Source organism: Balaenoptera physalus, assembly GCF_965194825.1.
Source record: "Balaenoptera physalus genome assembly, chromosome: 8".
Taxonomy (NCBI): Eukaryota; Metazoa; Chordata; class Mammalia; order Artiodactyla; family Balaenopteridae; genus Balaenoptera; species Balaenoptera physalus.
This window is the reverse complement of record NC_138887.1, coordinates 72,118,707-72,190,795: the sequence shown is the minus strand read 5'-3', so window position 1 is coordinate 72,190,795 and position 72,089 is coordinate 72,118,707. Positions and strand designations below refer to the sequence as shown.

Below are 72,089 nucleotides of genomic sequence, written 5' to 3'. Positions count from 1 at the left end.
GAATCAAATAAAGTACCAATTTTAAGCTTATATTTTCAATTTGTAAATGTAAATTCCTTCAGGCAGAAATTTGCCTCATGTATCTTTGTATTCTTAGTGTCTAGCACACAGAGGAGTATACAGCTGGCACTCAAGAAATGTTAGTTGCAAAACTGTGTGGCATATCAATAAGTATTAGTGATCGACATTAGGCAATTAGCAAACATTTGCCATTTTCTATTTACAAAATACTAGACTATAGCTACTTTTATGTATAAGGATGCATTTCAGTATTCCATGGAAAAAACACACTTCACTAAACTACTGATGTTTAGGATAATTTGGATAAAATGTTTTAATCAGAATGATACGGTATTTTTCAGAGTCAACTGTACGGGACTAACTTAATTTTCAGTTTTTCTGTACAAAAGAGATATACTGTTTCCATTTTTCCCTCTTTTTAATTTTTCCAATATTATTTGCAATGTGATCAATCCATTTCTAAAGAGAAACTTTTGTAGCAAAGATGTGATTCATTGACTGAGTTTGTGTTCCTATCAAATTTTACTCTTTAGTTTTTGCCAAGGCAAAACTACAGTTTCCTTCTGAGGCCATTATTTGTACTGAATCCAATCCATCCAGCTTAAACTTTATAGATCTGAATTTTGACAAAAATATGATTTCTATCAATCTTTAGTAAAAAATTTTACCACATGCAGTTGGGACTACTATTTTATTTTGTGCTGATTTTCTTCTTCCAATAATATTCATTATGAATTGGAGAAAAATCGATCAAAAATTGCAAACAATATTGTAAAATGTAGAGGTATAGACAGATCAGAGTCGGGGTGAGATGGGAGTGGTTAGAATGAATATGAGATGAGACAGGAGATGGGAGAGAGAGAGAGAGGCAGAGGATAGGGAAATAATAATGCCTTCATCAGATTAAAATGTTTAATTTTTGAGCTCTTATGCTCAGCACCCTCAAATTTTGTTGAGGATAAAGTTAACCCCATATTTTCACTAAGTAAAAATCATATTAATCTGTTAAGAAATTTCATAAATGCTGAATCATAACCTGTTTGCAAAATTTAATAATGGCTTCTTTCTTGAACAAGGTCCCTCTTCTGAAGCTCATCTTCTAAACATTAATACCCCAAGCACATTTCAGAGGCAAGGACCTGGCCCTGAAATGCAGGAGCCACTTATCTGAGGTTGGAGACAGAGCTTGAGAGTCCTCGTGTACCACCTTCTATTCTTATCCAGGAAGATACTCATTTCCTGGGATATTGTCATGAAGCAGTACCTTTTCCATATATTTTTTACTACAGACTTCTTCTTTGTGAAATGTCTATTCAAATCACTTGTGTAATTTTATAGTGGGTTATCTGTCTTTTTTATTAATTTGTAGGTGTTCTTTATATTTTTGGACATTAGTCTTTTGCTTATCACATGTGTTGTAAATATCATCTCCCAAGCTGTGGCTTGTCTTTCTACTTTCTTTATATGGTATTTTTTGAGGAACAGAACTTCTTAATTTTAATATACTCAAACTTAGCCCTTTTCTTTTGTAGATTCTTCTGTAAAAAAACACTTTCCTACTCCAAAGTCATGAAATTATGTTTCTATAATACATTCTAAAAGCTTTATTGTTCTGCCTTTCACATTTAGGATTTTAATCTTCTTAGAATCAATCTTGCATGTATGTTATTTGGGAGAGGTCCAATTTTGATTTTTTCTTTTTTGTAACTCAATTTTTCCAAGTCCATTTATTGAAAAGACCATCTTTTCTTTGCTGATTTTCACTGATTTGTGATGCCACCTCTGTCATCCATCATTTCTGTATCTAGATCTCACTTTTGTACTCTTCATTCCTCTCGCATCTCAGAACTATCTTCTGTCCCCATCTTTCTCCCTGAAGTAAATTCTTCAAAATTTCCGCTGATGGCAAAGAATATCAATTTCTGCTTGTCTAAAAATGTCTTTATTTTATCCTCATTTTGGAAGATCTTTTCGCTACGTATGGAATCCTAAGATGGCAATTGTCTTATCTCAGATAGTAAATAATTAATAATAAATCACTGTATTCCTATGTACTTTGGCTTCCACTGTTGCTGTTGAGAAGGAAGCTGTCAATCTCATTGTTGCTCCTTTGCCCGCGAACTGTTGTTCTCCTCTCTGGTTGCTTCTAAGATTTTCTCTTTGTCTCTGATGTTCTGTGGTTTCACTGTAAGTCTAGGTGTACTTTTGTTGTTGTTGTTAGTTATCTTGCTTGAGATTTATGGGGATTCTTCAACACACAGTACATTTTATGAGAAAGAAGTAAAATGTTTTCACCCCCTCTTATCTCCTCTTTTTAGAATGGGAAGGACTTGAGCACATGTGTATATATGCAGGAGAAAGGATCAGAGACGGAGAAAATGAAGACACAGAAAAGAGGTTAATCACCGATGGACTGAGGTCCCTAAGGGAGAGAAAAGGGTGGGCCCATTTCACGGTAGGCTGCCTCAGTTGTAGGAGGCAGGATGGGTGTGGATGTTGCTGAGGAGTGAGCAGAAAGGTAATGGGGTTTTACTTGATGGATTCTACTTTGTGAAGGAGATGGATCATTCAGCATCTACTGTGTTAGGTGCCAGGAACACAGTGGTGAACAAAACACACAAACTCCTTGCCTTTATGGAGCTTGCATCCCAAGGGGAGAAACAGACACTATGTAAATAACAAATAAAAAAACAAAATAATCACCACTTGTGAAAGTGCTATGAAGGAAACATACAGTATACTGTAATAAGAATCGGGTGGCTAAGTTTGGCATTTGGGCATTTTTGCGTGGTGACTTTTAAGCTGAGATCTAGAAGACAAGAAGCCAGATGTCCTGGAAGAAACTTCCAGGAATAGGGAAAGGCAGGTACAAAGTCTGAGGTGGGAGAGAGCCTTGCACGTCTTAGGAATTTTCAGAAGGTTAAAATGGTTAAAGTAGAGCAAGGTAGAAGAAAGAATGGGGAAGGCAAGGCTAAAGAGGTACCCAGGGATAAAGCAATCTGGGACTTTGTATTTTTGTCCCAGTTAAATGAGTAATCATTAAAGGTTTTTTTAAGCCAAAAAGTGACTTGATATGACTGTCCTTCCCAAACTGGATCATCTCTTTACTGCTCCCATTCCACTCTGGCCCAAGGAAGTCTAATTATTAATCTAGTACATAGGCTTCTCTATACATGCATCATATATTCAATATATGTGTATATATTAATGTATATATGTATATATATTTATGTACAAATTATGTACACATATATTTATGTATGTGATACATATTTGTATATATTATAAACACATACATTTATACATACCTGTATAAGGTATTCCTTATTGTTTTCAAAGCACGGTATCATGAAATTCAACTGATATTTTACATATAACTTTTGCTGCATCTTGGTCTTCTTTTTCAATAAATACCTCATGAAAGCTTCATCAAAACTTCCCTATGTCGGGCTTCCCTGGTGGCGCAGTGGTTGAGAATCTGCCTGCCAGTGCAGGGGACACGGGTTCGAGCCCTGGTCTGGGAAGATCCCACATGCCGCGGAGCAACTAGGCCCGTGAGCCACAACTACTGAGCCTGCGCGTCTGGAGCCTGTGCTCCGCAACAGGAGAGGCCGCAATAGTGAGAGGCCCGCGCACTGCGATGAAGAGTGGCCCCCGGTTGCCACAACTAGAGGAAGCCCTTGCACAGAAACGAAGACCCAACACAGCCAAAAAAAATAAATAAACAAATAAATTAAATAATTAAAAAAAATCCATAGACATAGGTACTTCATAGCCCAAGAAATTAAAAAAAAAAAAAAAAAAAAACTTCCCTATGTCAATTAATATAGCTATCATTCTTTCTTTTTAACAGCTTCAATATATTAAGCATTCCCTTATCATATGATGACTTTGTTTCCTGTTTTGGGCTATTTCAAACAATGTTGAAATAAGCAATCTTATACATATATCCTTATATATTCATTCTGATATTTCTACAGGATATGTTCTCAGGAGTAGAATTGGTTGAGCAAATATATATGTACTTTTTACTTGAAGATGTTTTTTGAAAGTTCTTATTAGTTAACATTTCTACCAATAATATATGAGAGTACCCTTTTCCTGGGAAAAGGTACCCCATTATGTTGCTCTTTTCTTCCTGTCTGATGAATATATGTAGATATATACACACGTATACATATGTGTGTGCATATATAACCTTTGGTACTTTATAGTGAGTTGAGCATCTTTTATCCATCTGCTTACTATTTAGACTTTCTCTTTGAACTGTTTGTTCCTTTGCCCATTTTACTAATATGTTATTTGTCCTCTTCTTGACATTTTGTAAGATCTCTTTATTATAGTAAGGATATTAACTGTCTGATCTCTATATTGTAAATATTTTTTCAATTTTTTTTTGTTTTTATAGATCATACTCCATTTAAAGTCATCCCAAAATAATGGCTATATTTCCCTGTGCTGTACAATCCATCCCTGTGGCCTATCCATCCTATACACAGTAGTTTGTACCTCTCAAACCCCTACCCCCATCCTGCCTCTCCCCTGCGTCCTCTCCCCACTGGTAACCACCAGTGTATTCTCTATACCTGTGAGTCTGTTCTTATTTTGTGATATTCACTCATTTGTTTCATTTTTCAGATTCCATATATAAGTGATAACATACAGTATTTGTGCTTTTCTCACTTTTAAGTTAGAGCCTGGTGTTCTTGATAAAGTTAAAAGAAAGAGAAGATCAACCTCATATTATTGAAGGATTCATACATATATGACACAACTATAAAGAGAGTAAGGGAATGAGAGTGGGATTCTGCCAACCACACCAGTTCCTCCTCGACACCCTGGTGGCCAGGGCGTGCAGGCACAGTCACATGGGGCAGTGAATACGTGGAGTCCTGTGTGTCACACCCTTTCCAGAATCACATCTGCCCAGCCCTCCTTCAATGCTGTCTCCCGACCCTCGACCAACCCGCGGAGAAAGCCCCCACACTGCTTCTCCCCCTCAGGATCCCCGGAGTCTGCAGGCTCCGGCACACCCAGCGGTCAGCAAGCCCCACAGCTGCCCGACTCCGGGAACGTTGGTGCTGGGAGGGAGCACCAGCTGGCTGTGTGCAGGTGTCGAGGTCCCAGGAGCTTCCTCCTTCCAGGGTGATTTTAAGAGCTCACCGTGACTGCTTATCATCACACACCCATCCGGCAAGCATTTTTGGAATGCCTCCTCTCTGCTGGGCAATATGCTCCAAGCAAGGGGTACGGCGGGGCGGGGGGGGGGGAACCCCAAGCAGGTATGCGCCATGTCCTCATGGGACTCAGAGTCCAGAGGGGAAACAGAGCTCATCCAGTAACCACACAAGGAATTGGAGCAGGGCAGCTGTGTCGAGTGCTGCAGGGAGGAGGCGGGGGGGTCCCATGCCATGAGGGCACATAGTGGGGATCTGAGAGGGTCAGGGAGGTCAGGAGAGAGAAACTTCCCTGAAGGCACAGTTCTTGAGCAGAGATTTTCAGGATGAGTTGGAGGCTTAATTAGCAGAAGAGGGTGGGGAAGGAGGCAAGGGCTCCCAGGCAGAATGAATGCCCTGTGCAAATACCCTGGGCAGGAGTGAACACGGAACGGACGAGAGCCCACGGGAGTTTCCCATGCGCAGCGCAGCGTGAGAGACAGGGCGGAGCATGCGTGGTGAGGCTGCAGAGGGCGATGGGTCTGAAACGTGCAGGGCCGTGTCAAGGAGTTTGGTATTTATCCTGAAGCCAGGGGGAAGTCCTTGAACATGTGAAAAGTGGGGAAGAGGAGGTAGGAGGCAAGACGGGATCAGATCTGCATGTTGAAGGGTGATTTTGCCTGCAGTGAGGGGAAGATATTTTATGGAGGGGCTGGGCAAAGGGAACAGGGCAGACTGGTTACGAGGCTACAACACTGCAGGCATCCAGGTGAGTGACAGTGATAGCTTGGGCTGGGGGGTTGGGGGTCGGGGCAAAGGAGGAGGTGGGGAGGAGTGAATGGATTCAAAATTGACTTAGGAGACCAAACTGATAGGGCTTAGTTACAAATTGCATAAAATCATAGCTAACAGTTGGGGAATGTTGTTTTAATGTGTCAGGTACCATTCTAGCACTTTACATATATTATCTCAATTAGTCCTCATAGCGCCAGGAGGTAGGTTTTTATTACAAAACCAGTTTCACAGGTGAGGAAGCAGAGGCACAGAGAGCTTAAGACATTTGGCCAGGCTGGGAAGGGGTCTCCTCATTTTGAATTGAATTGGATATACAGACAAGGGGAGAGGACAAGGGAGAGAGGTGTTAAGGGTGACTCCTAGGTTCTGGCAGGTACTACTGGGTGGATTAAGGGACCATTCTCTGGGCTTAGGAGCCTTGAAGGAGATCTAGGTTTGGGGAAGGAATTGAATTTTGTTTAGTTTTGAACATGATACATTTAAGATAACTATGAGACATCTAAGAGATGTCAGGGAGCCAGCTGAATAGACAAGTCTGGAGCTCAAAGGAGATTTCCAGGCTTATAGACATAAATATGTGAGTTATTAACATAGCTGATGTGTGGGCACTAATGAGATCATGGGGAGTAGGGTGGGGAAGAGGAGGAGAGGGTTAGGATAGAGCCTTGGGTAGTGCTAATATTTAATGGCCAGGGAAAGAGATGATCCTGAAAAGCAGACAGTCAAGAAGTGGACCAAACAGTTATAAGAAAACCGGGAGATTGATATATCTTGGAAATCCAAGGGGAAAAAATTCAAAAACAAGGAAGTGGTTAATAGTGTTGAATGCAGCTAAGAGGTGAATTAAGATGAAGATGGATAAATGGTGAAGTCTGGACGTAGGAAATGGAGGGGAAGGTAGAGGGTAGAGAGGACTGACAATAAGACATTAGGAGATTGTGGGTGTGCATGTGGTCCAGGTGTGGGATGATGGTGGCTCGGATAAGGTGGTGACTTTATCCACTTTAGTGATGAAGAGGAGAGGCTGGGTTTGAGGGAGATGTATTTTGAGATAGAATAGGTAAGACCTGCTGATGGATGGGAATCAAGGATGGTTTCTAGGTTTCAAGCTAGTGTATCTGGGTGGATGGTGTTGCCATTTACTATGATGGGGAAAGAGATGAGGAGGAATAGACTTGAAGGTAAAAATCAAGTTCTGTTTAGGCCATGCCACGTTTGAGATATCCATGGGATATTCAATGGATGTATAAGGTGAGTAGTTTGGAGTACAGACAAGAGGTCATGGCAAGAGGTATATATTCTAGAATTTTCACCATCAAGATGGTATTTCAAACACTGGGCTGGAAAAGAACAAACAGCCCTAGAAACAATAAACATGGCTACCTACTGAAAATGAGAGGCAAGGTGGTGAAGTAGGGGCTCAAAGAGTACTGATGGCTTGTCAAAGTGGTGGGAGAATTAACTGATGAGGGATCCCTGAGGAATTTCATGGCCTGGAACAAGGCAAAGACTTCCTTTCAGTGGCGCCTGTATGCAGAGCTGTGTCATTTTCTCCACTGGACTCAGCAGTCTGGAGCTAAGCTGGAGACCTTAGTCTTTTCGGCTCCAACGTTTTCCCTGCCTCTTGCATCTGTTTTCTTGATTTCCCACACCCCAAGTTGCAGGCTTGGATCCTACACAGAATGACCGGGAAGAACCAGGTGAAAGGTGAAATCTACATGACCTGCACCATTGCCAGAGGCTCAGATCTTCCCACCTTAAGGATGTTGGCACAGGTGTGAGTCAAGCCTGAGCTTACGGTGCCCCTTGGGACAACTAGATTTGAGTAGATTTCTTCAACCCTAACAGCCAATCCTGCATTTCTCCCCCACGGTCACCTTTCCATGTTGCCAGAGCCCTAATTCCTGAATTCATGATTCATGGCAGGCCCACCTAACTCAGGACTTTCATTACCTCTCATATAGTCTGTGTCGAGTCTCATAATTGGGTTTCCTGCTTCTCGTTCCTTCCCTCTCCACTTTGTCTTCTGGTTACCAGCTTCATCTTTTTGAATCATAGCTCTAATCCAGCCTTTCTGCAGCCCAAACACCTCCAATAGCTCCCTATTTATAGAGCAGCGATTTTCAGTCTGAACAACAGTGCCTTAGGGGTTCACAGAGATGGGAGTGGGTGTGTGGGCTGGGATGCCTGCTCCCCCCTTGTTCTACCTGACTGGCTCTGTGTTTATAACTGATTTACATATCAGTCCCTGGTGTATCATTATGGGCTTTAAAGAACTGGAATTCACTATTTTCTAGAGAATGGAGCCACCAGAAAGCAAGGCCCTTCAAAATCTAAGTTTCTAAATTCAAGTACATTTCAGGCTATCTTATCCACTGATCTCTTTTCTATACTCCCTTGCTCTAGCTAAAAGGAGCTGTTCTTTGTGTTTTATGGTGCTTTTTTTTTGGTGGGTTTTTTTTTTTTTTTTTGCATTCTGTTTATTTTATTGCATTGGGAATTAACTCCTTTTACTTTTAACATAAGAATGGGCTTTAGAATCAGACAGATATATGCTGAAATCTTTGGATTTATCATGTGAAACTAAAGAAGTTACTTAATATCTCTATGCCTCAGTTTTCTGATCTGTAAATGGGAAGGAATATTAGTGCTCTTCTCACAGGACTGTTTAAAGGGTTGACACTGTATATGAAATGATTAGCACAAATTTATTGTAGCAAGCAATAAATTACTGCTGTAAATATTATTATGCAACATATTATCTTCATTAATTTGAATTAAGTCCAAGGGTATCAATAAAATAAAAAGCAACCTTAACTTTGCTCAACAGTAAATCTCAGTGAAAGGCTGCTTTAGATTTGAATCGAAAGCTGGGTTATGTCATCTATGTCATCCAGTTGATTTTGATTTTTTTTCCATGGCAAAAAGCACTGAAAACATTGACTAATATAATGAGGTCAAAGAACAAACTTAAAAGAAGCTGTTCTTAATACTTCATTTTGCTCACGTTATGTCCTTCACTTAAAGTTCTCTCCCATCCCCAAATTCCAAATCCTACTCATCTATTAAGGATCAAAATGGTCCCTTCTCCAGGAACCGTTCCTGGAGTTCCTTCAGTTGGAATCTTCTCTCCTTCTTCTAGATACCTGGCTCACTTAACGGTATTTAACTTCTACCTTATGTTAGTATTTCTTCATAATGTCTATGAATGCATTCCTCCAACTTGTGGTACCAAGAGATTCACAAGTCCTTCAACCACAAATGTTAGTGAAGCACTATTATGGACCAAACACAATTCTGGGTGCTGATGAAACAGCAGGAAACAAAACAAAGCCCCTGCCTTTGTAAAACTTACATTCCGATAGGGGTAAGAAGTAACAAACTGGTAAATATGTAAGAGGTAGTGATTAGTTCTACGGATAAAAAAAGCAAAGAAGAATGGGAAGAGAGGGAATACTGGAGGTGAGGCAGTGCTATAAGGTCATGAGGGAGGACCTCTTGGGGAAGAGCATTTCAGGCAAAAGGATGAGCAAGTGCAAAGGCCCTGAGGTGAAAGAATGTTTGAAGAACAGCAAAGAGGCCAGCTTGCCTGGTGCTGAGTGAGCAGAGTTATGCTGACAAGAAACGAGGTCGGGGAGAGGAAAGTGTAAGAGAGATGCTAAAGGCCAGTATAAGGATGTGGGCTGTTACTCTTTTGTTTATCCGGTTAATTGCTGTGTACCCACATGTTTATATTAGCAGAAGGTCTGTTATCTCACCATTGAGGCCTCTCTCTTCTACTCCAAACTGTTTAACAACTGAGGACTTAGTCCTGCTTGCTTTGTCACGTGGTCAGTCCCTCACCACTGCTGTTTTGGTTATTCCCACATGGGATCATCATGGGACTCTTTTTTCCAAGGCAGCCTGATGGATGCTTTTGCACTGTTGTGGCCATGCCCCAGCTGGTCCAAATCCCTGCCCAGGCCACAGAGGGACCCTAAGCTTGAGCTGAAATATCACAGGTCTCGAATGTCACAGATACATGCTCAGAGCCCGTTAGTAAAGCTTGACAAGGGAATGGGCTTGGAGTGGTCTCCCACCATGACCACGCACTGCCTGGCCCCGGCCTCACCCCCACTAACCTCCAGGCATCGACCCAGCAGAACTTGCCTCCAGCTGAGTGGCATGCTACACCTCTAGGGGTCAGAGTCAACACTGCTTGCTCCACGCGAATGCACAAAGCCACAGACAGTGAGCCTCATCTCAGGGTGACGCCACCTGTGACACAGAGGAGGAGGCTGGCCTGCTGTTGCGACTCTGCTCACCAAGCATCGCAGGCTTATTTCTCTCACGTGAGGCTGACAAACTGACAGGAGGGATCTGCCTGATTTACCCGAGCAACCTTCACAGCACCCAGTTCAGTAAACGGCACCACTCAGAAAGCAACTAGGGAATGAAATTTGATGCATTTTAAACGACCAAATCAATCTTTCATTTGCTGTGAAGTGTTTTCAAATGGGCGACTGGTGAGATAATGATTTTCCTAGTCCCCTCAAAGCAGCTGGTATTTGTGGACTGATGGGCACACAGCGGTGTTTTCAGATTTTACACACAGACTCTGCTAGACCAGATACTTCTGGGTTTCTGTTAGCTGGTCAAGAGACAGCCTTGCAAGTGGGCCGGGGAGCAAGGACGGCAGGGAGGAGACCAATGTGGGCCCCGCCTTGGTATTTTGTGAGGGGGGGGTGGGTGTGGGAGAGGCCCCGCGGGGCAGTGGCGCCAGCTCCCCGGAAGTGACTCCTTCCAAGAACCTGAACCTCCCAGCCAGAGACCCAGGGGCAGGGCTGAGAAAGGGGCTGGGAAAGCTATCAGCGTGCCTCAGAGTCTTAGTGGTGCCCTTGCACGTCTTGCATTCAGCTGGCTGGGAAGTTCAGTCACCTGCTTTCTTTCCTCCTCACTGCAGAGTCAGGGCAAACTGGCCTCCAAAGACCCAAAACGGGCCAGATCGCAGGGGAGAGAGAAAACATTCACTTCCACAGCCCTCTGGGGACGGCCATCATTCCTTTGCAGAGCCCTGAGAACCTGGATTTATCTACTGTGTGATTTTCTCTTTAAGCTGCCCCTGGTGCTCCATTAATTAGCGAGTCTCTTATTTAAACCCACTGGCTCTTCATCCTCCTGCCTGTGATCCTGCAGTGAAGTCCTAATGCTGAACTCGGTGCCTCTTGGTAGTTTCCATGACAACCGGCTATAATCTCTCAGGTAAAAGTTTGTGCTTTCACTCTAGACTCTGGGCAAGAGAAGCAGGGTGATGAGAGAGACAAGTTCTTATTCAAACACAGATACCTTCAACAATAGCTCCACAAATTACGCAGTGAAGTAAATTGATTTGCACAACTGCTTTCTGAGTTACGTCTGACATAATCGTCTTCCCCACTCCCCTCTCTGGTTCATGTTTCCGTAAATCATTTAAAGAATTTTCTATTTATCCCTTTATCTTAACTCTCTCCTTTTAGATGTCAGCTTCTGGTAAAGAAATCAGAATTATGATATGCTGATCTCCCTGACATTCTACTAATTTAAAATTAATCACCCTTCCTAATTAGTGAAATCTTTTTACTATAAATCCCCTCCTCCCAACACCCACCAAACACACACACACACACAAGCAGCTCAAAGAATGGCCCAGATTAGGCTATAGTGAAACCCTTGCTCCCTTCTTGGATCACATGAAATCATTTGGTCCCTAGGGCAATCGTCAGGTAGCGCTCATACCAAGGCCCTGTGCCTGTGACTCTATGCTAACTTCCAAAGCAAGGACTGGCCTGGAATCTGAGGATGATTCTTATTCTCCCTGACCACTGAAAGGAAACTTCCCTTTTGCCTTTTTCTGAAGTGCTGCGGCTGAACCCGAAGACCCCACGGCACAGACTTTGTAACCCGGGTGCAATGAGTCACGGTGTGCACCGCTCCACTGGCCCCATGGGCCTCGCTCAGCAGTCACGTCTGTGACTCACGCCAGTGAAAGTGGGGCTTTCTGGGCAGTGGACAACTGCTAGGAAAAGCAGACCAGTGCTACCCAGTCACTCCCACATCACATTCAGGTTGCTGCCTTCTTTGGCTGAGTCACCGTGGGAGAAGGAGTGCTTGCTGGTAGGTAGGGTAGAGTTCCAGGGTCAGATTCTTCAGTCCTCATCTCCAACCTGTCCCTAGAGAGTGGAAAGCCCGGTGTCCGGGGGCAACACGCAGACAGCCATGCTCCCCACCCTCTATCATCCTCATTTTTAATCCACTCTGCTCCTTCAACAGAGTGGAAAAAGTGGATGGCTGTGCATGAGTGACAAGGAGATGGTTTTAGGGGTCGGACAATTGCCATGTCATGGTAATAAGTGTAACATCCATCCAGGCAGGAAGACACCATACGTGGTTCGTGTCACCTTTGACCACCACTGACATATTGGGACTCAGTCATCAGACCTTAAGGATCAGACTTTCAGAATGCAGTACAAATGGCATCCATTGAGTCTTGTCAGTGCTTGCTGGCTGCTAAGGGATGTGATATGTTGCCTTTGTCTAAGTGTGTCTAGGGCTGACTTCCTCATCAGGCACAATACACACAGTGCCCAGGGCCCACGATACTTTTAGGGGCCTGTGAAAATGCTTTAATTGCTTTTAAAGTTAGAAGAAAAAAATAAATCGAAATCAGCTTGGATTATATTCATCTTTAAACCAATGTAATCATATCATTTATAATTTTTTTTATGGAAGAAGGGGCCCACGAAGGCAAACGTAGGTAGGGCCCACAAGAGTCATGAGACAGCCCCTGAGTCTGCCACTTCTAGGGATGAGACCTTTTGAACAACAAATCACACTAAAGACACAGCATGCAATAGTGGTTTATAGAAACAGCGGTCAGGGTTGAGTATAAAACTATTTGTCTTTCTGAACAGTGTACAGAGTGTGTGTGTGTGTGTGTGTGTGTGTGTGTGTGTGTGTGTGTGTGTGATTTGCCAAAGGTCTATGAAGCTGCATTCTGCCCTTGGTCAAGTAGTTTTCTTCTAAAATCTTTCTGAAAATTTAAGAACTCTCCCTTTTTTCTTGGGACACTCAGGAAATGAAGTTGGTTATTTCTCATTATGAAACAGTTCATGTTCCCAGCTCCTTGGAAAGGCTGGAAGGATGCTTTTGAATGCCAGCTATTTTAGCTGAGAATGTTAATCATGCTGATTCTGCTGTCAGCTGAGGTTATACCATCTGATCTTCCATTTCCCTTGTTATAATCATTTATGCTCTACCCCTTGACACGACACATAAGTCCTTTTCATTATATTACATATTAAACACACCAGAACACACTGAAACTCTTCGTTATCCAGTAAAATATAAAGTGGGTCCATCTTGATCTCCTCTGAAAAGCATCTAGATACTGAAGTGCCTAAAGGCCCAGGTGAAGGTATTTCTGTCTGCAGGGCAATGAGGAGGAACAAACTCCACAAAGTCCATAATAAGGCTGCAAGAAATTTGAAGAATTCCTTTTTTTTTTTTTTTTTTCCAGAAGGAAGGTTCTGGAAGACTGGGTCCATTCAGTGTATGGAAGAAAGGAAAACAGTTTTATTGAAAATTTCCATGTGCCAGGTCCCATGCTGGGTTCTCTACCAGATTATCTTCTTTGAGTCTCATAATGTACCTGTTATCTTTATTTGACAAGTGGAGAAACCATCTTTCGAAGAGTTGAATGACTTGCCCCTACGTCACAGAGCTATTAATGTGTAGAAACGGTGTTTAGATCCAGGTGTGTGTGATCCCAGGGCCCACAATCCTCTTGCCACACCACGGGTCAGGGAAGTTTTTCTGGGTCTGATATCAACTATTTAACATTGCTGGTATAGCAGGAAAGCCGCCAGAGACAATATGTAAACAAACAGGCGTGGCTGTGTTTTTGTAAAATTGTATTTACAAAAATAAGAAGCAGCTGGATTTGGCCCATGGGCTGTAGTTTGCCAGCGTCTGCTTTACACCTGAGTCAGGCCTCAACCCTGGCTGCCACTGGAATCACTGGGCAGCTTTAAAAACTCTCGATATGCAGGACTCATCCTATAACAACTAAATGAGAATGATTTGTAAAGAAAGCTTCCCAGGTGATTCCTACCAGGAGCCACAATTGAGAACCCCTGCTCTACAGCTTGTTCACCAATAAGGGCAGCTAAGATATGATACCTCCCTCCCCAAAAAAAAGATGAAATTTACAGATAATCCTCTTTGTCTATCCAAATCCAGTTCTTCCTTCAGGAGCCAACCCAAATCCTACCCCCTCAACTACACCTTCCTTATCTTGATCAGAAAAATTGCACCCTCTCTCATCTGAATTCCTATAAGAATGTGTTGCAGAATTAGTCCCATTGCAACATATTTTGTATCAGTCTCAACGGTTATTCAATCTTCTACTATTACTTAAACTTCCATGTGGGTAAACCTTGTCTTCCCATACAGCCTGCAAACTGTGAGTCTATGGCTTTAGTCACATCTAGCACAGGACCAGCTACAAAGTTGGCACTGGTAGGTGCAAGGAATTTTCTTAAGGGGGACAGAAATAAAACTTTGGGGGATTTGAAAATGGATTTGAATATAGATTGATGGAATTTAGTAATTTTTCAGATCTTCCCCCTTTATCCCAAATCTACTTCTTCAATCTTCCCCACTTTAGTTAATATCAACCCCATCCTCAAAGATCTTGGAATTGAGCTTAACCTTTCTCCTTTCTCTTAAACCAACATCTAAATCAGATAGCATAAACCGGTAGTTCTATTTTTAGCATATGCACAAAATCTGATCTTTACCTACTACCTCCACTGCTGCTATCCTGATCCAAGTCACCATCTCTCACTTGAATTTTCACCAAATCCTCTTAACTGGTCTCCCTGATTCTGCCTTAGTCCCCTTCTCTGGCTAATCTCAACAGAGCATCCGGAGTGATGTTATTTGAAAAGTTTAACTGCTTCAAATGCTTCAATGGCTTTTCATTTCACTCAGAGTAAAAACCAAAGCCCCACAAGGCATGCCATTATTTCTCTGACCTCATGTCCTACTACTCCCTCCATTGCTCACTCAATCTCAGCTCTTCTGGCCTCCTTGCTAAACCTTGAATAAACCAGGCATGTTCCGATCTCAGGGCCTTTGCACATGCTGTTTCTTGTTGCCTGACCTCTAATCCCCTTGATATCTACATAGTCACCTCTCACTTACTTCACGTCTTTGTTCAGAGTCACCCAGTGAGGTCTTCATGACCATGCAGACTTTGAATCTCCTTTTCTTCTCTGATACACTCTCTACCTCTCTCTTGCTTCGTAGCTCTCCATAAAGCTTCTCACTTCCAACTTACTCTATAATTTACTTATTTTTTGCAGTTATCAACTCTCTCCCCTAGCTAGAATGTAAGCTCCAGGAAGGCAGGGTCTCTGCCTCTTTTGTCTACCTGTATCTCTAGTGCTTAGAACAGTGCCTAGCACATGTGTCATTGAGTAAAGGACAGACTATCAGCTTGGTAGGCAGCTTCCTGAGAACACATGTGTTGGTGTGATGGTAATCTGGTGGTTTTGGTCCATCAGGCACCATTCCCCTCTCTTATGGTAACAGGAGCCTTCTATTCTATAAAATACCATGTTATTTGAGTGGAGCAATCCCCACCCCTGCCAGCTCCAATGGTAGGCACACGGTCCTGGCCTTGGGTGCTTCCTGGCTACACTTATTGGAGTTATTGGCTTAGCGTTGAGCATGTCTAACCCAGGCCAGTCCAAATACCATTGTGACTTCTCTGCTGAGAGACAGGGGAAGATCATTTTTCTGCTGAGGTTGCTACATTGGTAGACAAAGGATCTGAGCCTATTTTTCAGCATATGGCAAGAGCCTATGCAAAAGATGGAGAGAGAAATGGACCTTGACACTATTGTTTGAACTTTGGACACACACTTTCCTAAAACGAAATCTTCCCTGGGTGTTTCAGCTGTGTGACGAAATAAAGTTCTGTAATTATTTAAGTCTGGGTTTCTGTCACTTGACACTAGAAGAGTCCTGAAAAATAAATCTGGTATGAAAAGACTCAATCTCCGTGCCAAAAACATTTTTTAACTTTTTCAAAGACTGATTACTTTGAAAAAACTGAGGCAATACAATGAAGATCGAATACTTATGTAATTTATGAAAAGGTAATACAGAGTCTTTTTTATTGTTTGGTAAGAATGATGTCTCTAATTTTTTTTAATTAACTAGTGAACATATGTAGCATTATTGATTTTGTATTGTGCTTTAAGTTAATAAATTAATGTATGATGTAGTTTCAATTTTGGAGCCCTAAGTGAGGAAAGATATGAAGGGCCTCCTCATGCTAGGGTGACTGCAAAAGTATGGCAGAATGGTCTTCTACTTTAGTACGTCACTCATCTTGTATCCCCCTTGCAGAGTGCTGGCCACATGGTTGATAATCAGGAAACTTTCACTGAGTATAGCGAAGAACAATTGAATTATTGAGAATGTAAATTGTTCTTAGCATTTTTGATGAGTGCTCCCTCCCAGGAGAACGCTCACCCGCGCACTGAAACACACACGCGCGAAACTTGGTGTAAATGTCTGGGTTTTGTGAAGTGCTCATAAATTTGCAAGGTGTCCATAGATCCTAGGTTAAGAACTGCTTTGAATAATCCCAATGTAATATATGGTCCAGCCAGCATTTCCATATAGAATTTTGATATTAAAAAAGTGAAACACAAACATGGACTGTTGAGGGAGGTTCTTGAATTGGCACTTCAGTGACTAAGTGGCTCTGGAGTTAGAAGTGGATTGCCTTTGCCAATAAATACATGCACAACCTCAGGTAACTTAACCTCTTCAAGCCTCAGTTTCCAAATATGTAAGATAAAAATAATAATTCAATCTTCTTCATATCTTTGAGTGGTGACTAAATTAAATACTGCGCGTATAGCAATTAGCACAGCTCCTGCTCTATAGTAAGCATCCAATAAATGTTAGCTGCTAATGACGTTCAAACCATTTACAAAAGGTAATATTTTAAGTAGAGTGAACTCATTTTGTCTACCATAGCTCAGGTGGGAATGCTGCCAACCAACAGAGGGGTAACTATGGGACCTTTCATAGTTTCTTTGGGTCCTATCATTTGTGATATGAAGTTATATTTTCTATACATTATAAAAAGTTGATTTCCATTGCCTACAGAATTAAATGGCAATCCCTCAATCATCAAGATCTTTATACAAGTAGGAACCCTTCGACCAGCCAAGGGTTAAAAGTTAAAAGTCAAGTTAGTTAAAAGTTGATCCAGTAACAGGTGGAAGATACAGCCCGAGTTGCCATCTATCTAATTCCTAGAATTTCTCTTTAGTGACTGTTGCGAGATTCATGTGCTCGCAATAAAACTGGTTATATTGCTTTTTCAAACCACAGGGACTTCTTCATTTGGCTGGTTAATTTTCTAATCAAAAAGGCTGTTTTTACAACATTAAAATGAGTATTTAAAAATTTATGGGAAACACGATGAGGTAACTTCAACTGGTTCACTGGCTAATTAACAAGCAACGTTAATTATTTGCTCTGTTCTGCACTTCTTTCCACCACTGATTCATTCAACAATTTTGTAGAGGACCTATTTGGTGATGGGTGCTGTACCAGGTTTGGAGGACTAATAAATACCTGTAGCTGGAGTCAAAGAGTGTCAGGTAGACTCTGCACTCCCTTCCTTCTGTAACCCCATCAGTACCTGAAGATTTTGTTATGGGAGTGTTACTGACGGTAAAAAGGAAATGTCCCTATGTCAAGGCTCAGCACCGAAGCTGAGTGAAGATGAGCCACTCCTTACTTTGTCCATCTTACGTGGTCTTGCTCGGAATCAAGGCTCTCAAATTCAAACATCTTCAGGAGCCACAGAGGTGACCTCAGTGTGAGGGGGGGCTGGGTTTAGGAAAACAGGATGTGTTGCATGTGAAGAGTCATGAGCATCTCCTAGATGCATTCAGATTCTGCTTTATGAAATGTGGTCCTTGCCGAAGCACCCTCACCTATCAGCCACTAGTTTCTAACCACTGCTCTTAACGAAACCCCAAAGGGAGAGGAATTAAATCAGGCATTGGCAAACTTTCCTGTCAAGGGTGAGATAGTAAATATTTTCAGCTTTGCAGGCCATGCAGTCTCTATCTCAACTCTGCCACTGTGGCATGAAAGCAGCCATAGAAATACACAAACAAATGAGCACGGCTCTGTGCCACCCAGATCTAGCCTACTGGCTGTATATTGCTACCCCCTGGGCTAAATCATACCTAACTACCTCCTCTCTGAGAGAGAGAAAGTGGGTCATACTCATCTTCATGGCCCTAGGACTAAGCTGTACATAGCACCAAGGCTGAGGCTCAGGAAATGTTGGTAGACCCAATGATTTCAGGAGGTGGGTTCCTGATGATCTAGCCGATGCTCAGAAAAGGGCTAAATGTGAAAGTCTAACTTGGATGCAATCTTCTCTCTGAGCAGAGTTCAGGGCTGAACCAGATGAGCCCTAAAGTTCTGTCTAAGCTGGCAAAACTTGACAAGACAGAAGGCAGAAAATAAAATCTCTTGAATGTGTCCTCTCTCCCAGCTCCCGACTGCAAGTGTGAGCAGGGCAGGAGACTCCAAGTAGCTGTGTTGGGCACGACACAGAAGACTAGTCCTTTTTCTGACTTGGGATGGCTTTCTGAGGCTAGAACAGGATTCTCCTCCTGCGGAAGCCATCATCAAGGGGCCTTGGCTAGAAGGTGCTGCCCCATGCCCAGTGCAATAGTTTAAACAGCTGAAACTGTGAGCCACTCCCCAAGTGGGATGTAAAATGATTCCCTGAGCAAAACACCCCTTCCTGCTTCCGACTTCTGTCAAATAAATTGTGCAGCTCCTCCACCAACCAGGTGAGTTCCTAAAACCACGTGTTAACAGCATGGCCTGAGTTTGCCTTGTTTAGAGAGTTTAGATTTGTACAGAATAAAGAGAAGATGCCTCATCAGGTCCTTTTTTGGGAGAAAAAAGAGAGGAGAGAAAGCCAAATGGAAAAGCCCTACACTCCGATTCCTGAAGCCAAAATACCAAAAGGTAATTTATACTGAGTGTCACTACAAATAAAGGAGCCTGGGTCTATTTTACAAAGACTTCAAAAGCAGAGAAGGTGGCCTAAGTGCTTTTTGTCCTTTATGCTTCCTTTTTATTTCCCTACATTGACACTATTGAAAAATAAAATCTCTCTGAATGAGAGCAGCCCAGCCTGTTGGCTCTGCCAAGGTCTCCTTAAAACTTATAGAAGGAACAGGAACAACATTCAAGAGGGAAACGCACATTGGGACTTGAAAATACGTTATTTTTATCCAGTCCACTGTCTGAGTCTTATAGACACTAGGTCAAAGGGTTGGGTGAGGGTCTTCCTATTCTACAGGTGCATTATTCCAGAAGAAATATGGTAGCATACAAAGGCTTCAGTCATGCAACCTGTCCTCAAACCAGCTCTGCACCTACATCTTTGGACAAGTTACTTATTTGCTGTATGCCTCAGTTTCCTTATCTGCAAAATGGAGGCGATAATAAAGTATGCCTCACAGAGTTAGCGTGTGGATTAACTGACAATACAATTCAGCATTAACAGAGCCTGGCGTGTGTAGTAAGTGCTCAGTAAATATTTGCCATGGTTCTTTGGCCAGAGTTCTGTTGGTGAATAAGATGAATAATAGTATCAAGAGATTTTTATTAATTTACATTTTGCTCTCCTACTTCTGGGGACAAAAAATCTTTTAAAATTAAATATTTTAGTCCATGAATACATAAAAAATTCATTTTTCTTTTTGGTCAACCAATAAGGAAACCCCAAAAAACAAATTTATATCGTCTTTCAAGTTCCCATGATGCTACCAGGGTCAGAAATGTCATGTTTCAACAGGATAGCTTAGACAGGAGATGACTGTTCGATTAAAAACTTCCACTAGAAAAACTGCCCTCTAACTCCTGGTCCCTAAAGCACAAGCAGGATAAGCCAGGGGGTGATTGCTCTCTAACAAATATAAATGACACAATTGTTTATTTGGTACAATTTTAATTCAGCCTTAAAGCTCCCTATAGTCAATTTTGGTAACTGATCTCCTCTAATGCAAGATTAAGTGCCTTGAAGTAAAGAAAAAAAAAGAAATTTGTTTTGACATTATGAGATCAATAAGTCCTGGAAACCACTAAACTGTACAGTGAAAGGCCCTGAGTATATTTAAACGTGTAGTTTTAGATTTCAGTACAAAGTCTATTGCTTCGTTTAAAATATATGAAAGAAGTTAATATTAGTGCGTGAGAGATCACAAGTGTGATTTTATTTTATTCTTTTGTCTGGTTTCAGGACAACATTTATCTGCTAAATAAATCTCCCTAAACAGGTCAAATTGAATTAAGGGTGAGATTTTTTTTAATGCTTTGCTGAAACATTGGTGATTTAATTGTAGCATTCCTACTAAAAGCTCTTGAATGTGAGTGCTCATTTAATCCTGTAAATTACTGAACCTAAGTGCTTTCATCATGCAGCCAAAGACCACATGAGTCCAGTTTTCATTTAGAGACAGGCATTGTTCTTTCAATAGCCTGCGTCTCTTTCTGGAAAGGTCACCTGTGCAGGGACCAGAGGGCTGGGTTACTATTTCGTACATCTATTCTTGGGTCAGGTCCTGATATCTGGATTAAAAATAATATCTTCTTACTGTAGTGATGAGTATAGATGCTCCAGTTGCCCACACCTCTTTCAAATAAGGTTACCAAGTGCATTAGACACGCACACCAGTATGGCACTGTCTAATGTCATAGTGTGATTAGAAGTGTCACACCGTTCAATACAGCCTGGTTTTCTTTTTGTAGTTCCCTGTCATGCAAGACAAGTCCACTGACTCTCCTTTCTTAAGGTGAGTTCTCCTCCTGCCTAAGGGCTGCTAGCCAGGAAAGGCAATGGAGGAGCAATGACTTCTCCTTGGCATTGTTTACATTAGGGGACTCTAAAACTCCAGTTTCCTGTTGACCTGGTCTCTTCTGAACCTTATGAGACACAGGGGCAATGATGTATAGTAACCGCAAAGAGCAGATCTAGGCACCCAATAATTCCCCAAGGTAGACATGCAATTAAACTGTGACAGTCCTGGATTATAATGGACACTTCCCCTGTTGCTAAAATGGGCAGCCCTGAATCTCCCAAGATAATAGATTGTAAGGTAATCGACCTTATTTTGAAGGAATGTCTCCCTCTAAACAACCTTTCTGATCTCAAGTTTCAGAAATCTGCACACTCTTGACCCTTTTGTCTAAATGTGGTATGACTAAACAGCCATCATACTCATGTTTAACTAAAGCAAATTCTCCTCTGAGGAGTGGGGCGGGTGGGGGCAGGGGAAGAAAAGGAGAGAAGAGATTGAGAGATAGAGACTTTGTAATATTTCCATCTGTTCTATTCACTAAGTACATACTGTGAGGTCAGGATGAGATGAAAACCTGCTATTCACTCAATGCTCTTGCTTCCCTCTCTAACAGTGGGAGCATCTTGCCACACTGAGTGTGATTCTAGTATTTAAAAGATTCATAAAAACAAAAATAAACAAATGGGAGCTAATTAAACTTAAAAGCTTCTGCACAGCAAAGGAAACCATAAACAAAATGAAAAGACAACCCACAGAATGGGAGAAAATATTTGCAAATGAAGTGACCGACAAGGGATTAATCTCCAAAGTATACAAACAGCTCGTGCAGCTCTATGTCAAAAAAACAAACAACCCAATCCAAAAATGGGCAGAAGATCTAAATAGACATTTCTCCAAAGAAGACATACAGATGGCCCAAAAACACATGAAAAGATACTCAACATTACTAATTATCAGAGAAATGCAAATCAAAAATACAATGAGGTATCACCTCACACCAGTAAGAACAGCCATCATCAAAAAGTCTACAAACAATAAATGCTGGAGAGGGTGTGGAGAAAAGGGAACCCTCCTACACTGTTCATGGGAATGTAAATTGGTACAACCACTATGGAGAACACTATGGAGGTTCCTTAAAAAACTAAAAACAGAACTACCATACGACCCAGCAATCCCACTCCTGGGCATATATCCTGAGAAAACCATAATCTGAAAAGATTATGCACCCCAATGTTCATTGCAGCACTATTTACAATAGCCAAGACATGGAAGCAACCTAAATGTCCATCAACAGAGGAATAAAGAAGATAAAGATAGATATCTACATAAAGAAGATGTGGTACATACATACAATGGAATATTACTCAGCCATAAAAAAGAACAAAATAATGTCATTTGCAGCAACATGGATGGACCTAGAGACCATCATACTAAGTGAAGTAAGTCAGATAGAGAAAGACAAATATCATATATTACTCATATATGGAATCTAATTTTAAAAATGATACAAATGAACTTATTTACAAAACAGAAACAGACTTATAGATACTGGAAACAATCTTATGGTTACCAAAGGGGAAACATGGGGGGAGGGATAAATAAGGAGCAGTGGGACAGAGGAGTGGAAGGAGGAGTCAAGAATCTCTTCTTTTTTAGGAAAGGTTTCTCCTTCATTTGGTGCAGCATGCCCTCCATCAGCTTCCTGAGAATAAATGCAAGGAAATTTTGTGATATTTGATTTCTGGAAAATGTCACATTTAATTGGTAGGCTGAGCAGGAAATTTTAGGTTGGAAGTATTTTCCTTTAGAATCTTGAAGGTATTCTAGCCATTCCCTTCTGGCTTCCATTATTGCTGTTGAGAAGTCCAATGGCATTCTGCTTCTTGATCCTTGGTACGAAACCTGTTTTTTCTCTCCGAAGTTTCTTCTCTTGTTCCTAGAGTTCTGAAATTTTATGATGGTATGCTTCATTTATTGTGTTCGGTTCTCTGGTAGTTTGTTCATTGTTGATACTTGTATGCTTCAGTTCTGAGAAATTTTCTTAAATTATTTCTTTGGTGATTTTTTTTCCTTCCATTTTCTCTTTCTAGGATTACTATTATCATTTTGGTACCTGTTCTCTATGTGCCAGGCACTGTTGTAACCATTAACAAATAATAACCATTAATCTTTCTTGCAATTCTATTTTCCATTTCTTTAACTTTTTGCTCTATTTGGGGGAAAGATTCCTAACCTTCTTTTTGGTTTTTCATTTCTGATGTTTCAATTTCTAAGAGCCCTTTTTTGTTCTCTGAATGATCATTTTAAAAAGAGTATCCTGTTCCTATTTTGTAAATGCAATATCATTATTTGAGGAGAGGCTTCATTTGTTTTTAAATTTTTTTCATTCCACCTAGTTTCTGTTTCCTCCTAGCTGCTTTTACTTTCTCTCATGTTAGAGATTTTCCTCAAGTATCTGACAATTTTTGCCTATTAGCTGAAATTTAAGAGTGAGATATTCAGAAACTAATTCAAAGCTCTCTGCACTTGAGTTTATCATGTGTGGTCTTCTTGGTAGGATAAGATGGAAGGCTATTTCATTTGGGGAACAGTTTACATCATTATCTTTAGGTCTTTTCTTCAGGCTGATTACATTCCCCAGAGAGGGCACTCCTAGTTGCTTGACCAGTTAGAATATGAATATCCCTGGTTTCCAGGCATTATCAGAGCAGAGTGAAGGAACAGTGCCATTTAGTATGTAACCTTTTACTTAATTCTCTTGTTTTCACTATATACCTCTGCCCTCAACTATTCTTAGCATCCTAGAGACCCTCTGTTTTTTTTTTAATAAATTTATTTATTTATTTATTTATTTTTGGCTGTGTTGGGTCTTCGTTTCTGTGCGACGGCTTTCTCTAGTTGTGGCAAGCAGGGGCCACTCTTCATCACGGTGTGCGGGCCTCTCACTATGGCGGCCTCTCTTGTTGCGGAGCACAGGCTCCAGACGCGCAGGCTCAGTAATTGTGGCTCACGGGCTTAGTTGCTCCGCGGCATGTGGTATCTTCCCAGACCAGGGCTCGAACCCATGTCCCCTGCATTGGCAGGCAGATTCCCAACCACTGCGCCACCAGGGAAGCCCGAGACCCTCTGTTTTACCCACTCCAGAGAATAAATGTTGAGTCTTACCCAGAGTCAAGGGTTGGCAGTCACTTAGCTACGTGAAGGTGGGGAAGGAATCTGTAAGTCTAATTACTTCTCAAACAGACACTGAACCAATTCTACTAAGTTCCCTCCCACTTCCAGAGGTACCTGACGTGCCCAGCTCCTGGGCCTCTGGAGGTTCTGCGGTGTATACCAGGTTGCATCTTGGCTTTCTTTCATCTTCTGATGTCTGCTGAGGCAGATGCTTTGTTGCTGGTGTCTCCTTTCCTGTGCTCTTTGTCCTTATGGGTTTATACCTTTAAAACAAACCATTTACTGTGATTTTAGTGGGTTTGGCAAGGACACAGAAGTTTAATCTGTCTGTTTAACAAGAAGCTCTGTGTAAATTTTTTATTGCAGCATTTTATAGAGGTCAAAAATTGAATCTACAACCAGACCCTCCAATTAAGGAAATTATGGAATCCACTGTGGTTCATCCATACCTTGGGGTACTAGATAATCATGGAATGAATGAGTTATATCTATTCCAAGGCATTTGAAAGATTTACATAATGTATTATTAAGTGAAAAGCAAGGCACAGAAAAATATATAAAATACGATTTCACTTAACAAAATAGCAAAATCCCTATAAATGTATATATTTATAATAATTTTATGTTAAATTTGACTTCCCAATTTGGGGCAGGTGGGAGTAGGGAGAGGCTGAGGGAAGTGAGCACAGAAGAAAAAGTAAAAGACTAGAAGGAAATAATTGTGTTTATAATAAAATATCAATAGTATGTTTAACATCTTATTAATGCTGCTTTACCTATATATTTGCACATTTGCAGAGAGATATAGGAACACATGGTTACTGAAATGTTAACAGTGATTTACTCTGGATAAGATTATTTTTGTATTTTTCCTACATCTTCCTGTAGTTTTTTTTTTTTTACAGTGAGCATGTATTATGTAAATAACATGCAAAAAAATCTTTAAAAACAAAAGTTCAGAACTACCCAAAGATGTAAAGACCTACAAGTGGAGGTAGCAGAGTTTATTCCCAGAATAGTGGATAAAGGTAGAGGCATTGCAGTCAGAGAGATACAATTTCAAATTCTGGCTCTAATATTAACAAGACTACTTAGTATAGGTCTTAAGAGAAAGGATTGCCTGGGGCTTGAACCCCAGCTCCACCCTTTACTGGCTGTGTGATTTGGGCAACACACTTAACCTCCTTGTGCCTTAGTCTCCTCACCTGGAAAAAAGGGATAATGATACTAATGCCTCACATGTTGCAATGGAAATTAGAAGAGTTAATATCAATACTTGTAAAATGGTCAGAACAGGGCCTGGCATGTAGTCAGTAATATAGATGCTTGATTTTCCTCTCTATTTCTGGTTTTAATTCATACATATTTTGTATGATTCCATTTTCTCTCCTCTTAGTAATATTTCTGTATTTCACTTTTTCAGTGGTTGCCCTAGAGTTTATAGTATACACTTTAAACTAATCTAAGTCCACTTTCAAATAACACTATACCTTTTCACATACAGTAAAAGTAACTTATAACAGAGTCTTTTCAACTTCTTCCATCACCTGTGGCATTGTTGTCATTCATTTCAGTTATACATATACTCTAATCACCAAATATATTGTTACGATTATTGCTTTAAACAAAAGGTTATCTTTTAGATCAGGAAATTCTCTTATACTCTTCCTTTCTTTAGGTTCAAATTTCTGACCTATATAATTTTCCTTCTGCCTGGCAAACTTCTTTTAACATTTCTTGCTGCTTTAGACTGGATGTTTGTGTCCCCCCCACAAAAAAATTCATGTTGAAGCCTACTCCCCAATATGATATTTGAAGGTGTAGCCTTTGGGAGATTATTAGGCCATGAGGGTAGAGCCATCATAAATAGTATCAATGCCCTTATAAAGGAGGTTCAGAGAGCTTCCTCACCCCCTTCTGCCATGTGAGGTTACAGAGAAAAGCTGAAGGTCTATAAACTAGGAAGTAAGCCTTCGCCAGAAGCCAAATCCACTGGCACCTAGCCTGTGGGACTCCCCAGCCTCCAGAACTGTAAGAAATAAATTTCTGTCATTTATAAGTCACCCAGTCTATAGTATTTTGTTATAGCAATCCTAATGAAAAAAGGCACTTACAGAACAAGTCTGCTAGTGAGGAATTCCCTCTTTTTGTTTTTCTAAGAAAGCCTTTCTTTTTTTTTTTTTGAGATTTTTTTGATGTGGGCCATTTTCAAAGTCTTTATTGAATTTGTTACAATATTGTTTCTATGTCTTGGTTTTTTGTTTTTTTGGTTTTTTGCCACAAGGCATGTGGGATCCCAGGTCCCTACCAGGGATCGAACCTGTAACCCCTGCGCTGGAAAGCGAAGTCTTAAGCACTGGACGATCAGGGAAGTCCCAAGAAAGCCTTTATTTCTCCTTCAGTTTTGCAAGATTTCACTGGATATAGAATTCTAGGTTGGCCATTTTTTTTTTTTTTCTTTTCAACACTTTAAAGCTTTCGCTCCACCCTCATCTTTCTTATACGGTTTCTGATAAGAAGTCTGCTGTAACTCTTATCCTTGTTCCTCTATAAATAAGATGTTTTCATTTCTCTGGCTTCTTTCATTATTTTCTTTGTCTTTGCCCTCTTCAATTTGCATGATATTCCCAGGTGGTTGTTTTTTGTTTTGTTTTATATTTTCCCTGTTTGGTTTTTCTGACTTTCATTGGTCTGAAATTTGGTGTCTTTTATTAACTTTTGGAAAATTTTCAGCCATTATTATTTCAAACATTTCTTCTGCATTCTTCTCTCTTTCTCTGCCTTCCAGTATGCCAGTGATGTGTATATTATACTTTCTGATACTATTCCACAGTTCTTTGATGTTCTGTTCTGGTTTTCTTTTTATTCATTATTTTTCTCTTTGCATTTCCCTTTAGAAAGTTTCTGTTGACCTATGTTCAGCTCACTTATTTTTTCCTCAACCATGTCAACTCTACCGAGGAACCCATCAAAGGCATTCCTCATTTCTCTTATAGTATTTTTGATGTCTAGTATTTCCTTTTGATTCTTTCTTAGACTTTCCATCTCTCCTCTTACATTACCCATCTGTTCTTGCACGTTGCCTGTTTTTCCTATTAGGGTCCTTAACATATTAATCATAGTTATTTTAAATTCCCTGTCTGATAATTCCTACATCTATGTCAAAGCTGAGTCTAGTTCTGATGACTGCTTTGTCTTTTTGGTTAGTGTTTTTCCTTGCCTTTTGGCATGCCTTGGAATTTTTTGTTGAGTATCAGACATGTTTCATTGGATAATAGAAACTGAGGTAAACAGGCCTTAGGGTGAGGATTTATGCTAATCTGGCTAGAAGTTGGGCTGTGTTTAATATTTGCTGTAGCTATAGGTACCGGAGGCTTCAAACTCCTCATGTTGCTTGCTTTTTCTCCTCTGTTGATTTTGGGTTTCCCTAAATATTCCCTCAAGGAGAGAGTTAGTCTGTGTCTTCCAGCTCTTTCAGCTATAATCCATTGTTATTATACTGGAAACCTGTTGGTGTAGTATTAAGGTGTGGAGAAGAGGTAGTATTCCGTAATCTTCAAATTAAATGTCATTCCTTTAGTAGGCCTGTGTTTCTGGGCTGTGACCTTCACAAGTGTTTCTCCCTGCCTATTCCCTTTCCTGGCTATAGCAGTCCCAATTTATTTCCTTGAAGGCCTGATCCCTGTGACCTATGGTTGCTGTTTCTGATTTTGTTTGTTTGGTTTTTTTCCTTAGGCAAAATAGGGGGGAAAGAGGGAGCTGGGGTGGGAGGAATGTCCTTCTCGTGGCTGAGACAAGGCTCAGGCAATGTGTCTTCTCCTAGAGTGTATTGTGGAGAATGCATTCAGTGTATTTCACAGTAATTATGGTTTTTCTTCCATTAACAGATCCACAAGGGGATCTTTTTCTGATCTTCACCTTGAGAACTTGGTGGGGTTCCTGGATGTAAAGTCCACATAAAGAGCAGAGCCCCCACTAAAACTGTGGCCCCCAGCAGTTTATCAACTTCAAGCTAGTCCACATTCAGCTTCCAGCAATTTCTCAAAATTACCATTTAAGTGTTCTCACCAGTTTATGGCTCTACTGGCTTCTGCTCCAAATAAGCAGATCTCAGCAGTATGCTCTGTGTTCACCTGTCTCTCCAGATTTGGGGGTGGCAGTTTTTATTTATTTATTTATTTATTTACTTACTTACTTACTTACTTACTGACTTACTTGCTTACTTATGGCTGCATTGGGTCTTTGTTGCTGCACGCGGGCTTTGTCTAGTTGCTTGAGTGGGGGCTACTCTTCGTTGCAGTGCGCAGGCTTCTCATCACAGTGGCTTCTCTTTGTTGTGAAGCACGGGCTCTAGGCATGCAAGTTTCAGTAGTTGTGGCACATGGGCTCAGTAGTTGTGGCTTGCAGGCTCTAGAGCGCAGGCTCAGTAGTTGTGGTGCATGGGCTTAGTTGCTCTGTGGCATGTGAGATCTTCCCAGACCAGGGCTTGAACCCGTGTCCCCTGCATTGGCAGGCGGATTCTTAACCACTGCGTCACCAGGGAAGTCCCGGGGGTGGCAGTTTGACCTATGAATTCAGTGTTCTGATGAATCGAAGAAAAGTTATTGATATTCAGTTTGTTCAGCTTTTTCTTATTGTTAGAATGGGACTTCCAAGTTTTTATATGTTGAGCTGAAATTGTAGTCTACATACTTGTTTTAAAGAACAAGTTTCTTAAGCTCTCTGAACCTCAGTTTCAACATTTATAAAGTGGGAATAGCAATACTTATGCGCTAGGGTGATTGTGGGGTATAAAGGAAAGAATACCTAGCACATAGTACCCAGCAAATGGTTGAGTACTAGTACCATCCCCTACTCCACAGGGAAATCACTAGAGGTGTACAGGCAAAAGTAGAAAGACCCCTGGTAGGGAAAAGGTGGAGGAGATTCAGTATCAGAATGGTGTTTGGGAAAAACAAAACCCTTTAAAATCTTTTTTATCTCTGAGGTTACATAGTTCTCTCGCTCCCATATTCCAAATCTGGTCACTCCCGAAGAGAAAGTTAATTAACAGAATATGCAAATTAAAGAGCAGTTATAACACTAATTGACATTTTTCATATCAACAACTAGTTCAGTTCCATACAAGTGTCAATCAATACCTCAGTGCCTCTGCAGCTGTGCAACCTCTCACAGGAAACTTACAATTGTTTTGCTATCTAAATGGAACTGAGACTCTTAGAAATGATGGCTTCTGAAAGCCTCTTTATCTAACGCAGTGTCCTAAAAGTTCTACACCATACTCTCCAATAGACGAATGATGAGTCTGAGATCCACTGCATCCTTTGGTTGGCAAGTACTGGGTAGGGTGGTTAAACGATAGCATCCGGAGTGCAGGGGGACAAACCTGCAGGGCAGAGGTGTCGGGCCCAGAGCTAGAGCAGTGATGTCCTCACCTCACCCTCTGTCCTTTTCAATCGCACAAAACTAAATCTATACCTTTTCAAAATGTGGACGCACTGGATTTTGCTGTGCTTTGCTGGTTGAGAGTCATGACTTGTTAAACAGCTCCCCAGAGGGCAAAGCAGTTGAGTGGTTGTAATTTTCAGGGGAGGGAGTTGTGTCAGTGGAGGAATTGTTGTGCGGCCACCTCCCCCGTCCCGCCCCCTACAAGGAGTTTCTCTGCAGCAAATAATGCATCTTCCCAAATATGCTTTGCACAGCATTAGTTGAAGACATGCACCTCAGCTTCTGGGCATAACGATGGCTCTTTGTCCCCTTATCATAGAATAGACCCTGAAGAGTCAGGGAAGATAGAGCCAGAGACTCTCAAAAAAACCCAAATTTGCCATTATTGGCAGTTTTTGTACAGGCACAAATATACTTGCTTCCTAAACACTTTCCTCCATCCGCACTTGCCAGTTTTCATTAAATTTTTTTCCTCTCATTTGCTTGTTTAAGTGAGACAAAACTCTGGATGTTAAAATAAGATACCATACAAATGCATGGAATTTTAAGTTCTTTTCTGTTCCTTTTCTGATTTGACAGTCATATTTTAATTATTTATACTAGTCAAGGATACTGAGCTATCAATCACAACATTATTATCAGAGCAACAAATTATCAAGTAAGATAAACAACCAGAAATACTTTTTTTTGGGTAAAAGATTATTGGCTTAGTGTCCTTGTGGGAAATAACTGCCAACTCAGATGGTTCAAGAAACTTTAATGAAGGAACTACTTATAAAGCTGTGAGTGTGGGTAAGAGAACCATGGAGGGAAGTTGGGCTACTCAGAGACCAGCAATAATGGGAAAACATTTCTATTTCTAGGGCTGGGGGGGCAGGTGAGCCCAGGGAGGGCTGGAGCCCTGGAAGAGCCTCCCCAGAGGTCCTTCCTTTGGAAGGGCCAAAAACAGCCCAAAGCAGGGAGGGAATGGAGAGTGAATGCCCTGCCCCTTATCCTCTGGCTGAGGCAGGCCAGTGAGACCTCACCCTCAGGCTCACAGGGAGCAGGGTCACACTTGAGAGTGAAGGCCTCCTTAAACTTTGTGCTGGACTGTGCTTGCCTAACCAAAGTCCAAAGTCCAGGCTCTCATATTGGCCAAAGCCAACAAGGGCACCCACAAGGGAGGCTAGGGGATGCACTCCGTGGGTCTCAGCCTCCTGGGGCCCAGGACAGGCCTCAGAAACGGAGAATGGATCTTGGGGGCAGGGGAGAGTCACAGAGAATCACAGGCACCACATTTGTGCAGGTCATAGCACCAAATTTTTAAGTCTTAGGACTCTTACAAGACCCCTTTGTTAATATTATTTTTCAAGGGCAGATTTTTGATAAAAGAAGAAAATAAGCTGGTAACACACAAAAGCAAGATTGATATTCTTGTGAAAGCTCTCAGTTTATAGCATTTTACCAAATTAGATGATTGGAACTAGATCTCTCTCCCTCTGCAGAAAACGAGAAGGGCAATCTCTTTCATCGCTTCCTAGGACTCCTCTTGTTCATTATGGAGACTTTCATTTTTAAGGCCAGGCTCTGAAATTTCCTTAGTCAACATTCTAAGTAAAAAACAGCAGGCCAGCAGGGCTCAATTTTACTGACAGAAAAGGACAAAGGAATGTATGATATTTTACTAATACAGGTGAAGTGAGGAGCATATAGCTTTATTCTTCCACACTTGATACACATTTTTCTTACAACTTTTTAACATTTCACAGGAGTCACTAAATGTGTGATGATGAGGAAAGGGCACCCCGAGCAGTTTGGGGCAGAAGCTCCGGGGTCAGCTAAGAGCCCTCGCGTACCCTCCCAGCTGTGCAGGGAACCCGTTCCCAAGTGGGGACTGACACGGACCCAAGAGCCTACTGTACGTACTATCAATTCTATATATTCCACTGTTAACAATTTTGAAATACAGAGATAACTTAAAAGGAAATGCTTTTAGAGCAAAGCACTTCTGTGTAATACCAGCCTCAGTGTAGAAATTGCCTCAGGGAATTTTAGTCTCTTTAGTAGCAGCAGCAACAGCTAAGAAAAAATATTGGGAAATTATTGAGTACTATCCATGCCAGGCACTGTTAGGTCTAGTCAAGCATTAGCTCACTTCATCTTACCACAGATGTAAGAAGAAGGCCCTATTTTGAGTTTTCTTTTCCTTAAGAAGTTGAAGAGGGATCACAGGGCTTGAGAGGGTGAAGCTGGAAGTGAACTCAGCCCCTGTCCTGTCAGCACCCAAGCTCTCAAGCACAGCCCTGAGTGTCTTGGAGCAGGAGAGGGCTGACAAAGAAACCTTCCTCTTTTTCTAATTAAAAAAGTATCTAGGGGCTTCCCTGGTGGTGCAGTGGTTAAGAATCTGCCTGCTAATGCAGGGGACATGGGTTCGAGCCCTGGTCTGGGAAGATCCCACATGCTGCGGAGCAACTAAGCCCATGAGCCACAACTACTGAGCCTGCACTCTAGAGCCCGCGAGGCACAACTACTGAAGCCCGTGCACCTAGAGCCCGTGCTCCACAATGAGAAGCCACCACAATGAGAAGCCCGCGCACCGCAACAAAGAGTAGCCCCCGTTCACCACAACTAAAGAAAGCCCGCATGCAGCAACGAAGACCCAAAGCAGCCAAAAATAAAATAAATTTTTAAAAAAGTATTTAGGAAAATGTATATTTTTAGAGTAAATTTAAGGACCATTCTAAAAGACTGTAGAACCATAGAAAGCTTTTGAAGAAACTGTAAAGTTTCGCTTTCCTAAGGGAAGTAATAATATACAATCTTTCCCATTTTGTTTTTGAAGCATTTGTAAAGGAAAGAAAAAGAGATTGGAGAAAATGATGCTTGATGAGTGAAACTCTTTCAGGTGCTGAGGATTCAGGAACGAGCAAGTGAGACACGGTTCTATCCATATGCAGCTTCTAGGGTAGTAGGAAGATGGTTACAAAACAGTAATAGAAAAAAGCAGATTACAAAATGGTATATAGAGTATGAGCATGTCTTGATTTAAAAAAGAAAAAACTATGTGTGTGTGTTTGTCTTGGTCCATTCAGGCTGTTATAACAAAATACCATAGACGGGGTGGTTAATAAACAATAGAAATTTATTCCTCACGGCCCTGGAGGCTGGGAGGCCCAAGATCAAGGTGCCAGCAGATTCAGCGTCTGGTGAGGTCAGCTTTCTGATTCACAGATGGCTGCCTTCTTGCTGTGCCCTCACACGGAAGAAGGGAAATGGAGCTTTCTGGAGCCTCTTTTATAAGGACACTAATCCCATTCATGTGGGTTTCACCCTCATGACCTAATCACGTCCCAAAGGCTTCGCCTCCTAATGCCATTACATTAGGGGTTAGGATTTAAACACATGAATTTGGGGCGGGGGTAAGAGGGCACAAACATTCAGTCTGTAGCAGTGTTTGTCTGTAACTGGAAGTACCTTTGTAAAAACATGCTCTCTAGGTGGTAAAATCGAGATGATTTTAGCTTCATTCAATTTGCTTTTATGTAGTTTCTAAATTCTCTGGAATAAATGAATGACCATGAACTCTTGAGGCAGGGACTGAGTCTTACTCTTCCCTGTAATGGCAGCAGCGAGTCTGGTGCTGGATGAAGTGGGCGCTCGGTGGGGCTGGCTGTTGACCCAGAGAACCACCTGCACTTTGCAATGACCACAGGCGGCTCCTTCCCCAGTGTCCACGTGGTTCGAGCTGAGTTGTGCACAATAACTTCCTACATTTTACTGGCTGGTTTGTTCTCACGTGCTGGGTGGACTAATGGTCTGATCATGTTAGAAGCAAAGGAGAAAATTCTTCGTGCATGCGGCTCTGACTGCGCTGAATATTGATATGAGTCTGGTTGGCATCCAGAGTTTTGGACTCTGCCTTTCATACTGTGGTGACTCTTAAATTGTGCTGATATATGTTAGGCGTCCTGAAGAAAGGGAGATTGCTTTGGACTAATAGGAATGTTAATGGATTTTGTCGCTTTGTTGAGTTCCTCAAATTATGCTATTAGGTATAGAACATTACTTCGAAATTGTTAAAATATGTAATTTTTGTCCATTGGTTTTATATTATCCATACTCTGAATTTGTATCATGGATTTGTTTTGTTCATGTGCAGCCTCCTTAGACCTTGGGAACAGCAAAGAACAAAGTGTTATATATGCACTTGCTGGTACGTGAAGGGCTGGGAAATGTAGTCTGGCTTCGACAGATAAGCCAGTCAATTTAAGTTATATTAAATGAATTCACTTTTTAATAGAGCTTTAATTTCAGCCTGGTTGGAAAGGGACAGGGATGATAGAGTGAAATTTAAAGTCTATAACCATCTCTTTTCAGGACATGATCTTTCAGATCTGGGTCGGGAAGCAGTACATGATGATCTATTACAGTCAGTGCTTCTGGGGTTAAAATAGAATTTCATTTACATGAATCCCAGACTTTCCCCTTCCAAATCAGCCTTTACCTGGTGTCTCCTTGTATCTAATTCCTATGAGCTTTTATAAAGTCTTTTATTTTTAAACTGTATTATTGACTTATGACCCACAGACAGAAAAAGAAATATGCAAGTAATAAGTGTACAGTTCAATTAATTAACCCAAAGTGAGCACACTCATGTAACCATCACCCACATCGAGCCATAGAACATGACCAGTACCACATCGACCCTCTGCGTACCCCACCCGAACCACTCACCTCCAGTTTGGGGCATTATGAATCTTCCTGCTGTGAACAATTCTGTTCCTATCTTTTGAGTCCATATGCACACTTCTCTGTTGGGTTTAGGTCTAGTAGCTGAATTGCTGGATGCTGTCATTCAACATTACTATGTGATGCTAAACAGTTTCTCAAAGTGGTTATAGCACTTTACACTTGGCCAGTAGTGTACAGATTTCCCAAAGTGCCACATTCTTGCTCATGCTTGGTCTTATCCAGCTGGTGACTTTGTTCTAATCCTTGTTGTGAGTTTAAATTTGTATTTTCTGGATTACTAAGGAGGTTGAATGCCATATAATATGTTTATTGGCCACTTGTTGGAGTTGTTTACCCATTTTTTCTACTAGGTTATTAGATCCATTGTTTTAGGATTGTTTAGGATTCTTTATGTTCTGCAAATAAGTTATACGTGTTGCATATAACTTCTCTCACTCTGTGGTTTCCTTTCCACTGTCTTAATAATCTTTTTGAGAAACCAAAGTTCTTCATTTCAATGTAGTCTAGTTTACTAATATTTTCATTTCCTGTTATTTCCTGTTATTTCTTTTTGTGTCCTATTAAAGACACAAAAATTCGATTATCCAAAAATGAAGAAAATACTTTCCAATGTTCGATTATCCAAAAATGAAGAAAATACTTTCCAATGTTAGCTTCTCAATGCTTTGTGGTTTTACCTTTTACATTTAGATGTAGAATCTACCTGGAATCGACTTGAGGGTGTGAGAGGAGATAAGATTTTGCAAGCTTTCTTAGGCTTTGGAGGTCCCACAGCTAAATAGAAGCTCTCTTTCTGTTCCTTAAAATCTTTATTTTATATCTACTGAAAGAGATCTTTTAGATATACTTACAAAGATTTAAAAATCATGTATTATATATATTCATAGAAAGAAAAACACTAGGTATATATTGGTTAGTGTGTGGGCATCTCCTGCTTGACCCTACAATTCACCCTTCATGCTTTTCCCTCCTGCTCTGAGCCCCAGGAGGCTGAACTGCAGGGACTTCATGCAAGGGCTCTTCCCATTTGGCTTCTCATCAGTTTAACCAGTGGGCAGCACCAGAGGGAGGTCAGAGGGTGGAAGGTCTGTAAGGTTGGAGTGTTTATTCTCCCAGTTCCCTCCCTTCCCAGCCCCTTCCCTCAACCAAAGGCCATAACTCCCACCAGCCCCTTTCTCCATACAGCTCCCTTCTCAGGGGTCTAATAACCACTCGCTCTCCTTGTCCCTTCAAGCGAAGGGGTGGTAATTGACCTCTATTCTTCTGGTCCAGAGCTACTTCACTATCCTTTGCTGGTTGTCCTATACCCTGCCCACACCTTTGTAAAGTGCCCCTTTATTAAACTCTCCTCAATTCCCCCATTAGAGTATACTATTTGGTCCCTGCTGGACCTTGGATAATACCATAATGGTATTCCTAAACCCTTTTCCCGCATTGAGAATTCAACTCTCCTAAATCACTTTTCATCTTCTAGTCATCACTCTCCATGTTTTTCACCATAATATCATCTCTGAGTCTAAGCCACCGAGAGTATTAGTGATGCTACATTTCTTAGATGAGAGCTGCACTACAGTTTCTGGGATTTTCTTACAAGCTGCTGATGCAAGTTTTGATGCACAGACAATGACTATTACATAACAACAGCTGCCTGGCCAACAGCAATTATGAGATGCTTCCTGATTTCAGAGATGTTAAAAATTTTTAAATGTGTTTCTTATAATCAACGAAATACTGTAATGATGATGATAATGATGACTACAAAAAGTACCTAGGATCTTTACATATAACATTTTCTCCTTTAATGCCAATGACAATCCTCTGTGGCAAATATTATTCTACTCTTTTTACAGGTGGGGAAACCGGGGCTCAGAAATATTAAGTACTTTGCTCAGGATCACACACCTAGGCAGGGGCAGAGCTAGGATTCCAAATCAAGTTGATGTTAACGTCAAAGCTTGAAGTCTGAACCACTTGCCTATCTGGCTATTCAGCCACCTAGAGATGATGAGAGAGCATGGTGCATTCAATGAATACCTAATGAGCTGGCTGATCCCTCGGGTTCCTTCTGGAAATTCTCAGTAACTCCCACTCCAATTTTAAGTCTTCTTTAATGGCTTTGTTGTCTGCCCCACCAAACAAGCCATCTAAGAGAATGGAAACAGATTGTCCATGACACCGTTTGCTCCCATCATGCGGCAGCTCTCACAGACCCTTGAGTCAATGGTTGTTGACTCCCTCAGGCCAGAGGGAGTCAGGCACGCTGCTGCCTTCCTAAGGGCCTGCAGTATTGCCAACTCCCACAAAGGCAAAGCTTCGTTTCAAGCAGCCAGCAGGCAAGCAACTGCCTACTATGAGAATATGGAGCAATAAGGCTGTGGAAAGACACAGCAGAGCTCTGAACATGGATCATCAAACTCAGCCCCACACTTAATGTCTTTGAGCTACATGTAGGAGAGCTTCTGCTCTGGGAGTCACCGTGCAGGTTCTGAGGAGGTACTTAAGTACCACTGAACAGAATGAGTACATTTTCCCACCACTTACGGTACTCAAGCATCACACTTGAAAACTGTCTAGTCTCAGCCCTTCTCAGGTACCTTGAAGGTCCCCTTGACATCTCTCTCTTTAGGGAAATAGGATATACAGCAGTGCTCCTCAAGGTCAGACAACAGACCAGCAGCATCAGCGTCTCCTGGGAACTTGTTAAAAATGCATATTCTCAGGCCTTGACCCCAGATCTGCTGAGTCAAACTCTGAAGGTGAGAGGCCTGGAAATCTGTGTTTTAACAAACCTCCAGGTCATCCTCATGTACACTAAAGTTTGTGAAGCATGGATATACAGTATTTTGTGAAAATGTTGGGGTCTACCACAACCTCAGTGTACTTGCAACTAGGATTTATTTATTGGATTAAAAAATAAAAATAATACATATTTATTTTGCACACCAAATGTTACAAAGGTGTAAAATTAATCATTTCATCTCCCCAGTGCTGATCTTCAGAAGTAACCAAGGTCAACAGTGTGACAAGAATCCATTCACACCAATCTGTTTATTCACATATACACAAACATACATATTCCTATATGAGTTTTTTCCCCCTTTCTTTCCATTTTTTTTGGTTGTTACAAAAAAGATTTCACATCCCAATCCACACACTGCTTTGCAATTGGCCTTTTTCACTTAATATATCATGGATATCCCTCCAGGTCAGTACATATAGTTCTAATTTTTTTCCTTTAGGAGTTGTAAGATATTCCAAAGCATGAATACTTCACATTTGATCCAATCATATTTTTACTGATAGACACTAAGTATATTTTCAGTTTTTCACAGAGGCTAAATTAGAGGGCTAATTTAAAGTAATTTAACTGTGACAATAATTTCTGGTCTCAGATATAATCATAGGCTGAATTTGAAGCTGAAAAGGTAGATATATGGGAGTATTCTTGTGCATAAAGAACGGTCTATAACAAACCCATGCATCTACAGTCAATTAATCTTTGTCAAACGAGGCAAGAATATACAATAAAGAAAAGACAGTCTCTTCAGCAAGTGGTGTTGGGAAAGCTGGACAGCTGTATGTAAATAAATGAACTTAGAACACCCCCTCACACCCTACACAAAAATAAACTCAAAATGGCTTAAAGGCTTAAATGTAAGACATGACACCATAAAACTCCTAGAAGAGAACATGGGCAAAACATTCTCTGACATAAATCGTAGCACTGTTTTCTTAGGTCAGTCTCCCAAGGCAATAGAAATAAAAGCAAAAATAAACAAATGGGACCTAATCAAACTTATAAGCTTTTGCACAGCAAAGGAAGCCATAAACAAAATGAAAAGACAACTTACAGACTGGGAGAAAATATCTGCAAACGATGCAACCGACAAGGGCTTAATTTCCAAACTATACAAACAGCTCATCCAAATCACTAACAACAACAACAACAACAAAAAAAACCAAACAAACAACCCAATCAAAAAATGGGCAGAAGACCTAAATAGACATTTCTCCAAAGAAGACATACAGATGGCCAACGGGCACATGAAAAGATGCTCAGCATCACTGATTATTAGAGAAATGCAAATCAAAACTACAATGAGGTATCATCTCACACTGGTCAGAATGGCCGTCAACAAAAAGCCTACAAATAATAAATGCTGGAGAGGGTATGGAGAAAAGGGAACCTTCCTGCTTTGTTGGTGGGAATGTAAATTGGTGCAGCCACTATGGAAAACAGCATGGAGTTTCCTTAAAAAACTAAAAACAGAGTTTCCATATGATCCAGCAATCCTAATTCTGGGCATATATCCAGAGAAAACTATAATTTGAAAAGATACATGTACCCCAATGTTCATTGCAGCACTATTTACAACAGCTAAGACATTGAAGCAACCCAAGTGTTCATTGACAGATGAATGGATAAAGAAGATGTGGTATATATATACAGTGGAGTACTACTCAACCATAAAAAAGAATGAAATAATGTCATTTGCAGCAACATGAATGAATCTAGAGATTATCATACTAAGTGAAGTAAGTCAGAAAGACAAAGATAAATACCATATGATATCACTAATATGTGGAATCTAAAATATGATACAAATGAACTTATTTTCAAAATACAAACAGACTCACAGACATAGAAAACAAACTTATGGTTACCAAAGGGGAAAGGGGAGGATAAATTAGGAGTTTGGGATTAGCAGATACAAACTACTATATATAAAATAGATAAACATCAAGGTCCTACTGTTTGGCACAGGGAACTATATTCAATGTCCTGTAATAAACCATAATGGAAAATAATATGAAAAAGAATATATATATATATATATATATATATATATATATATATATATTCACTGAATCACTTTGCTGTACACCAGAAACAAGCACAACATTATAAATCAACTATACTTCAATTGAAAAAAAGAAGGATCTATAAAGATTGCCTGAGTTACTCAAGCTAGGCACCTCTGTCTTTGAGCATCCAAAAAGCACCTATCAACCATCTTTTGTGTGCCAGGCATTGCGCTGTTTGCTGGGGATACATCAGTGGACAAGACAGACATGGTCTTGATCCTCATAGAACTCACTCACTAGGGGGGGCACATAGAGGCACAAAAGACAGTTATAATGCAGTGAGATAAGTGTCAACAGAGGTACCAGTTTCTTGGAAGAGATGCCAGGTAAGCTGTGACCTACTGATTGAACAGGAGTTAGTTGGATGAAGGAGGGGTAATGTTCAAAATAGAGCGACCAGCATGGTGAGTTTGGAGGACTTTGGAGGAGAGGAGGGAGAAAGCTAAAGCTCCAAGCAGAATCCTACTCATGAAGCCACTTGAAAGTTTCAACACTTTTCTGAAAAAAACAAGGAGCCCTTTTTAGTATAATAGAAGGGTACCTGCCCCTTCTAATATACAAGCACCTCTCGTTAGAAACTGGAACTGCATCAGACAGACAAGAGAGGCAGGAAAGAGACTTGGACACTAAGTTGAATGTTATGCCAGATGTGAACACACAAAATAAGGAACATTCAATAAACCCAGCATAGAGCACTCTAATCAAGGCAGTGAGTTTAGTTTATACTCTGGGTGAAATCTGTGCTGATATACCTGTTAATTCGCTCTCACTGAAAATCCAAAATCTATAATGTGGGAAAAGTACTTCCAATCAACACTTGATGAATACCTACTGGGTGTTAGATTCCAGTGGTAAAATGAGGTGCAGATTTTTATTAACCAAATTCCATGGGGATATGATTCTCCTAAGAAGGACAGATTCCAAGTCCTATGGACCTGTGCCATGTGTAAGCTGAAGTGTTTAGGGAAGAGTGAAGAAAATGCGAGACCCACATGTCTGTGAGGGTACTCTGTGAACGAGACAGAGGAAACAAGATTTCAGCAGCTGCCATGAATGAGGGAAGAAGGTAAGGTGGGTTTCCACTCAGTCTTCTGCAAAACCCTTATGCCATCACTTTATGGACAACCACAGTAAAAGATCTCTTGTATTTCTCAAGACTTTTTAATTGGACCATTGTTAATTTGCATGAGAAACTGCACTGAGCATGGGCCATGAAGGCGACAGTCATATTTAGGTTACACGTCCATTATTTTCTTTAACTCCAGCCAGGAATCTTTTCAGCAGCCTTAGGCTAAGTGCTCTGTCTCAGGGCAGAAAGCCACGCAGTGAGGAGAACTACTTATGGACCAAGGCGTGCTCTGCCCATTTCATCCTTACTGTCTCCCATCCATGGGACAGCATCCCCAGGTGGGTGTCTGCCCCTACCCCACAGAGGCCTATGACATGGCCTTAAGCACAGCACACAGTGTGCCTGTTTCCAAGACCCACAGGACAGTTACACACCCTCCCTCCTCTCATCTCTATCCCCAGAAGAGTGACCACAGAGTTCCCTAATTCCATGCTGCACTTCTCAGCGCTCCTAGCACAGCCTGTCAGAAGATCTTTCTTTCTTAGATTTAGCTAATGTGTGCTCACTAAAGCATTCAAACAATATAGAAGGGTGTAAATACACTGTGTGAAGTCACTCACTCCACACCTACCCTGCTCTCAGAGGTAAACAACTTGATGTCCATCTTTCTAGAATTATGTATGTATACATATATACATACATATATATGTATGTATACATATACACACACAATACACATTACTTACTACAAAAGTAAGATGTTACTACAGATCTTTCTGGACTTATGATGGGCTTACGTCCTGATAAACCCATCCTAAGTTGAAAATATTAAGTCAAAATGCATTTAATACATGTAACCTACCTTAAACATGCTCAGAACACTTACATTAGCCTATAGTTGGGCAAAATCATCTAACACAAAGCCGGTTTTATAATGAAGTGTTGACTATCTCATGTAATTTACTGCATAGTGTACTGAACATGAAAAACAGAATGGTTGTGTGGGTAAAGAATGGAGGTGAGTGTATGGGTTGTTTAACCCCACGATCACGTGGCCGACTGGGAGATGCGGTTCGCTGCCCCGCTCAGCATCATGAGAGGATGGTACCACGTATGCTAGCTCGGGAAAAATCATAACTCAAAATTCGAAGTATGTTTTCTACTGAATGCTTTCGTACTATCGTAAAGTCAAAAAAGTGTAAGTCAGGGACTGTCTGTATACACTCCAGAGGGTAATTGCTTTTTTTGAACTGAATGCATCAAATTTATCTTTCCATGTCAGTACACATAGAAAAACCTTATTCTTTTAATGCTATGCCATGTTATGCTAGGCATTGTATAGATGTACCGGAATTTAATTAAACCTCTGTTAATAAACACGTAGCTTAATTTTTAACTTTTTCTATACACAGGTCTATGGAGATGTAGATTTATCATTGTGTATGGATGCAACCTTTGCTATAAGATAGATTCCTTGTAATGGAATTAATGGCCCAAGAGGAATGCATTTAAAAACCTTTCCCCACATTCTTGCCCAAACTGGGTATTTCCAATTAATCCTTTTAATTTGTGTATTGCTTAGAGGAAGGCCTTTCTCACACCAGTGTTATAACAAATTTCCCTATATTTTCTATTATAGTATACATATATATTTTTTAATGCTGTGGTCTTTTAATTTACTGCCAAATCCAGCCTGCTGCCTGTTTTTGTGAATAAAGTCTTATTGGAACACAGCGACACCGAATGTTTACATATTGCTGATGACTGCTTTTACACGACAGGGGCAAAGCTGATATTTGTGACAGAAATTGTACGGCCCATGAAGTTGAAAATATTTACCATCTTGCCCTTTCTAGACTGTTATCCAACTAATGCCTAGAATTTATGTTAATGTTTGTTTTTGCGAGGAAAGAACTAACTTTATTTTATCAATTGACATAAAATTAGCCAATGAATGGCTCATCTTTTCCCTACTGACATGAAATGCTATCTGTGTCATATAACAAACTCCCATCCATCCATGGGTGGGGTTCCTTCACACTCTATTCTGTATCATTGATCAGTTGGTCTTTTCCTGCACAAATACTACACTCTTCACTTCTTTAGTTTTATGTTTTTCCCATAGTTTTATACTTTAAATTTTTACGTTTGGTAGGGTAAGTCCTTACTTGTCCTTTTTCAAAAGGAGTTTTTATATTCTTTTTGTTTTTTCTTTCATATGAATTTTAGAATCTGCTTATAAAGATCCCAGTGGGGTTTGTAACCAGTATTTCATTGACTTTAATTTGGGAGAAAATTGAAATCTTTACAATATTCTATAACAGTGACCATTTCCTCATGGTCTCATCTATATTAAATATTATCATTTTTCATCTTTGCCTATTGATAGTTGAATTGAGGTTTTATTCTAATAAATTAATAATACATAAAAATTGGTATTTTTACCTTATTGTGAATCCTCCTCAGCTTTTTCTTACAGTATGTTAAGATGGGGCATTGCTCTGTAATCGATACAGGTGAAAGACAGGAATTTTACTACATCGCTGGTAGTGCTGATTCCTATGCCCTAGAAAACAGTTTAAGCTATTGGTCAGTTGAAAGACATTGATCCCTAAACGTAAGCTCTTTAGCAAACATCCTCCCTATTGACTCAACATTGCTGCTCCAAAAGGCTCCACCATTTCCAGCTGCCTAAATGAATTTTTAATCAGCTCCATGCAGAGTGAACAAGCACAAACAACCTCCCTCCTTCTGTAGGCCAGGCCCTCCAAGCGCGGCAGAGAGCGGCCGCATTCACGCCAAATAACAGCCCTGCTTCCCGTTCTCTCACCTGGGTTCACCATCAGCCTCAGCAGGGCCCGAGTGCCTCAGGTTGGTCGCTGGTAAAGGTCTCTGGGACGGAGATTTGCAGGCAGGACGTTCCTTGGGGAGTGCGCTTGTGGTTGGACAGAGGGAAGCACCATACAGTCACCTCAAAGGCTTCCACCTGGAGTTCTGGAGCTGGAATGGCTCTTTAGAATGATCCCAAGTTAGGGCGAGGGGGCTGGGCTTTATATCTAGCTGCTGAGAGGTCGTGGGCGGGGCGGGGAGGTAGGACCTTGGGCTAAACAGCTCTCCCCAGCTGAGGATAATTCTCATTGAGCAACTCAGCTGAGCGCCAGTATTTGCCAAATCTCCTAGGAAATTGAGTGCCTCGGTCCCGAAGGGGGGATGTGGGCGCACGGCACAGCATCCACTACAGGGCCTTCTTGACCTTTCCCTGTACCTCTCAGCTTTTTTTCTGAGCTGAGAACTCAAATACCTTCAAGTACACTGCTCAGCTTTGGTATTTAACCTTTCACGCAAAACTCTCATGTCACACGTAGGTAACATTTCCTTTCTTCCAAGCACATCACCTGAATTCACAAGCCAAATATCAGGGAACATGGCTGCAAAATTATGTTTTTACCAAGACCCTCAAATGTATTATTCAAATAAATTAGAAAAAAAATTTCACATTTTTTTTAAAAAAGAAAACCTTATATAGTCCATGAACTAACATTACATCATGTTCCCCTGGTACTTTTTACCTATAGTATATGAAAAACTTACAGATTACAAGGGCATTTTGCAATGAGTCAAAAAATGGATTGTAAAATTACTCATGTGTTCTTCAGTAATAACTACCTCCATAAAAATTGTGACTGTCATTAGTATAGTGCTTTAGTGTTTACAAAGTACTTTCATATCAACAACTTGCTGAGTCTTATCAGAGGCAGGAATTATTATGAAGACTCTGAGGCTTGGAGAGGTGAGGTAAGCCATGCCTCTGTCCAGAGCTGGAGGGTGCTGGGAGTCTGGTGTGTCTCCAGAGCCCTCCTCCCTCCCCTTCCTCAACCCTCGCCTCCCCAGCTCCACCACACCCTCCCCTGGTCCAGGCTCCATGCTCATTCTCTGTTGATACGCTGTAAACACCCACATTCTCCAACCAAGGTCTTCTCTCCCTGGAAAGGACCTGTGTCCTCCTTCATCTTTCTCTACTTATCTTTACTGAAACCTGCTCTCAGCTGGCTGTCCCTGGGAAAGGGACTCATAATCTATTTCATACCAAGCTACTAATGCCCAGCAATGGTGAGTAAACTGCCTTCTCCACCCATCCCCAGTTATATATTATCCCCAGGTATCTGTATGTATGCTATATATATCATTATATTATATCATCATTATATATGATATATAATATATATATATATATATATATATATATATATATATATATATATATATATATATACCCTCAGGTGTATCTGCATTTTAACAAGATCATATTGTAGTGGAATGTGGAACAAGTTAATGAGGAGGATATTTTGGAGACAGAGGATCTCTCCAGCTGCCTGCCCCCACCCCATTCATGTTATTTTACTGCTCTGTTGATGAGCATCACTCAGGTAGAGCACTGGACTTGGTGTCAAAAGAATTGGATTTGAGTCCCTGCTCTTGGGTAGGTACTTAACTTTGCCCACCTTGACCTCCTCGCCGTCTAAGTGAGAATATGAATTGATGTTTCACTTTTCAGGGTGACTGGAGGGACCAACAAATATCTCAGAATTACAGCAGTTTTGTTAAACTCTGTGGCTAGAGGAACTTGTAGTTGGAGATGGTTCAAGGGTGATGTCAAGAATTCATTGCCCCACGGACCTCACACCACTGCCCACCCAGGAGGTTCCCCTGGTGCACACGAGCTACACAGCAGAACTAATATCAGCTGATCCTGGTGACCCAACTCTTCCCTGTATGTACAGTGGTCATTACATGTTTTACTTTGACTTGTCCTTGAATGTGTGACAAGGCTAATATCATTGAAATACCTCCTGAGGCATTTCTCCCCACAGCAATCCATTTTTTAAATGCAGTCCCTGCCATGAATGGTGTTTTATGACACTAGGGAAGGGGAAGGTGAGTACTTTTCAGAACAAAGAAGGTAGGAAAAAAAGGTGTGGGGGGATATGACATAGGGACCCTTTTGCCAGGGAGAGAGCAAAATATAGATGAGGTGACACTAGGGTTCAGATGCTGCTGGTTTTTGCGGTTAACAGTGTGTATGGCGATGGGGATTGGGGGTGGGGTGAGATTACAGAAAGTCCAGAGAAAGTGAAGAGGTTAATCAGCTGTCCTTCTCAAACACAGATGTCCAGAGTAGGAGAGAAGAGGTAATCTGGAATATTTAGGGGACAGGGGGATAGGACAGTCCCCCCCCCCCCCACCGCTTCCCTGTGTTGAGTGCAACACGGAAGGGATCTTGAAGTTCTCAGGCCCCAGGGAAGGCAGCTGAGCATGCTGGATGGGACTCAAGGGCTAAGGTGGAGGCAAAGCAACCCTCTAGCAGAAGGCTGAGAACGGGCTGTTTGAGCTGCCTGCTGGGATTCACAGCCAGGCCTCAGTGGAGAGGCACACGGTGAGAGGCAAGTGAAGGTTCAGTCAGACAGGACTCACTGTGCTTGGGCCACCCTGAGAGAGGAGATCACAGGTTATTCCAGCCTAGAACACTTCAAGAGAGGACTCAGTGAGGGCGGAGGCCACCGTGGCCCACACATCAGTGGAAATAAATTACAGCTGCTTTAGGGGCAAGGAAAAGTCCCCGGAGATGGGTGGCACTTGGGCCAAGAGTCCTTCCTCCAATGCCAAGCTTCTCCTTGCACTTAGATTGTATCTCAGAGGGAAGAAGGGGAACCTTTGAAGGAGGGAAACAGTCCAGATGGGGAGTTCAAAATTTAAATTGATTATCTATCTAAAACGAGGCAGAGGAGATTCAACCACGTTCAGTTGGCAAGTTTAACTCTCCTCACCATCAATGGGAAAGATGCATTGCAAGGAAATTTAGTTCCTTGGAATACAGAATTTCCCACTTTTGCTTTTTTTTTACATCTGAGACACAGTACATGCCTCAAATGGATTTCTTTACTATAGATGAGAAAAGCAGCCTACCTTTAACATTCTGGCAAATTCCAACCTTAGAAAATACATTAATAATGCAGAAGATCATTTTTAGCTCTCTAGTATAAGCAGTTTCTCTACAGTAACTTCACTGTATTCCTTGAGGATGTAATTATTATCCATCATCTTGTTATGAATAACCAACAACCAAGTCTGCAAGGGACTGATGCCAGGAACAAAATTTGACAACTCCCAACAAGCTAATGATTTCTAAGTCCTTCCATCCCTTGACCATCGTGGAATCTGACAGAGATGTTGTCAGTGTGACGGAGAGGCTAGGGAAGTGGCTGTCTTCCCAGTTACTGCCTCCCTTCACTCCTTAACAGCTGAGATGTGGGGAAGTAAAGGCTACACAAGGGGAAGTGTCCTACATATACATAGGCTTCTACACGGAAGTCATTATTCTTTGATAAGGTCACATTCAACCGGAGTTTAAAGCAATGACCCCACTCAGATCTTCTAAATAGAGTGACAGCTGTCTTAGAGAGATTCCATAATCTGAGACTCAGAGGCTGTGAATCGTTAATGCACTGGGTGCTGGGAGTGATGGACAAGTCAGGATTTGCATCTTTATTGACCTTTTCCCCCCAATTGGATCCTTAAAGACCAGATTGACTCTGCATCTAAATTAGCTGCTGAAATCCCTTTTTGTCAAATCATCTCTAATTAATGATATGGCAATATACACACCTATTCTTTCTGTCTGGGTGGGGGGCAGGGAACTACAATTTATTGAGTACTCACTATGTGCCAGGTATTTTGCCAAGTATTTTATGCATTCCTTCATTTAATTCTAAAGATTAGGCACTGTTGGTATTAATTATTTTTTCAGAGGCTGAAACTAAGAGAGAGATTGTGACTTGCTCAAGGTCATTCAGATAGTAAAGGATGGAGCAGGAATATAACTGCCTGTTCTGTCCTCTACTTCTTCTTTAGTAGGAGCTCATTTTCTCACTACTCTGTAGTTTCCTTAACTATTTGTGGTATAAATTTAAGTGCATCTTTCTTTCTCTTTGATGACAGCCTTCCTGATACACTAGTCTAAATAATATTTGTATAACCTCTTTCTCACATGTGTTCCAAGGAATGGCTGCCCTTTTGTGCACACGTAAAACATAGCAGTGAGTAGACAATTAGCAAGTGTGAGCCTTAGTTCAGTAAAAATCAAGTACTAAGATGATACAAACAAACTAGGAATGCTGAACAAAACACATAATTTAAAAAATGCAAAACAATGCTCACAAAAAAGGGAGAAGAACTATCCAGGTACCAGAAATAAAAAGGAAACTAAAAAGCAAAGATCTAAGCAACCATGCTTATGCCTCATCCTCTTTAAGATTGCATTGGGAGTAAGTTCAAGGAATGCAGAAGCTTTGGTTTCAGTAGACGAGGCCCTCGGCCCAAGACTTCACTTGGGTGGAACTGAGATTTCAGCATAAATGCAGGATCCTCAAATAGCTGTTTATTGCAGATATAACAGAGAATGAAAGGATGGAATAGGAAAAAACGATGCCCACTGGCTTAGCTTGCCTGCCAATGCCTAGGCTCTGGATGGGAAAAAAGTCTCTGCAGGAATCTAAAACCCTAAATTGAACATCTTGTGGGTTGAAGAGTTAAATTTATACTAATCCCGTAATCCAGGATCCACTAAGCTAAGAAATTAACATAAAATGATCGGTGATTCACCTGGTAGGTGCAAACACAAAACCATCCTGAAGGAACATTCCCCCAATCCAAGTTGTATGGAGTTTCTGCAGGGAATGGGGAATAAAAAAGAGGAGTAGGGGTAAGAAAATCCAACACACTGGGGCAGTAGGGCCTCTAGGACTTGAAATACAAACCAGCCATTTGACAGGGTGCATAACACAGATATATTTAAAATAATTTAAATAATTAGGAACATAAAAGTGAATCAAGGTCTTAAGAGAAGAATAAGTGGCTATGAAAAAATAGAAAAAAATCAAAATAACAAAATAGAAATTCTAAAAAAAATAATTTAAAACTACAGTCGTTAAAATGAAAACTCAGTGGATGGTTAAGCAGATTAGACTCGCTGAAGGGAAAGTTAGAAGCAAGAAAACAGATTTGAAGAAATTATCCAGAATATACAGCATAGATAAATAAATAGAGGGGAACTAGTAGAGATTTAAAATCTTGGAACACAGAATAAAAGGTTTATTCAATAGAATTTCAAGAACAAAAGAATAGAGAAAATAAAAGAGAAAGGCAATATTTAAAGAGATAGTGTCTGTGAGTTGATAAAAGACCTAAATCCTTAGATTTAAAAGCACAACAAATTCCTGAAAGGATAAACAAAATCTTACATCTTAACACATCAGTGTGAAATTTCAGACCACCATGACAAAGACAAATTCTTAAAAGCAACCATGGAGAAAAAGATAGATTATCTACAGAAGAAAACCAATTTGAAATACTACAGATTTCTGAACATCAACAAGGAGGCTAAGATCAGTGGAATGCTAGCTTTAGAGTACTGAGAAAAAATAACTGGAGATGTAGAATACTATGTCCAGCTAAAGTAAAATAAAGATATTTTCAGAAAAAGACTGAAAGAATTTATCATTTCAAGACCCTACAGAAAGACCCTATAGATAGATAAACAAACTACTGAAGGATATACTTTAGGAAGAAGGAAATCGAACACAGAAAGAAGAAATACATTGAAAGTAGCAACAGTAAACCAGAAAAATAAACATGGATAAATATAAATAACCATTGACTACATCAAATAACAGAAATAATAATGTTTAGTTTGGGAGGACAAACAAGCAAAATGGCCAGAGAAGGTTATTGGAGTTGAGCTCATTCTAATGTCCTTATTTTGTTCAGAAGAAGGATAGAAAATATAATAGGCAAACTGGTAGAGGAAAAAAAGTAGAAGGAAATGATTTATTCCATAGAAGGCAAGAAACAGAAAAAAAAAGAAGTAAAGAAAAAGCATGGTAAACAGAACAAAATAAGATGGTAGAAATAAATCTAAATCAATAATCATAGTAAATGTAAATAGTCTAAACTTGCTAGTTAAAAGAACTTACTATTTACTTTTTTTGAATACCATATTATGAATACTATATTTTGTTATAAGAGCTACAAGAAGAGCTTGAAGGCTCAGAAAGGTTGAAGGTAAATGGATGAAAGAGGATAAGTAAATACCAATGTTTGGAAAGCTAGTGTAGCTGTATTAGTACTAGACACGCTAGACTTTTAGACAAAATGCATTTAGGGAATAGAGGGGGTCATTGCATAATGGTGAAAGAATCCAGTCTTTCCTGACTCCATGGTCCAGCTCAGCAGTTCTCCATGCTGCCTGCCCCTTATGACCATATTGATTATATAAAATTAAAGAGCAGAGTAGAATTTTACTGAGAGAATAATAATATAATGATATAAAATCCCCAGAGGTAGTCAAACTGGCCTGGGTTGGAGTTCTAGCTCCACCACTTACCAGCTTTGTTGCCTTGTCTCATTTCACCTCTCTGCACCTCAGTTTCCTCATCTGTGAGATGTAGCCAAGCCATACTTGCATCTCATGTTTTGTATGAGGATTAAAAGAATTACAGTAAATAAAGGGCTAGTTTATACCAGCTTCTCAAAAAATGTTAGCTCTCTCATATCCTATTTCTTATCACAAAAAACAAAACCTGCAAAACTTATAACTTCAGAAGGCAAATAGCTATTTAAGATTTCAAGTTGAAATCATTTTTCTTATAAAGAGTTAACTACCCGTGAAATTAAATATTTAGGCATTCACGGAACCAATGTGCTCATAACGTTAGAATAAGAAAGTGGCTGGTCTAGAAATTACAAGACATTCTTAATGTCTTCACAGCTGATGTTTTTTCTATCATGGGAATATTTTGAAATCACCTTTTACAGTTATCTAGAGAGAATGGTGTACTGTGAGGTCAATTAGGAAAAGAGCATGAAGTTGAGTGTTTGTATTCAGGTGTGTAAACGCTGGTGGCTGGTTGAGATGCTCACTTGTAAAGTAGTTTGGCACTCAGAGCATGTTTTCCCTTAAAACAAGATCACAAGTAGTGATTTCTTTCCCAAGTGGGGTGACCAATTGCCCCGCTTTGCCTGAAACTGAAGGGTTTTCCAGAATGAAGAACTTTCAGTGTTAAACCTGGGAAAGTCCTGGGAAAACCAGAATCATCAGGCACCCCACAAGTCCAACACCCCAAAACTGATCTGCCTGTGTCAGTCACAACTTCGGGAGCCCTTCGTGAGAAGCCAGCTCTGCTGAGTGCCAGAGTTTCCCCTGTTGCACTGCTGGGCTCAGCACTTGATCTCTGACAGTTGCCTGAGCCCCTGGGTACTGATGTTACTCCGGGGTCTGAGTGTGAGAGAAAAGAGAAATATCTCCTCTCTGTTACACTTTGTCACTTAGACCCCAATGCAGCCTGTCCTCTGCCTAGAATATCACTTCTTCCAAAAACATGGTACTTTTAGGTTTGTGTACTTACTCTTCTCCCGTTGTTGCCCAAATGAGTCCCTCATTTTCAGGGTGAAGGATGAGCATTAACAGAACATCAGAAGCCGTCCTATCCTCTCCACAGTCTTGAACCTCTCGTCCCACCTCTCATTCATATCAGCTCAGATAATCAATGCTGACTCCGAGATGGATGGCCAATCACCACTTCCCCAGAGAGCTATCTCAGAATCCCACCGGGAGCTTGCTTGGGGACCTGCACAGCCTCTTTTCTAGGAATATAACATAGTTAATAATGACCTTGAGATCCGCATTAGTAAAGAGCAACCTATTGAACTGCCATTCACCAAGGTCCACTCTAAATAACACCCCCCTCTCCCTACACACCCTAGTGGAAATGTTTTCAGCATCCCCTGTTCTATCATAGCACTTGCTTTATGCTTCTGTTTAAACCTCGATCATGATCTACCTTGTAGTTCAGTTGCTTAAGCATATGTCTATCTCCTTCATAAATTGCAGGTCTTTAAGAGCAGAGAAACTGTCTCACTCATCTTTATACAACTTTTAGAACCTTGCAGAGTGCCTGTCGCAGAGAGACTATTCAATAAATGTCTCAGGAATTGATAAGATCCTCTGGACTTTAGAAGCTCATCAGAGATCAGCTGGCTCCATTATAACTTGGTCAATAATTCAGTCTATTAGGAGGAATGACTATATTAAATTTGTTCTGCCAACATTGCTTATTCTTGCATTGAAATTCACAGACCGGTTAATTTAGCAGGTCACTGTGGTTTGAAAAGACTTGTCAGTAATAGAAAAGATGAAGAAATCACAATAAATAAAATTCAAATTATTCTAGGTAAACTTTAATTGAAAAATCATTTGAACGATGCTGTTCTCTCTAGTAGATAATACTCAAATAGTAAGGTGTTACTGACTGAGCTGAAAGGGTAGAATATACTTTTATATTCTATTCAAAGGTTCTCATTTCAACTTTAAATTGCCTCATAATATCATAGTATAGCAGCCAAATTAATGAGTCAAGTCAGACTTCAAATAAATACACTGAACAAATCAAGTTTCAAACTCAATTAACTTCTAGGAGAAAGAAGAATTCTGAAATTAGGACTAGATTGGAGGAATCTGTGTCTTGTAGATAAAACATTTTTTTAAAGGCTCAAATCCTTTACAAGTTTAAATATCAAAATAATCTGCCTAAGGACAAATTAGAGTCACCCCAAAGTAGAGTCAATACATTAGTTAAGATGTGTTATATGCCAATATGACATACTTGTAATACGTCAACACATTAGCAATGTAAGTGTTAACAATTTGTGAGAACTCCAAAATTCTCATTAAACTCAAAGCCAGGGAAAAATTTTTAGTGACCTAGAGGTATTTCAGAGAATTTGGGGACCACAATATTCAAGGTTGAAATAAAAGTTATTTTTGAAGTTGATACTAAAGGTAATTTAAGATGACTCGAACTTCTAAGATGATTAGAAATTAGTCTATTAACCAACAACTCTGAGAACATCAGGAAGCTGTGGTTAAATAAACTCCTGTACTTTTGTCAAGGCCCTGAATAAATGGTACCTACATCTCCTGAAAGGATGACAGAGAATCCTTTGAGGTTGTTCACCAAACATTGCATTGGTGCTGGCTCCTCTGGGATCACTCCCAATCATCACAATCAACTGCAGGCTGCACTGTCCCTCACTGCACACCTACTATGTGTCAGGCAACAAGGCAGGTACTATCCGCACCATCACCCTGTTCCCGTGATTGCAAAGCGTTTCAATCCTGCAGCATTAGAACAAGTTTAAATTGATAACTCTTACTTAGCACATTAAAAAATAAGCCTGGATGACATACGATTAATTATATGTTATTCCACTCCGATTTTAAAAAGAGAAAAAGATTCTGTGTGATTTCACTCTGTGCTAATTTTTCTAATAGGCAGAAGAAAAGGCAATAATTTAGTTGTGGCACTATCATAATCCTCCTACCCATGAAACACAATAAAAGAATATTCCACTGAAACATCTCACTCGAAAGGCTGTTTTCTTTTATGATGATGGAAAATGTATTTGTTGAATTCTGATGACATCGTAACTGATTCCAATGTTCTGCATAGAGGAGAAAAAAACATTTTCTGTTGTATACACAGTAATAAGTAACCATCTAAGCGTAATGCATGTGTATTAGAAAGAAAGAGGGGAACAATTATCTACCCTCATATTTGCTTTCCTGCCATCAGGGCACGAGGAGGCTGTGTGTGCGCCTACCTTCGGACAGCCGTCTTCGCTTAGTGGGAAGAAGATTCATACCATGGTGTGGAAGTCCCAAACAAGTGCTGACCTTTCCTTCGCTTTATATCTGCTCCTCTGTCCAGACCCTTATCTGTCAGGGGAAAGAGGCTGGAAGGTGTCCAGGTAGCTAAAATACTGCAAAAGAGATAGCACGGTGCCTCCTTCCTGAATTAGGGAGTGGAACCAACCCTAAAACATTTATTCTCTGAACTTGTAAGTTTGTCCATAAGATCATGACTAAGAACTCTCAGGCTGAGAAGCTGAGTCCTGATTTGGCCAAATGGATAATATTGTTAGAGGGGCTGGTTTTCCCCCAGAGCCAAGTCTATAGGAAGAACAGGTGGGACTTGAGGGGAGGGAATGTCTGGGAGAAAAGGGTTGGGGGTGGCCATGGGACTTGACTTCATCCCACATTGGACTCTCCCTTTAGAATAGTAACCCAGTGGTCCAAGCCTAGCACACAGTCAATTTCAAAGACTAGGAATCAAGAATAATTAAAAACTACTCAAAATATGTCTTGCTCTCTCATACCTGCAGATCCTCTACCTTACACTCTTCATCTGACAGTTGGTGCTCTGCCTTCAAATCTCTGCTCAAGCAACAGTAGCTCCAGGAAGTTTGGCCTGCCTCCTCCAGTCTCACCAGCCTGGGGTGGGTGCCCCTTCACGGTTCCTGTAACAACTCCTGCCCACCTCCTGTTAGAGAGGGAGGAGGTATCTCTTCCCCTGAAACAGTGGATCACAGCTTTGAGCGTATTGAATTCAAAGGGCTTAAGTTTTAGTCTTGGCCAGTAGAGGCTTCTGGCTGTTCCTCCTCTGTTCTCTTTTACTACCTCCCCCTGCATGGAATGAAGCTGCTATTCTGATTGATTCTTGAGACCACACTGCACTGTGGGCAGGGATATTGTACCAGAAGGTAACATGCATTCACGAGTGTCCCTTCTCTTCCTTCCTCTGCTGCTGGACGTGGCAGGCTGGCTCTTCCTGTCTGTGTGCTGTTTGGGTACGTGGATTTGTGAGACTGGCACAGACCTCACTATTCCTGCCACTCCCCACCAGGGTGCTGAGGTTTGGTATGGGGGCTGGGCTACCCTAGAGGTTCAGGCCTCAGCCAGGTGCCCTGATTCCGCTTAGGGCAGCCCTGCCTTTGGCTTCATTGGATACTTGCCCATCTGGTACTTTGTTCTCCATTTGCCAATTGGTTGTTAAATCTATAGCTCCTTTGTCAGGAAACTGCAAAGGGAGGCATGATGAGTGGAAAGGAGGCCCCTAACATCCCCAAACTCTAACACTCCCATCTCTGCACTTCCAACAATGCACTAATTATCTGTCTCCCTCATTGGATGGCAAATTCCCTGAGAAACTATTACTGATCTTTGTATGCCCAGTGCTTAGTGCAATGTCCAATAGGTATTAGGTGCTCGAAAAACGCTAAGTGTGTGAATGAATGAATGGATGAGTGAGTTTGGCCATTCTTGGACCTGCTTCACTGATCCAACCCTGGCCACTCTGCAAGCTGATCCACCTCTGTGTTGAGCTCAGCTGGTCACCTCACCCAGAATGTCCTCAATCCCAGCTCAACATTCACGTTCTCTTTGAAGACTTTTCGAGCTAATTCTACCCACACTCATTTCCATTTCTAAATGCCTTTTGTACAGTTTAGTACTTTGTTATTCTCTAATTTGTCTTAAGTGTGCCACGATTATGTTGTTAACTAGATTATATATGACCTGGTCTTGACTTACTTCTTCCACGAGACATCATCGGGCAGGGAAAAGTTTGAAATTAGAGCAGCTGCTGTCAAATCCCCCTAACCTGAATGCAGTGGGGAAAGTCACTTACTTTCCCTGGGCCTCAGTTTCCTCACTTGTGAAAATGGGGTGAATAATTCTCTGCTTGAATGTGTCATGAACACTGAAAGGATCAAAATAAAAACACAATGGCGGGCTTCCCTGGTGGCGCAGTGGTTGAGAATCTGCCTGCCAATGCAGGGGACACGGGTTCGAGCCCTGGTCTGGGAAGATCCCACATGCCACGGAGCAACTAGGCCCGTGAGCCACAACTACTGAGCCTGCGCGTCTGGAGCCTGTGCTCCTCAACAAGAGAGGCCGCGATAGTGAGAGGCCCGCGCACTGTGATGAAGAGTGGCCCCCACTTGCCGCAACTAGAGAAAGCCCTCGCACAGAAACGAAGACCCAACACAGCCATAAATAAATCAATAAAAAAAAAAACAAAAACCACAATGGCACCTACAAAAACACATGCACAATTTATACCTCTTAGAATGTTGAATAAAGCTAGGATCAGAGGAGAGCTTCATAAATTCTCCTACATTGACTTGATAATGACTATGTTGCTCACAGGCATTTCATTAATGAAGGTTGAATTATTCTTACTGTAATTCTAGCAAGGTTTATTATTATTATTTGCAATGATAGATGGGTGGTATGGTGCCTTTAAACTCATTCCAAGAAGGGTTATCAGGCTGAAAATGTTTCAGAAGTACTACTAGGGAATCTCTTGGAATGTAGTTGTGCAATTTTTTTTTTTTTTTTTTTACCATTATTGTATTTCTTAAAGTGAATTTTTGTTTCTCAGGGATGTCTTAGTCCACTCGGGCTGCTATCACAAATTACCATAGACTGAGTGGCTTAAAAACCACACAAATTTATTGCTCACAGTTCTGGAGGTTGGAAAGCCCAAGATCAAGCACCAGCAGATTTGTTGTCTGGTGAGAGCTTGCTTCCTGGTTCATAGCCAGCATCGTCCTGCTATGTCCTCATATGATGAAGGGGATGAGGGACCTCTTTGGTTCCTTTCATAAGGGCACTGGAGAAACATTAGAATGCTTTATGAACAAAGAATATTTTGTATACCATACAATTCCCTAAGTCATGGTGTGTACAGGGTTTTTGTAAGCAGTTTTAATACATCACATAAAAATATTTGTGCATATTTTTTACAGTGTGGTTCAAAGTACAAATATAGGAAGAGGCCCATAAGAATCTAATAACATTAAACTAAGCCCATGCAAATAAGTACATGGAAGGAGTACTTATTTAATAAGTGCAGGAGAGGGGGAAGTTTAATAACCTTTAGCTAAATTAATTATCATACCCCATGTTGTGTGAAAGATAATCATCCTACTCAGTGTGTTTCTGTTTATGACTCAAATTCTAAGAGTGGTGGCCTAAGTAAATGTGTAGATCTGAGCTGTCTGATATGGTAGCCACTGGAAACACATGGCTATTTAAGATACACTAAAATGTAAAACTCCGCTCCTTATTTGCACTGGCTACATTCAAGTGCTCAAAAGCCACATGTACCTAGTGACTACTGTATTCAACAGAGGAGATACAGGACATTTTGCAGAAAGTTCTATTAGACATCAGTCCTTTCTGCTGACAGCATAGGCTAACAAGGTTAGCAAGAATTCCATATGAATGGGGGAAAATGTTCAGTAAATTGTTAGAAATTAGCATTGCCCTGCTCTGTGTTTCCAAATATGTCTGTTGTTCACACACACCCCCCCGACAGCTGAGTCTTGGTCGTCATAAATTATATCTTTATATCTTCCATAGGCACTGTTTTAATATTGGTGAAACAAACCTTGAATCTGCTACTTGAGGGAGATTGTGATTTAATGAATAACTTCAAATAATTCTCACTACTGCAACAGCAGATTTTGCATTGAGGAGCACACACTTTTGAATGCATGGTACTTTATTTAAACGCACATATATACAATGTTGACAAAAGGAAATTCTGCAGAGGTGAGCAAAGGGGCTGCATGCATTGGGAGGACCGGCAGACTCTAGTTTTACAGGATGAAATAGGGGTTGAAAAATAGGCAAAGACCGGAGAGCAAGTTTCATTTCCCATCACCACATAGAAGGGTCTTCCAGCCTGTCAAACACAAGAAGCAAAGCGCGTAAGAGAAGCTTCCCAACTTCCTGGGAGCCTTGCGAGAATGAGACATTCAGTTCTGAACTGAAAGATGATCAGAAACTGTTGAAAAGTCTGCTGTTGGCATTCTAATTAGGAGGCCATATAGAATATCAGGGCGAGAGACAGTGGCATAATGTACAGAGACCCAGCTGAGTAGCTTTCACTCATGTTAAGGGGAGTCTCAGGCAAATCTCAGAGGGAGTATTTAAAAGGCTCTGTATTTATCAAAGAAGCCAAAGAAAGGGTTCAATATTTCTGAAGATCAAAACTACAGGAATCACATGAAACTGTAAAAAAAACCTTACTGTTATTCAACTCTGAATATGCTTCCTGTGTTTTCCTGCAAGGCTTTTTATGTAGTAAGGTGCTATCTATTAGACTATAAAGAACCCTTTTAAATAAAATAGCATTCACAGGCCACTTCAAGGCTGTCAGGTTCTGTCTCCTTCTAAGTGCACATGATTGAGGCTGTCAATCAGAGTACAATTAACTATTTCATGCACCAACCGTGTGATGCATGGCCACAAAACAAACAGCAGCAGCAAGACTGTAAATCGGTCTGGATGATTATATTTCTAACCCTAAGTAGATATAGCGTATCCTAAACTTTTTACGGCGGCAAACATCATATGCCTATCAATGAAACATTAAAAAGCATGTATTGCTTAGTATTTAAAAACCACCCTTATGAGTGTTCCACCTGCTTCCCTTGCATTTGACGTTCAAGTCTTGGCTGGTACCGCCAGGGACAAGAGCACTGGAGTTTTATTTCAGTCCAAATTGTTGTTTCCTTCAGAGAGAACAAACCTGACAACTCTAGACTTGCACCTTCACCCTGGCTGGCCATTTCACAAGAGAACAGAGGGAGGGTGGGAGGGGAGGCGGGTGGCTCAGAGGGTCACTGGCTCATCCTCTAGGGAGAACCCAATGAAGAGTGACAATCCAGTCACACGTGCTGAGCAAGTGTTCTAGTGACCTCTTCTGGGGAACTTGGTTCTGGATGTTGCAGAGCTCTGGGTTTAAGGCGGACTAGCTAGCACAGAATTGGATAAACCATATGCCATGTGATCTAACTGGTGGGTAGGGGCAGGGGGCCTGGGACAGGAGAGCCAGTTATGGAAACGGAGGAGGACCAGGCATCTTTTCACTCACAGTCTTCGCTCAGAGGACCCCAGCCCAATGTTTGACACCTAGATATTAGAGGGCACCCTTCCTAAGGCAGGTCCACACTCCAAGAAAGCCCCAAGGCTCCAGACAAGCCCTAAGAATAATGTCATTCTTGTTCATTCATTGAATGTGATAAATTATGATGTGACATCAGTTGAACTAAAATATGTCCAAAAGTAAGCAGGAATACCCCTCGATTTATCTACAGCTTCGTGTAAAACCAGGAAGACTGGAGTGAGAACCAGAAGGGGAATTTCCTAGGATGTGTAGATCCTCCACGTAGGGTATAACAACTAAAGATGACCTCAGCCAAAGATGGAGAGTTGGTCATTTCAATGTAGAGATGGGCTGCTTACCCTATGCTTCCACAATCTAAGCCAGTGAGAAATTCTCTATAGAGTAATTTCTGAGGTTAAAGTCACTCATATTTAAAATTTCAAAGGAGCATCAAATAATTTGAGCCAGAAAATATTACCCCACAGCAGTTTAGAGATTTGCAAATGAGTGTGTGAAGAGAAAGGTCCTCCCTGCTCTGTTCCCCACCCCTCTTTCTGTCCAAATCCTACCTGGTCTAGAAGACCCCATTCCAAACACCTCCTCCCAGCAGCCCTCTCTGATTTCCCTCTCCTGGGTACCTGAACTCTGCAATGATGTCCCCACACAAGTGTTTTCATACCTAGTTCTGGGAACATTTTCCGTGCTTTCTCTCATCAAGAGGTCTGAAATCAGTGTCTCAGGGCTAGATCGTTTTCCGTATCTAAAAAAAAAGCAGAGTGGGGGAGAGTAAAAGTCCTTTAAAGCAAGTTTGGAGGAACCATAAAAACCTTTAGGAAAAGAAAAGATGTGTGGTATTAAATACAGAAGTTATTTTCAGTTGATCATCTGCTAATGAGTAATCTAGGTGAATGAAACATACATGATACAGAAACATCATAAATATGATTTCAAATTATATATATATTTAAATTTTGCTTAAATACTTAATAGATAACTTAGCAGATTATGTAACCCAACCAAAATTCCTAGTCAAATTCTTGCCTTTTTATATTATCACAAACAATACATATGTATAGTTTTATAACTAGGTGACAGGAAATAAATTAAAATACATCGAAGTATGATTTTAAATGTTTCCATAATTAGCTAATTGGCTTACAGTTCTGGTGATATACATCAGTTTAAATCTTAACAAAGAGACCAGATGATATTTCAGAAACAGGTCTATGAAAAACTCATCAGACTGAAGTTCTAGACTCACCTGTGTCTTTGAATCTCAGCTCTCCCATTTGTAAAAATAAAATCATAACTCCTGCTTAGATTAGAGTCTTGATGAATATCCAATGTAAGTCACAATGCTTTGAAAGTGACAGAGCGATACACAAGAATGCACATTACTGCTGTTGAAATGCACCCATTCTCACAGCTGTCAACAGATCCTGAGTCCATATTTATTTGGGGTGCCTAAAGCTAAAAGCCTTCTCTCATGCTGTGATTTTAATCTGCCCTGAAAATATGAAGGAATCCTTCTGGTCCATGGAAATGTTCTTGGTCTCTTTTCTCCCATAGCAGGATATGGATAGGACAATATATGAATTCAAGGTTATGTTTTCCTGCCAGGGTAGTATATGCTGCTGGCTCCAGGTGAGTGAGGGCACTAGTCTGTCTGTCTGTCTCTCTCACTGTTAAAGGATCTGACAAATCTACACCAAGTTGTATTTTTTGAGGAGTCGATTTTTCCCTTTCTCAGAAAGGGCATTGGACATCAGCAGCCGCTCTTTTCCACAAATGAAAAATAAGCCTGGCATGGATTGATTAGCTGACAGATAAAACAGCGGAACAAAGCTGACGGAGGATATATGCTAACTGCCTATTGAGCACAATTAAATCTAAATTCTGGGGAAAGATTTCCTATTATTGCTCCTTTGCTGGAACTCAAGGGAGGCAAAGACAAAGCCATCTCCCCTGCCCCCATCATTTGTAAGATTTCCTCAAAGATTTTCTGGAGTTGTAGTATCAGGCTGCAGGCCACTGCTTATATGTATTTATTCTGTCCATCAGCTGATTTTACTAATGCTAAAACTCTTGGGCAACCTTAACTCATTTATCTTCATCATACTTCAGTGAATTAAAGAAATGGCGAATATTTTCTCCAATTTACCATTAGAGAACCTAAGTCTGTAACAGCAGAATTTACACAGTCAGAAAGTGGTACCCAGAGCAGCACTGATGACTGTTCTTCCATCTCTAATTAATTCTGGATTATCCTTCTTCTCCACAATGCTTTAACTTTCAAAGATGGCATCTCCAGGGAAAAGATTCTTAAACCTGGCGGCATATTAGAATCACCAGGGGAGCTTTTAAAATCACTGTAAAGTCCAGCGCCATGCCCCCCACCCCTGGGGGAGATTCTGATTTAATTCACGAGTTCATTAAATATACTGATGCTGCTGTTACAGCCCAGCATCAGTATATTTTAAAAGCTCCCAGGTGATAACAATGAGAGACCAAGAGGGAGAAACTCTAGTCTAGGGCTGAGTTTCTCAATCTTGGCACTGTGGACATTTTGAGCGGGATAAGTCTTTGTTGTCAGGGGCTGTCCTAGGCATTGTAGGATGTTTAGCAGCTTCCCTGGCCTCTACCCACTAGATGCCAGTAGCACCTTCCCACCCCATCACTATGACAAACGAAAATGTCTCCAGACATTGCCCAGTGTCTTGGGGAGCGTACAGTCAGCCCTAGTTGAGAATCACTGACCTAGGAGACTGTATAGATAAAATGTGGTAGATCAATGCTCTAGAATAAATGATGCCACCTATGGAAGCAATGAACCAGGAGCATATAGCTTTAGAACATGAACTGAGTAGAAAAGGGGAGGAAAGAGAATGATATCACAGTACCATTTATGCCAAATTAAAACGTATGTTCACAAATGTAATTTTCAAAATACAAACATGTGCGTATGAGTGGATGTGTGTGGTGGGAAGATGATGAGAGTACAGAATGGAGGTGATGGGTGCAGATTATAAGCCTCTGAGTGTTTCTAAGATGGAACTTATATGAAGATGAGACAGAAAACTGCTTCAGGACCAGCTCCTTCCCACCTAACCTGAATCTCATCCCTTTCCCTTATTTTCTCCTCATCAAGGGTGTTGAAGATCACACTGAATGCTGATAGTGGTGACAACATCCAAAGATCAATAGGAGGGCTCCAATTTAATCATCCCTAAAAAAAAGTTTTCATGAAATGTTCTTAGTTTCATGATCTGTAAAATGGAGATAATTATACTCACTTCAAAGCTTTGTGGTAAAGACTGAACAAAATAATGCCTAGGAAAACATGTTGAAATACTAAACCTTTATACAACAGTAAAGGTTTACAGCAACCATCTTTGAAAAATAAGTTTTACTGTATGCTATAATTATCAGACTAAATAACTAATAAAGGCTTTCCTAGAAGAAAAAAAACAATTTGTAAAAGTTCTTTTCTCTGGTCTGTATGATGGCATAAGCAAGAATTTGAAGCAATTAACTTTCTGAAAAGTCTATTAAGATATAAGACATTCTTGCTTCTCACTAATGAAAATTATCTGACTTCAGGGATCATAAACCAATACTATTCTGGCACTTTCATGTATTTCTGATTCTATATATATTGGTACTTTAAAAAAAGATTTTCAGGATGAAACAGCTTTCTGATGAAACAGAAAAAATGTTAAAAATTAAGAAATATAAATTCTCCCCACTTTGGATGCTTTCCAACTATGCCCTGAAATATAGTAAAACAACAAACAAAAAACAATACTTTACAAAACATAATTTAAATATGTTAAATAACATTAATGCTTGTAAAGAGCTCATTGTTTTTAGCTTATTAAGGTCATTTGATCTCAGTAATTAAAATAAGATATTGAATGATTCAAAACTAAGATGAACCAATTTTGGAAACAAATTTTAATCCTATGTTATTTGTAAAATAGTTTGGATTTGATTTTTTGCTTAAGATTTGATGTTGAGAGTGAAATATGGCCTTTCATCTTAGCTTTCTGGGGGTTCAGAATAAAGACGACAATTTCTCAGATTACATGTAATCCCTGGATTCACCCTAGAGTGAGTACACCACTGTAAGTTTCTCCTTAAAAAAGCACCAAGTGGGCATTTCCTTTTCAGAACTCACCTGCTATGAAATGGGAAAAGTCTCGCCATGTTAGATCAACTATTTTCTTGCTAAATATCTACTTATTAGGAGCAGAATTGTCAAGTGAGGGGCTGAGACTGCAATAAAACACTGTACAGGAGGGGAAAAAAGTAGTTCTATTTGTCTTTTCCTAAATACCGTCATTCACTTCGGTCTGGGCAGGCTGGAAAATCTGGCAATGTCTTTGGCGACCCAGCTGTTTCCTCCTTAGTTTGTGCTGTTGTTTTTCTAGATACCCTGCTCGCCCTTCTCCCTACAGCACCTCCCCGGCGACCTCCTGACCCCTTTCACGGGGTACTTTCCTATCCAGGTTTCCAAACAGAACCCCCAACTGCTCTAAGAACAAAAAAGATAAGGGAATGGGTGAGAGGAGATGGCCAGCCACCCAGCCTGGGGAACCCGAGTCTGGGGATCAGGATTTTGTGATTGTAGTTGCAGAGGGAATGTACTCAGTGCCCTGATACTTACTGATAGCTGAGTATGTGCCCGATACTGTCCTGCCCCGGGATACAAAGAAGAAAAAGAAAAGATACCTGTCTTCTGAGATCCCCACGATCTCCGGGTGTGAAAGCGGGTTGGTCCCGGAGCCGTCGCTCCCACGTAGCCCACCTACCTTTGCCTGGTGATGAGATTGATGTAGTGTCGCAGCGCCGAGTAGTATCTGGCCAAGTCCTCCGCCGGCGCGTCCTCTCCGGGGTTGTCGGGCTTGGAAGGGTACGCCTCGGCCAGAGCGCCCAGGCACACGAGCAGGGACAGGGCGAGGGTCAGTCCGGACAGCCCCAGTCGCTTGCTACCCAGCATCTGCGGACACCGAAGGGGCAGCGGAGGGGGCTTGGGGGATTCAGAGGATACACACTCCGCACCTCCTTCCTCTGGCCCCCGCGCCCATGCCGCTGCTACCACCCCTACCCCACCTCCACCCCCAGTCCGCGCTCGACCCAGGCACGCAGAGGGAAGCGGAGCGTGGCGGGCACGACCCTGCGGATTTAGGTCCAGATCTGCTCTGGCCCTGCCCCGCTGCTCCGCCCGAAAATTCTGAGCAACTTTGGTCCAGTAGCAGAGCCGAAGATCCCGCGGTGAGAGACGCAGAGTTGGGGGAGGCGCCGGCGCCAGTTTAAAACACTTTAAAAAACAGATTAGAAGTTCCTGCCGCTGCGTGGAGGACCTACCCCTTTCCCACCCTCTTCCCCCAAAGCCCCTGTTAGAGCAAAGAAGTTCCTTCTTCTCTACTTTTGATGGCTGAGAGTACTTCAGGGTGGCAACTGCGGGGGGGGGGGGGGGGGGCGGGGAGGAGAGGGGAGAGAACTGCTCCCGGGCCAGTCAGTCTCAGATCGGATCCCAAGGATCCCGAGAGGCGGCAGGGAGCGCGTCTTCCAAGCTCCGGGGAGTCCTCATTCTGGGAGCGCTGCCTGGGAAAACTCCCTCCAGGCGGCGACCCTCGAGGAAACTGCCAGCTGCTCTGGGATGCGGTCGTGTTCTCCCTCTTTATCCGCCTAAAGATAACCCAGAGGGACGACCCAGCCAGGAGGGTCGGGGAGAGGGCAGATGTACCATCAGAGGGGGCAGGAAGGAGCAAGTGGAATTTAGCCGCCGAGAGCGGCTGGCGCGCGTCGGAGCGCCGAGAGCCCGGCGCGTAGGGGTTGGGGAGCGGGGCACGACCCTCCCAGCACCCCCGGGATCTGCAGAAGGTGAGACGGCGCCCCGGGCAAGTTCACAGGCGCCCTCACTCCCTTCGCTCCCGCCAAGCAAGAGGGTCGTGGCACTCACGGTGGCTGGCGTGCTGGCGAGCGGGCGTGGCTGGGCTGCGAGCGCTGTGCAGTCCGGCTCGCCTCTCCGAGGGGTGAGAGCCGGCGGATGGGGTGTCCGGAGCAGGTCGCAACGGGGCTTTTATGGCGTTCCCTCGCCCCGGCAGGAGGGGCCTCAGGCAATCACGTTCGGTGACTCCCACCCCGCCGCATCCCACCAGCGTTGGCGGGGGAGGGGGGAGGGGGCTAGAGCCGCTGCCGGGCGAGATCGGCTCCGGGAGCCACCCACACACGGACTCGCCCGCGCCAGGCCCTGCCGCGGGAAGGGGGAGCTAGCAGGATGCTAGCGAGGCAGCGCGCTCCGAGGGCGCTGGACCACGCCAAAGTTCCTGCCCTCCCGCGGCGGCCAAACCTCGCCGTCCTTCACGCCTCATCTATTCCTGCCAGAGATAGGAGCAGCCCAGATCATCTTTGTCACCTGTCACCGGGACTACCAACGAGCTGGGCGCCAGGGTTAGGGGTACCCGAATCCTCTACTTGGTGAAGCCTCTCCGGGATCCGTGCGGCAAGGGCGCGGACACTGCTCCAGCGCGCTTTCGGGCGAGACTACTCGGCGCCCGGATATTCCTGCGCTTAAAGCAGGTCAGGGAGCCAGCCCAAAGTCCAGAACTAGAGGGTCCCAACTCCCCGCTTCTCCCAGGGGCTGCGAATAGGTTTCTGTGGCTTCGCCCCTTTTCCCAGCTTGTTTTTCGTGGAGGTCAGCCCTCCCCAAGAACTCGCCCAAACGCTGGGCGTCCGGGCGGTACCCGAAAGAGTGTAGCGACTGAAAACTCCTCAGAGGGGGGACACTTTCTGGGTTTGCTGAAAAAGAGCGTAGTTTGAAGCTCGGAGAGACCCTTTAAAGCGCGAACGCAAAATTTTGGTCCAAAGTGACCGGGTAGTTAAATTAAGAGCAATTTCTCTTTTATCTGCTGGCCGTTGCATAGTCCCAAATAGGTTCGATTAACGTTGATTGAGAATGCGGGCTCTGATCGAAATGAAACAGGTAAAAAAACAATCACCATTAATTTGCACATCCCACTGAACCTGTAGAATGAATATGAAAGATGCATAAACTATTTTTACAGGATCAGAATTTCATGTAGTGGACTAGGTCTTGAAGTTCCCTGAATGAATGCTTCTAGAAGTCTGAATCTTTCTGAATAAAAGGCATGTTAGGGAATTAAAACGTTAAGTTACACGTTATTTTAATGCTAAAATGACAAGTGAGTCTGTTAAACTGACATTTTGTTTTTGTGCTGTTTTGACAGCGTTGAATTAAATATCAATTACTGTGCAGCAAGCAATCCTGAGTGTGTGTGTGTGTGTGTGTATGTCTCTGTGTTAGCAATTTTGAAGACCAACATCCCTTTCACTTGGGTGACTGCCTCTTTCCCCATCACCCCGACATATACCAGGAACACAATACCAGGCTCTCAGCTTTGCTCAAGGATGCTTATGTGAAAGAGCCTTTGGTAAAGTTAGAGCAGGACACTTTCTAACTCTGATTCCATTCTTGATAAGAAGAGAGGCACTTCTAGCAGCTGAACCGTTTTGTTTCAAAAATCATGTATTTATATGTTTATTCTTAGCAGCTTTGTTGAGATACAATTAAGGTATACTAGGTTACAAATGTTTAGAATATTCCATTGGGTATATTCTTACACAAATAACGCCACAGTGAAGTCATCACCGCAATCAATTTCCTCATGTCCCTTTGTAATTCCTCCCTCCTGCTTCTCCCTACTCCCCTCCTACATTGATCTGCCTCCTGTCATTATAAATTTGTTTGCATTTACTGGAATTGTGTCATAATGCAATTCCATGGTATGTACTCTTTTGTCTGCCTTCTTTCATTATTATTATTTTCAGATCCACCTATGTCATTGCATGTATCAATAATTCATTTTTTAATTACTCAGTAGTATTTCATTATATGGATATATTTTAAACTTAAAAATCTATTCAACTGTTCATGGACTTTGGGTTGTTTCCAGTTTGGATTATTACAAATAACTTTTCCATAAACATGTTGCAAATCTTTGTATGGACATATGCTTTTATTTTTCTTGCGGAAATACTTAGGGGCAGAATGGCTAGGTCGTATGGTAGGTGTATGTTGTCCCACAGTTCACTGATGGTCTGTTTGTTTTTATATGTTTTGTTATTTTTTCCTGTGTGTGTTTTATTGGATACTTTCTACTGCTATGTCTTCAAGTTGACTAATCTTTTCCTCTGCAATGTCTAATCACTGCAAAGACCATATAGTTTTTATCTCTAGAATTTCAATTTGGATCCTTTTTATTTCTTTCATGTCTTAACGTGTCCAATCTTTTCTCTGACTTCTTGAATATGCATTAATAATAATTTGTCTACTACTTTTATCATCGGTGTCATTTCTGTGCTACTTTGGATTGATTGATTTTCACCTCATTATGGCTTGCATTTTCCTTCTTTGTCTGCCTGATAATTTTGGAAAGGATGTCAGGCATCGTAAAATTTACCTTGTTGTCTGTTGGATGTTTTTGTAGTCCTAAAACTATTTTTGAGCTTTGTCCTGGGACACAGTTTAAAAAGTTGGGAGTAGTTCGATCCATTCTGGTCTTGCATCTAAGATTTTTAAGGTGGGCCCAGAGGTGGCTTTAGTCTGGATTTAATTTTCCCCACTCTGAGGCAAGCACCTTCTTCTTACTTTAACTGATAGCTGATGCCCCCTGAATTGTGAAGTTTTCCCCTCTGGCTGTTGGAACTATCAGCTGTTTGTGAGCACTGGACACTATTTCCTCTCATCCTTTTGTGCAGTTCTTTTCCTGGTCTCAGGTGCTTTCTTCATGTGCACGATCTAATCAGCAGTCCATTAAGTATTTTAGCTGGACACTCTGAAGATCTTGAGTGTTCTCTCTCTTATCTGGTACTCTATGCATGAACTTTAGCTGTTTCAATTCCTCCCTCTGCACTGCAGCCTGGATAATTTCTTCAGGCAGTGGGCTGAGACAATTGTAGGGCTCCCCTCAATTGTTTCCCATCTCTAAGAGATCACTGTCCTTTGCTGCCCGATGTCGAATGTTTTGGGTGTTGTTTCAGGTATTTTTGTCTGGTGTTTCAGTTGTTTCAAATGAGAGGGCAAATCCAGTTCCTCTTTTTACTTCTTAACCAGAAGTGGAAGTCTCATAGTAAGGCTTTGGAAAAAAAGATGTTTCTGCTCATTGTCTCTTCGTCACCTTTGGTTTGGTCATGAAACCACAGCAATATAGGTTCTGTCTGAATCTACCTACTGAAACTGCCATCAGTAAGACCCTCCTAATTGCAAGCTGCAAGGACCTTTACTAGTTATCTGACTTACCTTCACTGTTGCCTTCACTGGTCTCCTCTGGGTTACTTCCTTGCTCTCTGAACTGGCCACAGTCTCCTTTGCTAACTTTTCCTTCTGTACCCTAAGCCCCAGCCTTAACCCTTCCATTCTGCATACACTAAACAAGAAAACTCATCTATTCCCATGGCTAATGAGTCTGAAATCTCTACCTCCAGCTAAGGGCTCATATCTGGAGTCCAGGGCTATATGTCCAACTCGGAAAATCTTGATCAAGCCTCAAGTTTAGATTATCTAAAATAGAGCTTCCATTAACATAAATTCCTAGTTTTCTAATTCCTAAATTCCTAAATTCCATATGAAGTCCAAAATATTTTCAGAATTCTTAAATTGAAAAGCAAGGCTCACATATTTTGAGCCTTACCTACCTCCTAGGTTTATCTAACTTTTTTTTTTTTTAATTAATTAATTTATTTTTGGCTGTGTTGGGTCTTTGTTGTTGCATACGGGCTTTCTCTAGTTGCAGTGAGCCGGGGGCTACTCTTCGTTGCAGTGCACAGGCTTCTTATTGCGGTGGCCTCTCTTGTTGCAGAGCACGGGCTCTAGGCGCACGGGCTTCAGTAGTTGTGGCTCGTGGGCTCTAAAGTGCAGGTTCAGTAGTTGTGGCGCACGGGCTTAGTTGCTCCGCGGCATGTGGGATCTTCCCAGACCAGGGCTCAAACCCGTGTCCCCTGCATTGGCAGGCGGATTCTTAACCGCTGCACCACCAGGGAAGCTCTGGTTTATCTAACTTAACTTTCTCCTTCATTCCCTACATTCCTGTCCTTTGGCTTTCTTTCTGCTCCTTAAATAACCTTTCAATAACCTTTCCCACTTGGGTTTTCAATGTGCTATGTTCTCTCTCTGAGATATTCTCTCTCTCAACTTTTTACCTGGCCAAGACTTACACATCCTTCTAGTCTTACCTTGAAATGTCACTTCAGATTTTCCTAGTCCTCCGGGCTGGATTAGATCCCCTGTTATAAGTTCTCAGAGGACCCTGAACTTCTCATTAATTGCCCTTAGTTTCAGTTGAATTTTGATGTATTATCTAGTTATTATATTGATATTTGTTAATAACTGCTAACTCTGTAAGAGAAAGGACAACACATTTTTAATTTATTTCTGTATCCCTAGTATGATACCTAGCACTAAATAGATCCCTAATAAATATGTCTTGATCAGAATAAATATTTTTGTGAAACTGAGGTTTATAACTGAGTTCTAAAGGAGTCTGTTATAATTAAGAACAGGGATTGGCCTTTGAGCCGCTGCCACCAACAAAGTTTTCCTAGAACACAGCCATGCCCATTAATTTACATATTGTCTGAGGCCACTTTCCTGCTACAAAGGCAACATTGAGCAGTTACGACAGAGACTGTACTACAGAGATTGTAATTCTGGCCCACAAAATCAAAAATATTTACTCAGGCTCTCTATAGAAAGAGAAATCTCTCTTTGATTTAGAACTTAAGTATTTTACGTGAATCACAATTTGAGGGTCCTTAATATGCCAAACTAATTCCTGCCCAAGGGCCCTTGCATATGCTTTCTCTGCCTGGAACACTCTCCTTTCCCTTGACTCTTTGCTGGCCAACTCCCACTTATCCTTCATGTTTTACTCTGCTTGTCATTTCTTCCTAATCCCTGAATCTAGAATAGGTTTCTCTCCACCTTGCCTCATTGTGTGGTTCCCTAAACTTAAACTTTCCCTTTAAAGATCTTTTCATAGCTGTCATTGTCTAATTAGGTGTATAGTCATATGTATTATTATTTGCTTGGTGTCTCTAACATCTCATAAGTGTAAGCTCCATGAGAGCAAGGGGGTATGTTTTGTTCACCATTATACTCCCAATACTTAGAATAATGAGTTCTATGGAGAAAAGCAATAAGCAGAGAAGGGAGATTGAAAGTGCCAGTGGAGGGTTATAGGAGAGTTGGGTGGTAAAATTTTAAGAACACATTCTTTTACTCTATTCACAACACTTCTGACAGCAAATGTGTGGGTTTTTATACATCAAGCAATTCTCCAGTTCTCAGTGGACATCGACTGTATGTCCTACCATTTAACTTAATCCTGACACTAACTGCCTGGACTTGGTGCAGACCTCACAAGTTAAGGGTTCAGTCTCACAAGACTGCCCCACACTTCAGATGACAATCTTAAGTCCAAGGTTGTTAACTATACTTCTGGCCAAGCAGCTATAAGTTGGGAGTTCCCACAAGCCCCTCCTCATGTTCAGTAATTTGGTAGAATGGCTCACAAAACTCATGGAAACATTCACTTAAGTTTTTTGGTATATTATAAAGGATTTTACAAAGGACACAGAGGAAGGGGTACATAGAGCAAGGTATGGGAAAGGGGCATGGCACTTCCATGCTCTCTCTGGATGTACCACCCTCCCAGCACCTCCAGGTGATGGCCTGGAAGCTCTCTGAACCCCATAGTTTAGGGATCTTTTTATGGAGATTTCATCAGAAAGGTGTGATCAATCATTAGCTCAAGTTTTAGCTCTTCTTCCCTCCTCAGAGGTTGGGGGTGGAGAGTGGAGCTGAAAGTTCCAAGCCTCTAATCAAGGCTTGGTTTTCTGTGACAGCCCCCAACCTGAAGCCCTCTAGGGTCTCCCACCCAGTCATCTCATTAGCATATAAAAGATACCCTCTCACTCCAGAGATTCCAAGGGTCTTAGAAGCTCCTGTGTCTGAAACTGGGGTTAAAGACCAAGTATTAGAACAAAAGATACTCCTAGCACCCTTATCACTCAAAATTACAAGGGTTTTAGGAACTCTGTTCCAGGAACCGGGAACAAAGACTAAATATATTTCTTATTATATCACAGGTGGTCAGGGCTGATCTCACTGAGAAGATGACTTTGAGCAAAGACTTGAAGAAAGTGAGGGAGGGAGCCTTGCAAATAACAGCGCAGAGCATCAGAGGCAGAGGAAAGCCTGATTTAAAGATGCTAGGGCAGGTATGAACCTGGCATTTTCAAAGATCGGGAAGGAGGCCATTGCAGCTGGAGCAAAGTAAGAGAGAAGAAGAAGAATAAAAAATGAGGTCAGAGAGGAGTGGAAGGGGAAAGATCATATAGGGCTTTGTATTACATATTTTGGCACTTCCATCAGTGAATTGGAGAGTCATTGTAGGTTTTGAAGCAGAGGAGTGATATAATCTGACTTATTTTTAACAGAGTCACCCTGGCTGCAGTATTGAGAACCTGATGAGGGGCCTGGATAGCAGTAGGGAGGCCAGTTTGGAGGCTAGTAGAGTAATCCAGTGAGACATCATGGTGACTAGGACCAAGGTGGTAGTAGAAGAGAGATGAGAAATAGTTGATTCTAGATATATTTTAAAGGTAGAGCAAAGAGTGTGAAAGAAAGGGGAGAAGAATGATTCCAGATATTTTGGCCCGAGCAACTGAAAGGCTGGGGTTGCCTCCCACTATAATGGAAGTAACTGCAGGTAGAGTAGGTTTGGGGTTGGCATTGGAAGCTCAGCTGAAAACATGGTAAGATCTTGATGTTTATTAGACCCCGAGGGGAGAAGTCAGGTGTATGTATGGATCTAGAGTTAAGGAGAGCGATCTAGCCTTGAGACTTAAATTCACGAGGTGGTTGCCTTTAGGTGACATTTAAAGCTGTGATAATACATAAGATCGTCAAGGAACCGAGTTAAGAAAGAGACAAAAAGAGCCCCAGGGTGAGTCCTGCTGTGAGTCAAAATTGACAGGTCAGGAGATGAGAAGGGATGAGCAAAGTAGCCTAGATGGAGGGACCAGAGAGGTAGAGGACAACCAAGAGTTTGATGTTTGGTGTTCTCGAATCCAAGTGCAATTTTTTTTTTTCAAGGAAGAAAAAGTGAATATCTGCAGCAAGTGCTGCTGAAAAGCAAAGTAGGACACAGGCTGAAATTGACCACTGTCTTGAGCAATGTAGGGGTCTTGACTAGAGCAGTTTTGGTGGACTGGGAGGGCTTAAAGGAAGGAGCAAGAGAGCAAAGATCTTGGAAACAATTCTTTCCAGGAGTTTCACTGCAAAGAGGAGTAGAACATGGGGCAGAAACTGATGAGAGAAATGGGGTCAAGAGAAAGGTCTTTTAAGATCTGGAAAAGGAGCAGGAATAATGAGGGAGGAGGAAAAAATAGTGGAGAGAGTTCTAGAAGTTTTATATATTATGAATTTTATCCCTTTGTGAAATGAATTACAAATATTTATTGGTGGTTTGTCATTTTATCTTTTGACTTTGCTTAATGTGTTGTTTTTGACTTGTAGAAGTTTTTAATTTGTAGTTGAATGTATCAATCTTTTCTTTTGTGGCTTCTGAGTTTTGAGTCTTAGTTTAAAAGGCCTTTCACATGGTGGTACATCAGGGGTTTGTGAAATATGGCTCAAGGGCCCAAATCCAGCCCTTTCATTGTTTTTATAAATAGCGTTTTATTGGAAAAGAGCCACGCCCACTTATTTACATAATGTTTGACTGCTTTTGCACTACAGTGGCAGAATTGGGTAGTTGCAAGAGTGACCCTCTGGCCCACAAGTAAAAAGTTTACTATGTGGCCATTTACAGAAAAATATTGCCAACTCCTGTTCTGTAGTGAAAAAAAAGACTTTGCCCATGTTTTGTTTGGTTTTGGTTTTTCCTTGTACTTTTATCATTTCTTTCTTTCTTTCTTCTTTCTCTCTCCCCCCCACTCCTCTCTTTCCTTACAT

The 72,089-nt window shown here is 41.5% G+C and overlaps 1 protein-coding gene across 3 annotated transcripts; it reads right to left on the bottom strand.

The window, feature by feature from the left end:
• Positions 1-44,484: 44,484 nt before the first annotated feature.
• On the bottom strand, positions 44,485-67,779 carry NPY (neuropeptide Y; the record flags this gene model as incomplete). Of its 3 annotated transcripts, none has more annotated exons than XM_082473698.1 (4): positions 56,639-56,842; positions 58,728-58,808; positions 62,860-63,047; positions 64,014-67,779. In XM_082473698.1, the coding sequence occupies 3 exons, from the start codon at positions 63,045-63,047 to the stop codon at positions 56,818-56,820; spliced, it is 294 nt and encodes a 97-aa protein (XP_082329824.1). In that variant the 3' UTR covers positions 56,639-56,817. The 3 variants fall into 3 exon arrangements, with proteins under 3 accessions (XP_082329826.1, XP_082329824.1, XP_082329825.1); XM_082473699.1 differs by lacking the exon at positions 64,014-67,779 and adding an exon at positions 63,416-63,533; XM_082473700.1 differs by lacking the exons at positions 56,639-56,842; positions 64,014-67,779 and adding an exon at positions 44,485-55,765.
• Positions 67,780-72,089: the final 4,310 nt, after the last annotated feature.